This window comes from Liolophura sinensis, chromosome 1 (assembly GCF_032854445.1).
Source record: "Liolophura sinensis isolate JHLJ2023 chromosome 1, CUHK_Ljap_v2, whole genome shotgun sequence".
NCBI classification, from domain to species: domain Eukaryota; kingdom Metazoa; phylum Mollusca; class Polyplacophora; order Chitonida; family Chitonidae; genus Liolophura; species Liolophura sinensis.
In genome coordinates, this window is record NC_088295.1 from 62248895 (window position 1) to 62320983 (window position 72089).

The 72089-nt window shown below is 39.0% G+C and overlaps 3 non-coding genes across 3 annotated transcripts; all 3 read right to left on the reverse strand.

The window, feature by feature from the left end:
* Positions 1–29695: 29695 nt before the first annotated feature.
* Trnaw-cca (transfer RNA tryptophan (anticodon CCA)) lies at positions 29696–29767 on the reverse strand. Its single transcript has one exon. It is a non-coding gene; the product is annotated as a tRNA-Trp (tRNA).
* A 1779-nt stretch (positions 29768–31546) lies between these two features.
* Positions 31547–31618, reverse strand: Trnaw-cca (transfer RNA tryptophan (anticodon CCA)). Its single transcript has one exon. It is a non-coding gene; the product is annotated as a tRNA-Trp (tRNA).
* A 4063-nt stretch (positions 31619–35681) lies between these two features.
* Trnaw-cca (transfer RNA tryptophan (anticodon CCA)) lies at positions 35682–35753 on the reverse strand. Its single transcript has one exon. It is a non-coding gene; the product is annotated as a tRNA-Trp (tRNA).
* Positions 35754–72089: the final 36336 nt, after the last annotated feature.

Below are 72089 nucleotides of genomic sequence, written 5' to 3' on the forward strand. Positions count from 1 at the left end.
AAAAACAATTAAATGATAAAAAAATTACGTAGTTTTTGAATGTTCAATGCATATAAATTCCTGTCCCCAGGAAGATGAAACTGACCTTGGCTTAGCACAGGCTTAGTCCTTGTCTTCAAAACTGTTTTCTGTTCAGAATTTGTGACTAACTGAAGGGATTGTTCTTTTAACACAGCAAGTATTAACTGTCAACGCAAATTTAGAACTAACGCTGAAGGTCAAACCTTATTCACATCAGTTTAGTGTAAGTCCGTATTAACTTTGTGATCCAAAAGCTCGGTTGTTCAAAACTGGTTTAAGGCTTAATATTAGATTTAAATTCAAGCAAAGCCTTCAATTTTGCCTAAAAAAACTGTGTAATATTACATTAAATATGAACTAAAACTGCTGCTGTCATGCTTTGAATTTGGAGAACTGCATTGACTGCTGAGTTGGGCTAAAAATGAAACATAAAATATGGCTTAGTACAAGTATTAGCTAATACACTTTCGAATATTTGAACCCAGGACCCTCGTACATAAGAATAATTCATGGAGGTTAAGAAGGATTGGTAAAGGTTATGAAGGATTCATGAAGTTTATGAAGGATTTATAAAGGTTAATTCATGAAGGTTATGAAGGATTTATAAAGGTTAAGAATGATTCATGAAGGTTAAGAATGATTCATGAAGGTTATGAAGGATTCATAAAGGTTAAGAATGATTCATGAAGGTTATGAAGGATTCATAAAGGTTAAGAATGATTCATGAAGGTTATGAAGGATTCATAAAGGTTAAGAATGATTCATGAAGGTTAAGAATGATTCATGAAGGTTATGAAGGATTCATAAAGGTTAAGAATGATTCATGAAGGTTATGAAGGATTCATGAAGGTGAAGAAATTCCTCGTCCTATACATGACGAACAATATGTGTAATAAAGTGTGTCTAATATTTCCACATCAATTATTGTAAAAACAAACAAGGTGTTTGTGTGAAATAAAGATTGTTTGTTGACATTTGCTCAGGCCCAAATTACATTGAGTGGAGCTGCTGTTTTACACCCAACAGCACTCAAGCAGAGTCGCAGATAATTGCATCAGTTTTAAACCTCGTTTCATTCGTTTTTGAAAAGGCCTTGACGTATTTAATTAAATAAGGACTCCATCAGAATCAATATTAACACTAAACGTTTTTTAATCACCATCTATGAATTCAGAATGTTATATCCAGCAAATATTTCAGAATGTTTTCTTTACATATCAGTCTAAAAATCAACACTGAAACCCTGAACTTGCTTATTCTGAACAACCCTCCAACCTTTGCCCAAGGGTTTCCAGCTGAACACCAGGTTTACAGCAGGATATAAGCCCCAATACACGCATTCAAAACTGAGCCTACTTCCCCACATTTGGCGTCCGCATGGGATGATATTAAGGAACCTTGCCATTCGATCCTCCTAAACCAGCCAGGTCTGGAGTCTAATACTCTTAGTCGTTCTTCCAGGGAATTCTATGGAGCCTTTAAGATGTGAACGCTGCGCATTACAGACCGATATATTGCTTATTAACTTGGCCAGATGTTCACACAATAGATTCAAATAGCCTTCTAGGGATATAATGTATCGTGGCTATAAAGAAACATGTTCTCGATAAAGTATTCCAAACTCAGCCTTACAAAAGCCCAATGAGGGAACGTCTGGAAATTCCGTACAAATAATCGAGCTTTAGAAATATCAACGTCAGGATGATGCCCTATGTGGTTTAGAAAAAGAAACAGTTCAGACAACATTTAGATGAAATCAATTTTGAAGCAGAGGACGGCCCTCGCGCCACAGATCTTTCTGAATTACTTTTTCAGATCTGTGAGACTATTCTATGTCTATGAAAAGAAAAAAATATGAAGCGACATTTCGTCCAAATAAACGTCTCCTTATTTGGCATATTTTTGTCTTTTTTTACAAAATGGTTTTCTGTACATCAGCCTTGCTGACAATATACGCTGACTACAAATGAAACATTAACACCAACGGGAGTTACTTTCTTTATTCAGAATTTATTTATTTATTTAATCATTGTCCAAAGCCATACTCAAGAATTTTTCGCTTATATGATGGGGGGTCAGTTAGATGGGTGGTGGAAACCGGAAGGCCAGGAATACACCACTGCAGGGTCTTTGACGAACTATCCCACGTGTGACATACGGTAATGCACATCATAGTGCTAGTGGAAGACACGTGGTCTTCAACGAACGTTAAACAGCACAAACGGTCACATGGGCGTCGTCGACCGCCCATTGTCACCATGGCCTCACGCACAGTGAGAGCGGGGAATTTACACGTTCCCTTCCCAAGGCCGGGATTGAACTAGGATTTTGTAAAAAGCGTTAACGATACCATTACGATAATAACCAAAACAATCTGCTAATTAATTAATTGCACATTTCCTAATTCCACAAGTGGCGTGTTCGTTTTGAGCTACAATTATCTTATTTTTATGCAAGATTAAATGGCATTACATCTACACGAAAGCGTTCAGTTGCATTGTTTCAGGCTGTTTAAGCCGGCTTTATTGCGGCGTGTTTTCATATGATAGCCGTGAAAGCCGATCTCATCCACATTTGGTACAGGTACACGCGTGATCCAGAATTAAATGCACATAAACCAAAAGTGAGTAAAACTACCCGAAAATTTCCATGTATTTCATGATGGCATTTTACGATGGCATAAATGTTTGTCCTATAATACAGATTCGTCAACGTGAAAACCTTGAATTAAAGTAAGAACTGATACTCTAAAATCATTTGACCTCGTTGTGATTAGAACAAGAAACCTTCTAAGCTGGAGTCAGATGCGCCACCGTTGCGGAGTCAAAATGGTCTACGACTTGCTGAGAGGCATGTTAATCTGCAAAATATATACAAGACATACAAGAAAACTTTAATCCCTAGCCTGTTTTACCCTTGCACTTGTTTTTTGTATTAATCGATACAACCTTTACACTGTGACAGGGTATTATTATATGTCGGTCACGTGGTCTAAACACGGGCTAGAAATCAGCTAGAAGGCTACAGAACCCTTACACTTCATCACTGTGCCCATGCGTAAAAGAAACCCTGTGAGAACCCTTCCCAACCAGAGTTCTGTAAACCTATTTTGGATTCAGCCTGTTTGAAATCAAGAGCATTGTTCTCATCTCTGCCGGGAATTTCTCTCTAAGACACTTATTCATAGGTCTATGTTCGGTACTTAAGTCCATTTCCATTTCTTCATCCACACTATGTTCAGTAAGGAAGTGGTTCAGTACGGGACATTGATGATTGGAGAACAGAACCGATATAAGACAATTTAGCAAATGAAACTACTTAGAGAGAGTGAAAATCTTATAAGCTACTTGAATGAGTCTCACATAAAGCACTTTCACGTAGATACATAGAAACGCACTATACTTTCATCTCCTTTAGACCACAAGATTTTATTAAGCATAAGGAAATGCAGTAAACTGTAAACAATAATATTAAATTAATGTGACCTCCATCACATTATTGAACTTTACAAAACTGGCATGACGACAGGAATCGCAGACGAAAGCACTACTCAGAATAATCGATGAATGATTTCCAGTCTCGATGGTAAATATTTTGACAATGAGTAAGTGATTATTCAGCGGTGCAATATCTGGAAATATATTACCGTGGCCTGTAGAGTTCAACTGAGCTAAGGCTTCTGGCAATATAATAAAAATCTATCTATATCTACTAAAAATAGTCCATTGACGGCACTTAATCTCTGCTTGTCTTTTGTCTGTGTATGTCTTAAGGTTAATACAAGCTGTCTATTCACCGTGAAAGGTAAATAGACTCATTGACTTTGTAACTGATGGCCAGTGCTTGAGCAGATCTAATGATCCTTAAATACATATAAGTTACGGTGAATGTAAGACGTAGAACATTTGAGAAGTCGAGGTTATCGTGACCGTATATCCCGGACAAATGCAGACTTTGAAACAGTTGTTTGGAAGAACGCGGATTGTGATTGAAGCATTAGCTACGTTTGTAACATACATGCTTATTTATTTATTTATTTATTTATTTGATTGGTGTTTTACGCCGTACTCAAGAGCATTTCACTTATACGACGGCGGCCAGCAGTATGGCGTGAAGAAACCGGGCAGAGCCTGGGGGAAACCCACAATCATCCGCAGGTTAATAAACATGCACTACACTATTATACTATTAGCATTACTGGATGTAGCAAAATGCGTATAGAGGATGACCTGGAATGTATTGCAGTGATTCTCTCTTGATATCTGGAAACCTGGATTGAGGCCAAGATGTGTGTCAGGTATACATGTACCCGGTGAAAGGTTTTACCCCAGCCACTTTCGATTTCCACCAACCATAAACCTGACAACGTTTGTGACAAATTCTTAAGTAATACGAATTTAAGTCCCAGATAAGAAATTCGATTTGTTTACTTGGTTTACATTCCAGGTTGTCAAGTTTTATACAGGCTTATGCGCAGTAATATAATGCTTTTATTTATAACAAGCGGACTGTATCGCCCCAGGGGTAAAATTCAAATGATAAATACATTTAGAACTCTCAGAACTGGATCAGCAAACTGTTTGTAGTTACAAATTGTGGGGATACTCTGTAACAACTTGTTAATTGGAACAGTCACACTTGTTTAATGAAAAGCCGATCAAGCAAACCAAAGTGTGTAAAATGAGTCGCTAGCGGCCATCCTTCATCAAGCTTTGCACTGAAACTTGACATTGTACTCTCAACTTCATATCTTTCAACAAAAACAGCGAAAGAGCAATGACTTTTTTCATTCTCTCTGTCGTAATTCCTCCGATCCTCTGCTGTCCGTTCTTTTCCATCCATCCATGAGGTCAACTTGTTCCTCCATAAAGTACAACAGAGAAAACGCAATAAATCAATGAAAGTAATTAACTGGACCAAATATTTCTCCTTAACCCAAAGACATTCACTCGACTCTGAAGTAACCCTCGAAGATTCGAAAAGGCTGTTGGCTCAAACAATGTTTGTGTTTGTCATTGGAGCAGCAGGTGCGAAAAATGCGAAGTACCTCTACGTCAATGCAATGACACTGTTGCTTCGAGTTGATGTGACAACAGATTCTAAAAAGTTACACTTGCTCTTGATGAATTGTGTTATCACTGCGTTTGCATTTTTGAATGTGCTCGACTTGGAGTTTTTCTGCAAGTAATAGCATTATTCATATGATTTATACAAAGCAAATCCCTTCGAGATTTTGAAGGATCTGGCAATTCTATTCAAAGTGGCCATTTCAAGGATAGATTCCCTTTGACAGGACAAACATGTCTTCCAGCTTATCGAATTAGTAAACTTCTTATTTGAGTTCAGAAAAAACGTCTTTATAAATAAAATCTCTCGGCTCCAATGGAACAGTGTATGGATTTAAGTGATTTTAAGCTTTTATGTCTTAGACAGTATTATTTTGCTAGATTTCTATGAATAAATGAGAAAAGCAGCTGAAGAAGTGTGTGTTTTTCCTTAAGATAACAATAATTAAGAGAGAAATGGCCTGACTGTGTTTCCTTGTTTCTATATAGAACGATTTAAGGGAGAATCCATTAGCTGATCAGTTTTAACATTCCTTACACATCTCCATGTGCTGCATTGTTTCCAGCTCTCTTACAGGCATCGCACTGTGTTCTTCTCCGCTTAAGTAGTTAGTACATAGGCACCTCTCACAACGATTTATAAGCGAGTTTAAACATGTTGTACATGCTTGTATGTGTTTATTAGTGAATCTTCTAGTCAAGGACGATGTGGTTAAAATATAAAAATCCTCAACTGTGAGTCATGTTTGTAAAGAGTTAACCGTTTTATTTTACGTCTGGCAAATATACTGGTTGTTGAGGCTGTTGGACCGGTAAACGAAAAACCCATGTCCCTTTCTGCTTTCTAAATGGAGTGAAAACTGTTAGACTGCCGTTTATCTTTCATTTTGATGATTTTTCTACCTTGAGAAGATCACCCGAGGTCCCGTTAAGCTATAGTCAGCCATTACAGAAGAGCACCAATGGTACCTAATGGCATGATTCATATGGGAAAATTGAAGGTATGCGTCAATAAACTAAACGTTATGAGGAAGATAACACACAGTCCATCTCAGGACTATGTCTCTCAGGTGGCATTCGCGCCTACTCCCAATAAGTATAATTTAAATCATACAACATTACGCTATAAAAAAAACAGCTAGTTTTTTAGGAAATGCCGGCAGACTTTGATGTTCGAGGATAAAAGAGACGAGTACTATGTAATCATTGTGTTGCAGTATCACAGGATTTAACACGATTACATACATTTTTCCTCAGCAAGGCATTGGTTTTCAGAATTTTCCATCCATTAACATTAAATGTCGAAATTATTCCCCAAAGGAATGCCAGAAAAATATGAGAAGCTTTCTTCGGTTAGAAATCACACGAGGAGATTCACTTTACAAAACTTTACCAGCGAAAAATGAGCATGTAACCCTTCTTACATAAGCAAACCCTGTAGAGGTTAACGGTTATCTAACAAATGAGGTATATTACACGCTGATCACGATACTGGACTGTGCCATACACACGACAAGATATAAAAACTGTACCTATATCGTTATGAAGACACAAATTCAGACACAGATTTTCCAAGGATTTCCAGGTTTAATAATGTTAGTTATTGGGCTGATATTTTTTTTCACCTCATCCTGATTTGGATTTGTTTGTTTGCAGGGGATATGCGTTTGGTAATCTGGGTTCATTCAAATAGTAATTTCATTTGATCTTGTCTCGGCACCTCTTGTCAATTCCACATTGATTCGTCAATATACATTGATATCATGTTACCTCACAAAAGGACTTGTATACACAAGTGAACACACTATTCGAAAACAACGAAAGTCAACAACTTTTCTTTACATTACTTTCAGTTATGAGCAGCACGTGAGGGGCCACCATGCCAGAGATGCTTATAGCATGCCACCTCGGCGCAATGATCGCGGAGCCTCTCACCAATGCGGTAGCTATGAGTTCAAATCCAGTTCATGCCGGTTTCCTTTCCGGCCGAACGTGGGAATGTCTGTCAGCAACCTGCGGGTGGTCGTGGTATTCCCCCGTGCTCTGCCTGGTTTCCTTCCACCAAAATGCTGGCTTTCGTATAGGTGAAATATTCTTGAGTACGGCGTAAAATACCAATAATATAAATAAATAAATAGTCCACAATGTTCTACAATGTAACGTTGAATCGTTCAAATTCATTCATTTGCATCTCTTCGGAATATTGTGCTAGGCGATTCATAGAATTTACGCAGCGGTTGTCTCGTTTATATCCCAATAAACCTCCAAAATATTACAGTCCATCCTTCAATCAAGGACAATGGATAATTGATAAATACAATCACAGTTTTCACAAAGCGTTATCCTTGTAGGTGACGTCTCGTAACATTCTTATGGTAATGAGTCACATCACGAATAGAGTTTACAAACGATTAACCTCTGTTTATCTTTTGATCCTTGTGTGCCTAAGGATAGCACGTGATGTCCAACCACGATGAAGGTCAGCATATTAAGTTTGATAACCGAAGACCAGTGCTTGAGCAGGTATGGGCGACACTTAAATATATATAAGCAGAGGTGAATATTAAATGTAGAGTGTCTCACACGTTGAGCGAACGAGATAATGAGCCAGCTTCTGTTAAGATGGATGTGATGGCAACTATTAGGTCTGCTACATCTAACATTAATGGCTGGAACGGAACACCTTTCCCCGTGATATGGTGAAGGGTCAAATCTGAAGTGACCATTTAAAGAGCACTACGTCACCAGTTTGCACACAAAACGTCATCGCAAAGGCAGGGATAAACAGCATACATAGCCCATCCCCGGATTACTTTTGGCGGGAAAGGTCCCTATTGAGAAATAGGGATAACTGTACTGATTATAGCCATGTGCGTGCAACAGTTCTCTCTCGATTTTTAAATCCGTAATGGCTGTAATCCTGATTGGACTAAGTCTTATGGCAACAGACACGTGCACACAATCAGGGCTACACATAGAATGTGTTCAAAGTAAAACAATTTTCAAGCAAAATTTCAGTTCACGAAAAATCATAGCCATGGCCAGAAAAGCACTCTAAAAAAACCCCAAAAACCCCAAAAAAAACAAAAAAAAAAAACCCAAAGCGCATCAGATACTCACCCATCTGGTCGTGTACAAATATGTTGGCTCCTTGGCGCATTGGAAGCGCCTCTGACCCCAGATCAGAATGTTGCATTTTCAAATCACGTGGGGCTCTCTTTTTTGTTTTCTTCTTTGTACATTTGTTTCATAATTATGGCCATTTTAACTACCTTGTTCCAACGTTCTCAAGCACAGTATTCCTCGATTATTCTTGGTTTTGGTAGCACCTATGATAAAAAGTCTTACTTTATAAATTTATGAACAACGCCATCGATTGTCACTAAAAGCTGTGATTAATTAGTAAGGCGACTTTACGGCCATTTATATGAGTAGAGAAAAAAAAACACTATGCTAAATATTCGGCCTGATATAACCAACTATACAATATGACATATATATATATTCCAAAGTTTAAACACGATTTTAAGGTTTATTTTTGGCCTTTTTGTAATTGAAAGATTGAGTTCAGTTTTTGTTTCCAATACGTAGGACTAAGCAATATGTCGAGGTATTAAACAGTATGAGCAGTAACGACTTTATCACCGAAGTATGATTGCCTCTTCTATTCTCTTAAATGGCGAGCTTAGATTGAAACGTAGACAAAATGCACTTTTGTAGATTACCTTTTTGTATGTCTAAAAACGTGACATTGGTGATTCTAAGATTTTCTCATGTTATTTCACTAATTTACTTTGCAATTTCGGTTTCCTGGGAGACAGCTAATTTCAGGGTTACGTCTCTATTTCTGCCTTGGTGTGTGTCCAAGGTTTCGTCTAACATTGCGACACTGGAGATAGAATATATGAGATTCTGTCGACAATATCAAAGCTTCAAAGAAAATGTTCGCTGATCTAATTACCGAGTGCAGTCGTTGCCATGGGGATGTAAATCATTTTGTATTCGATTGAAAGTCATGAAACTACCGAATAAGAACAAGAAAGGAAACAACATAACATTCTCTTTCGGCAGAACTATAACTTCATCTTTTTCTGTTTCTCCCCGTAAGCACACAATGATGATAATATGTCATCAGAGAACTGAGCCGACAGGAACAGTTTTTTGACAATATTTATGAGTCAAAATTATTGTAATCACTGTGCAAAAATTAAGCGTGAAAGTTACCTTGCCGATGTTATTTAAACTGACATTGGGGCATGTCTTGAATTCTACCCGACATTTGAATATGTTTGTTTGTGCAATACGTAGTGACGGTTCACTGAAACGCTCTCAACAGGCTCTGGTACATCGGAAGGGAGAGAGGCATACCTCCAGGGTCAACTATTCTGTCAATCAGGGGACCAGAAAGAGAACATGCGATGAATTTATTGAATGTAAACCGCGGTTGGAATTGTCATGTGGCTGGCAAGAAATTAACCCGTGTCAGGCTGCAGGGTCAGATGGCTGCCCGCAATGTCTGCTCAACACTCACAGCATAACATCGCTCGAGACTTGTGTGTCTGGAAATCAATTATTTTTGACATCGCTAAAATAGTCGGTAATTACAGGGTCCAAAACGCTTTGAGTGTTCGATTTAGACCACTCATTGTGGTCTACGGTCCATGATGCCAAAGATTTTCTGTCTTCGATGATCTGTATAGCTGACTATATGTAATTGTGGGATAAAAAATGATCTGTCAGCTTTTGGTGGTTGTATAGATGTCTTCATTTTGCCACCGGAGGAATCTTTTCTAGCTTAATTTGAGAAGTGGTTTGACATTTGTATCGAAAGTCTTCCACAACAAATCACAAAGTATGCCATATGTTTTTAGGGAGGTTTCACTTGAACATGGTAGAAACATCACATCGGTCATGCTAAATTTAGCTTTTTAATTTTATTTTTGCTTTCATTTTCCCTGGAGGACTATCTGCTGTTCTTGCCTTGGGCTTATGGAGATTTCATCTGGATACACACCTTCAATAACTCGTGTAAGACGTCTTAAACCTTGAATGAAAAACAACTTTACCATCTGATGAAATCACAGCATCCCATCGTGTCCATCTAAAAATGTCTAGGTTTTTCTTGTGATTAAACCTAACCTATTTTGTAAACAAGTTAGACATTTCCACTTGCGAGGCAACTTCACGTTCATAGAGGGCGTATAAAATGTATGATCTAATCTCTCGATCTCCTTAAAGCTCAAGTGATCATATTGTCAACCAGTTGTGCCAATTTTAATCGAGTGTTTCATCTTTTCACGCACTGTGTTTACAGCCAACAAGGTTGGCTTTAACTACAGTGTAATGTAGACCAAAAAAGATACTCTTTTCTCAACACACAGTAACAAAGGTATTTCAAGAAACGGTTAAGACGAAGACGTGCTTGGATGGAATTTGTCGACTAAGGTCACTGCACAGGTCTGTGCTACATAATTAGCTGTGTACTGTGGCTGAAATTCCGTTGGTCCTTCTAAATCACATAGAACACACTTAGTTTGTCTTGATGCTGATATTTCTAAAGCTCGATTATTTGTACGAAATTTTCACGCGTTCCCAAGCCGTACGCTAGTATGATTGGATAGGGAAGAGCCTACGGTGTGAACACACCAGGTCTTGCCTTGTAATTAAGCTAGCCATTGAACTATAGCGGACATTTCGAATTTTCCTTCGGACTAGTAAGAGTATTAGACACTTTAACTAAAGCTTGAAAATGCGGAACAAGGTGTTTAAAGTACACACTTCTTTGATATTTTGTCCTGTCACTGCCAAGCGTCTATCTAATCACTTCAGGCATTTGTTCAGAAAGAAGAAAAAAATCCCAGTTGCTACATGGATCTTCCCTCTTTAAAAATCATACAACTACAACTGGGTTTCAGAAGATTCGCCAAAAGTTCAGGATTTTCTGAAAGCGGATTGAATAGGGTTTACATCGTCTTGTAGACAATAAACAGAATATTAAATTTCAGACCATGGAACATCATGCTATCTATCACGGCGCATTTCCATGTGCCCATTTCACCACTTCTGAGATGTCCACTAAACATGTTCGATAATACTGTTTCCATAGTACTGGAGAATATTTCACTTATACAGCGGATGCCAACATTATGGTGGGAGGAGACCGGGCAGAGACCCGGGGGAATATTGTGAACTAAGAGATAGTTTGGGAAAACGTTTGACGTGAACACTGATTGTGATGGATTCGTTATTTAATTGAATGCCTTCAGGGGTTATAAAATAAGGAATAAAATTCAACTTTAAAATTATGCAATAATGCAGTTAACTTCACACAGCTTAAGTGCTGATGGAATAACTGTTCCATCTGATATAATCTCAAGAAAGATTTTTAAGAAACGGTCTTTGATTACTTCACACAAAACCCATGTCCTTCAAATACTGGACATATCGATATTGCTTCAAACAATTGTGATTTGCCTCCAGGTTTGTATTCGCAGCTTGTCAGCCACATGCTACACTTTGCCTAATTTATAAAGACGACAGATTTCTTCATCTTCATTCTTCTTAAAGGATTAGTGCCCAGATTTGGTATTTGTTTATAATTCGCTACCCTATTTAATTTGTTAAACTGAGTGCAAAAATCATTGAAAAGGGGTATAATAAAGTGAGTAATATGGCACTTAAAATCACTAGATGATGAGGTAGGTTTTATGTATTTTTTAAGCCAGCACTCGGTAATCTCTGGCGAATTACGTCATACAAGTCCAGCCATTACGAGCTGCCAGAGCTTCGCCATTATTTATTTATTTATTTGATTGGTGTTTTACGCCGTACTCAAGAATATTTAACTTATACGATGGCGGCCTGCATTGTGGTGGGAAGAAACCGGGCACAGCCCGGGGGAAACCCACGACCATCCGCAGGTTACTGCAACACCTTCCCACTTACGACCGGAGAGGAAGCCAGCATGAACTGGACTTGAACTCACAGCGACCGCATTGGTGAGAGGCTTCTGGGTCATTACGCTGCGCTAGCGCGCTAACCAGCTGAGCCACGGAGGCCCCTGCTTCGCCATTAAGTTCAGTGTTAAATAAAGTTACAAGAATGGCAACAAGCATACCAAATTTCTCCACGAAATGGCTTGCTGTTCCGCATACGGTTGTAAAAAATGGTTGACGAAGAATCCTGAAATAAGGTTTTTCAGGTTTCCAAACTATTTGGTCCTCAGAAAGGCATGGATTTACAACACGAGATGGAAGGATTTTGGACCCACCTTTCGTAGCTTAAAGCTACGAAACGAATGCAGCTGAACTTGAAAGATTTCCACAACGGCACCTGCACACAGTAGTTATACAATACAACCGACTGAACTGACACAACTATAAACCTCTCTATACATAGCCTGTTCGGAATGCAGACAATAACATGTACCGGTAGTTGTCATCCCATATGGGTATGAATTTATAAGCCCTTGAGGAATATAATGGTATTTATTGTGGAGCGTAGGGAAAGAATTGTAAATAAATGTTAAATATTAAGATAAACACTCGAGCTGTACAGTGTAACACAGTATAAAGCTATAGCTTACTAGTCCATAATGCCAGTGCGGCTTGAAATGCCTTGACAAAGATCAAATTCAACATGTGAAAACTCGGAATCTGAGGTCTGGCCAGAGATGTCAGTTTCATAAATCGGAACTTCAACGTCGTCCACAATGGGTTCAGATAGATACAACCGCATATTTGCTCCTGTGTAGCTAGAATCCATCTCGAAAATGACATCGTTTTGATACGAATTCCCAGGCGAAACAGGCTTAGCTAGGCTTGGGATAGCAATTTATGACGTCACCCACCGAACCATATCGGGCTGACAGCTAGTTCAGTAGGTCTAATGTTTTGGTGGATTTAAAATCATTATTACTATTCTCAGAAGCCCTGAGACTTGTTGTCTCCTTTATGGCCTTAGGTTTGACCATATGCGCTAAATACTGTAATAAATGCTCTTTCATTTGTATCAAATTCGGGTTTTGTAAACAACCGTGGTGCCGACGTAAATAAACGGTTTGCTCTGTCCAGTGAGTAATCTTACGGTGCATGTTGGTGTATTTATCTCTCATTTACAAGATAACAGTAATATTCTAATAAAATATATACGTAATGAGCAAGTGCATGACATTTTCATCTTTGTCATGCTTATCCATATTTCGCTCTTTGTTTCTTTATTCATTTGATCGGTATTTTACGCCGTATTCAAGAATATTTCAATTATACGACATAGGCCAGCGTTATGGTGGGAAGAAACCGGGCAGATGACGGGGGGAATCCGCGACCATTCTCAGGTTGCTACCTGTGTCTGGGGAGTCCTGGCAATTTTACTAGTTCTGTTTGTGCTAACAGAACAATTTCAGTGGTTGGTGATAAGTTTACAACAGCAAATAGTCCGAAGGTTGCGATCAAATTTGTGCAAAGCTAACGTCAGAAACGGGGAATGCACAAAATGAAAATGCATAAACTACTTTATTGTTCATTAAAGAAAGGTTTTATTACAGACATACTTTGCTGGTTCGGTTTTTTATAGAGGAAAAGAAAATAATTGTATATGTATATATGTATATATGCTCGGGGTTTTACGTCGCGGTTATGTGTGTTTATATACACTGTGTTTTTATGGCAGTCCATGCCGCCAAAGTGCTGCCGGCACAGAAGTATCATGCCGAAGACACCAGACATGACACCCCGTCAAGACAGATTACACTGACACCGGGTCAATCAGTTCTGTTTTCTTGCTCTAATCTCTGGTCTTTGGTATGATCCAACCCAGGTTTGCTCAAAATAATTGTGAGTTCTCACCTGTTTTGATTGATATAGACTTTTGATATATTTAATTCCACATGAAACAAATCATTTTATTCACAATACCGACATATTTTCTTCAACACTGGCGACAATTTTCAGGCACAAGACTTCTATTATTTGATTCAGTATATCTTAAACGGTCTCAGTTATTCCTGACTCCTCGGTTGCAGTCACGGCGTACAACCAAGTCATGTGTATTGTCACATAGGCAACTAGGAAAAGAATATTTAAAGAAGTTTATTCAAATCAGAGTACTCTACATTGTAAACTGTGGCTCGAAATGTCAGACAGCATCCAAGAAATTAACCCATGTCAACCTCTACAGGGCCAGATGACTCCCCGCCCTGACAAACATGTCTGGCCATCAGGCAAAACATAACATCATGGCAGATCTCCCTCTGGGAATCAATAGGCTTTGACATCGCTAAAATACACGTCACTTGGTAATTACCGGCGGGAATCGATTCGAAAACTGCACACTTCTGGACGGACCTGCTGATTAAAGGCGCTGTGACCTTGCTGTAAAACTGGATTGCAGTAAACCATGCGGTTCTTGTCAAATCTTTGTGTCCAAAACGCTTTCAGTGTTTAACGCCCGCCGTTATACGTACAGTCTGAGTAACATAACATCTTATCTGTAAATACCTCATCATCTACTTTCGTTAGACTGTTTGACTGAAAATAGACAATCCGCTTTTGACCGTTACAATTACCTTGAATTGTAAAAACCTTATCATTGTGCCGCCCGAAACCTATGTTTTAAAAACTAATATAGAGTTGAAATGAAATAAAACTTAAGATCATGAGAACTGATTACACGTATACGTCACTTGTCAGAGGACCAGGTATCACCCAGAATAAACTTGGTGAGAAGACTTTCCTGTGCAAAAAACGTTTTCGTGGTTTAAAACAGAGCTGGGGTACAATAGCGCAGAGATCTATGTGCATAATTTCACAAAGCATATGTTACAGAAAATAGAGATTGACACACTGCCAGATAGTTTTATCTAATTTAACTTTTTTTTAAACAGTTTTTACTGGAGATAATGTCACTGCATGCCTCGACTACATTGTCATATAGAAATCTGTTCTTTTGTCTGTAAACAAATGTTCCAAGTTTACTGGAATCTCCCTGTATAACTGGTTTGGTACTCCTCCTTTTTGATCGATTGAATTTTTCTATCGTTCACCTCAAGTGCAATGGAAATTTGGTTCTCTTCAAACAACGATTTGAGTTCATCCGCTTTTTCTAAACTTAGAACCAGTAAATCCGACAATAAGTTACCTATGTCCCAAAACGCGTATATGTACTTCCTCCATCCTTAACTCTTACCGTCATCATATGCGTAAAAATTCTGAAATATTGCGTTAAACAACAATCTGTATAAATAAATTACAGCTTATAAAGATTACACGTAAATATTGCTGAATATTGAAAGTAGAGCATCTAAAAACTCTGGATAATATTGCTAGGTTACAGGGTGAAGGAAACCTCACAGTTAAGTGCCCGGAAGTATAATGAGGCGCGATCCCACTAGTAGGATGAGGATTCGAACTCTGGATCTGGTGGATCTATTGCTAATTCTTTTTGAAAGGCACTTAATAAACGACTCTCCCAGTCGCAGTAAGGAATGAAACTTGATTTTGCAAACGATTTCTTAGAAATATATATTCTCTCATCAAAGTAACTGTGCATAGATATAAATATGCTGTTCCTCCATTTTAGAAAACATACTGTCTTTTTTCTATTTATGGTCAAAGAACAACCTGTTGTCAATGAGCAGACAAAAATGGATTTTGAAGTCAGGTCGCTAGGGTGTTGTTAAGGTCATTGAGGAAAGAAGGGTAAAAAGGAAGGCTGGCAAGCTCAGTAACGGGTGTGTCCACCAGGAGCATCGATGATTTCTGTGTATTAAAGTCACCTGACGAGCAAGGAATGCTCAAGAAATGTCAGTCCAGATCCTAGTTAGGTCTCCATCCATTGGGTCAACGTTTTAGGGGCTGGCGTCACTGACAAGCGTTGGTTCAATCGTCCCAAACGTGTTCAGTCGGTGCTAAATCAGGGGAATTTGCAGGCCAAAGGTCCACACGAAAGTTGTTTGCATCCATGAATGCTCTTGTCACCCGAGCCGTATGGGGACGAGCATTGTTCTGCTTAAATGTGGTGTTGTGGCATCAACGATGGAGGACGACGTGCACGCGTTTGTGGGTTTATACGACGATTGTGTGGAATGATTGCAGCCCTTTCTACGGCTGTTTCTGAGAAATGCCGAACAAACCCATCGATCTTACGTAGGCGTTGTTATCCATGCCTGTCCAGATCTCGGACGAACCTTAATGTCCTGAAAAATTCTCTGTCGTCGGGCGAGCAGTACTATGGTGTTTCTGTGACAACGCAATGCCTCGTGACTTTCTGTTGCGTTAATCAAGCGGCAAGCCTACAAACCGCCTGTTTACACTCCTTGTAATGCCTCTAAGTCTCAATGGGTGAATGTTTGCAATGACTTAAGTGTTATCATCCAATGATACAGAAAACTGGGGAATCAGAGCATGCATCATAGAGAGTCGTAAAATGCTCACCACGTTGTAAAATTGTTACCTGGCCCAGGTTCTTCATGTAACGCGTAATTTATTGTGCGAATGCATATTCCGAATAATAGTGTAAAATTATGCAAACTTTAATGCACATTAACTTTTTGGACCGACTATATGCAAGTTCACAATACTCCACCAAAGGGATATTTAGTTCTCAGTATAATATTTGATAAATAAGCCCATGAAACAGCCACCAAAGTCTATACCGACATGTCCTTCACTTCATGGTTCAACAGCCTGTTTTAAATTAAGGAAATTGTTTCCACCCCTTCAGGGAATTGCCCGTCAAGCCAAAACCCTGCATCTGTTAAGCGCTTTTATTAGTTCATTTTCATTTCTTTGTTCACACAGTGCTCGATGGGGTGTCTAACAGGGAAAATTGACGATTGGAGAACAGAACCGATACTGCACAATCGTACAGATGAAAATGTTTACAGAACGTGAAAACTTTCTCAATGAGATGGATCGATTTTCTTTTAAGTCGCTGTGTGTAGAAGTAAGTAAACATGCATATTTAATCAATCCACGCCTCTCTTAAATCCATTTTTGGAGGCCTCCCTGGCTTAGTAGTTTATAGCGTGCTAGCGCAGAAGAATGGCCCGGAAGCCAATCGCTGTAAATTCAAGTATACCTCATGCTTCTCTCCAGTCATATGTGTGGAAGAGGAGCCTGCTGGCTGACTTTCTTAGGTATTCCCCGGGCTCTGCCTGGTTTTTCCCCATCATAGTGCTGGCCTGTGAAAGCGGATTTATTGTCAAAATAAATAAATTAATAAATAAATAAATAGTTTGTTTTCTTATCTCCTTTATCCTTAGATATCTACACATTGGTACAAGCAAAATAAGACATGGAAGGCATAATTTATTTAAAACTAACACTTCTCAGAATAAAGCTGTTCTGTTACAGACGAAAAGCTTTTTTATTTGAATCAGAAAGTCCACCACTTTGATAAAGTGGGAGACATGTCTTTCTTGTCCAGGAGATTCTATCCTTGAAAACGCCACTCTCAATAATAATGGAAGATCCTTAAGAGTCTTTAAAGATGTATTTGAAGATGAATCACAGCTGTTCTAATGACAGAAACAATCACTGTTTAAACCAACAGCTTGTTCGAATCTTTGAGGGTTACTTCAGAGTCGAGCGAACGTCTTTCAGTCAAGGAGAAATATTTGGTACTAGTTAATTACCTTCATTGATTTATTGCCTTTTTTCCGTTGTGCTCGATGGAAGACCAAGATGATCGTATATATGGATGGATGAGCGAGAATGGACTGCACAGGGTGGACGGAACAACGACAGAGATAATGCATTCTTCATCGCGGAAAATCCATTGCTCTATTATTGTTTTTGTTATTTATAGATATGAATTTGAGACAACGATGTCAGATTGCAGAATAACTGACATGTTATTGTACATGTATTTTATTAGAAATATACCATTGATCTTTAGTAAGATTTGTCCTAGTTTCATTTGATTAGTCGCTTTCCTTGTGAAACTGTTTAAACCAGTTCCATCTGATCACTTCGCTTCAATAGATCCTGGAGATACACATATATTTATCGTTCCTCATTTTTCGCTACCCGAGCGGGGGTCAGGTTTATGGGTGAAGGAAACCTAAGTATCCGGTTCAGTTACACCCCAGCAACTCTCAAGACAAGTTTATCAGGTGATAAACCCACTGGCTTAGAGCCACAGCTCTACCTATATAGGCCGGTTTACAAAATATCAACAGCGAACGACAGCAATATATTCAGGAGCTTAATGCGTATTTTAGTACATGGAATAACTCTCTGTGTATTGGGTTGTCCAATGTGTATAGCATGCCAAACGTCTTTCCAGTGAATCACCAGTTTAAGTCTTCCTTCTAGCAGCTGTTTCAATGTCTGTATTTATCACGGATACTCAGACACTCCACATTTAATATTCACCATTAAAGATCATTAGATCTGCTCAAGCACTTATCATCAAGTACCAAATCAATGAACTGGTCTACCTTTCACGGTTGTTGGACAACTTGTATTAACAACAGACATACATGGACAAAAAAAACCTAAGTAGATTGGACTAGATTATTTTCTCTGCCCGTGCAAAGAAGACAAGACAAAACAACTTCCTGCTAAATGAGAGCGATTACATTTGTCAGAAGCTTTAGTTTAGATCAACTCTACACACAGGAATAATATACTTCCAGTGTCCAGGATTACGAAGGTGTCTTAGACTTAAATTAGACTCCGTCTTGTGGTATTATTATTAAACTTAGATTTGAATTTAAACGCTAATTTTTATTTTTCTCATAAAAATATAACTTTTACAATTAAGATAAAATCCGTAATACATTTTTATTATTTTGTCAGAACTTAAATAATAATACAGTTCCCGATGTTGGACCATTTAAGGAAGATTTACTTACTTGTACTTGTCCGACCTGCTGGCGTAGTGGACAGAGGGTTTGTCTCTTAAATGATTGATCAGGGTTTTAATTCCAAATAGAATCATACTAATGACTTTCGACATTGGTAATATTGGCACTAGCTCCTTTGACGCTCAGCATGAGAGAAAAACGTCAAGTTCTGCTCGGTTTGGTGTCAATTTAATGTGACTGGATGAGGCGTCGGGTCTGATGTCCTCGGCATGACGTTTCAGTGAGGCAGCATTATAATATGTCGGTATTGGATGTGCAAAGCGACCCTGTCGTGGTGTTACTGAAATACTGTTAAAAGCGATGTTAAACCGCAATCAAACAAACCTACAAATCTCATTAATCCGGAGGTAAGCCGAAACTATAGAAGAATTTCCAGTGTAAATTTCGCCAGCTATCCTTTGAACGAAGAGGCCTGCTCTAGTATTCATTTTACTACCGGTTTGGCAAACATTCATGGATTCATGGATTCATTATGAGTAGTGTTTTGTTCTGGAAGTCTTGTCATCATGCAAGCTTCGTTAAGACATTATACGTAATTTTTAGCTAAGCCCAGTGATTCTCCTTGACTTTTCTCATTGGTTGTTATGCTTATGCTTAACACTGTTTCAATTGTTTCAAGAGAGATGAACGCAAAGTGCGTTTGCTTGTATCTTCTCAAAAATGCTTTAAGGAAACTCAATGACCTAGCTGATAAGTTATTCAAGTTCTCTAAATATTTTCATTTGTTAAATGACCTATTCTGGTTCTATTCTCCAATCGTCAATGTTCCGCAATAAACCACAGGCTCATTGAACGTAGTCTGGTTGAAGAAATGGAAGTGGGGTAAAATGCTCAATCCAGGCCTGAACATGCAACTTTCTTGATTCCAGAATGGCTTTACACAAATCTGATGTGGAAGGGATTGTTACAGCGCTTTGTTTTTGCAAAGGCATGTGGTGCCAGGATTCTGTAGCCTTCGCGTCCGCGTTCAACCCACGTGACCTTCATACTACGCTGTCACAGAGCTAAGCTCGTATTGAATAATAGAGTGGACAGGTGCAAGGGTTAGCAGGTTAACCCTTCTCTTTATACATCTTATATCTCTAAATTCCTATCTGACAGATTAGGCGCACGTAGACTTCGTGGCGCAAAGGTAGCGCGTCTGACTGCAAATCAGACGGTTACGTGTTCAAATCACGTCGGAATAACGTGCATTTTTTTTCACAGTATAAATTTTACTCCGGAATAGCTGCACTCTTTTATATTGATTCATCTATACTACTGGAATAAAGTAACTGTGCATCATCTGCAGTTATGCCATGCTCTAATGAATTAAGATAAGAATATGATATTTGGTATTCTGTTTAATCACTGTTTAACTGTTGACAGGATAATCTCGAAATCTTTATGATTTGACACTAGGCATCATGATACGCCCTCGAAGAGATGTGGTGTCAAAAGTCAGTTCACAAACTCAATATCGTGTGTGTCCACCACTGGCGCTGATGCAGGCTTGACAACGACGACGCATAGACGACACTAAGCGAGTGAAGAAAGCTTGGGGAATGTTGTTCCATGTCTGAAGCAACATTTGTCCCAAATCAGCTAACGTCAATGGCTGATTCGGGCCCTGACGTAATCGCCGTTCCATTTCGTCCCATGCGTGCTCGATAGGGGACAGGTCAGGAGAAACTGCTGGCCAAGGGAGTACCGGAATGTTGTGCTGTCTCAAGAAATCCGTCACAACACGAGCGACATGTGGACGGGCATTATCTTGCTGAAGTGTGATGTTACGTCCATGTCCTTGAATGAACGCTTGCACATGAGGCAGAATGATCTCGTCCCTGTATCGCAGGCCTGTCAGATTGCCATTCACAATGACAAGTTGGGTCCGCCCATGAGATGTGATGCCTCCCCATACCATAACGCTGCCGCCACCAAACGCTCGACGTTGAACAACGCACGCGTCAGCATACTGTTCACCAGGACGTCTGTACACCCTTGCCCTGCCATCTGAGCCGTCCAGATGAAATCTCGACTCGTCAGTGAACAGAACACCACCCCAATCTTGTCTCCTGTACCGTAGATGTTGTCTGCACCAGACAAGACGTGCCTGTCGGTGACGTTGGAGCAAAATCGGACGTATGGCAGGACGTCTGGGCCGGATGTTGCGCTCCCGCAGTCGGTTCCGTACAGTCCTGGAACTGATTGGGCGTAAGTCAGGAATGGTCCGAGCAGTCAAACTGGAACTCTGGAATCGATTCCTTAGATGGGTCAGCCGAATATGGTTGTCTTGCTGACGTGACGTCACACGTGGACGGCCGGACCGGGGCAAATCTCTCGTGTTCCCATTCTGTTGAAAACGTCGCCATAGAGAGGATATCGTGTTTCGATGGACACCAAAATGTCTGGCAACTTCATTCTGGGCCATTCCAGTCTCCAGCATACCCACGGCGCGGAGACGCTGATTTTCTGTAAGCCGTGGCATGTTGTACGCACAATTTATGTTGAAGTTAACGTGTTTTCCACAACATTTAGAGGCTAAAGAATAATCAACAGTTCTTCAATTTTCGAAATCAGGTGTGTGAACTTCATGTGTCAAACATCATGCAGGATGTGAGTCATGTCATTATACACGAAGTGCACGTGCCACGCGCGATACGTGACATGACATTTCATGAAAAATGCTTGGCTAAATGTTTATTGACGGTTAGGTTTATAACTTTTCAAACATCTTTTGTTTTGTCCCATTTTCTGTGATGCACAGTTACTTTTTTCCATTAGTATATATTTCGTCATTTTCGCTCAAAGGTAATAAAGCATTTGGAATTGAAATACTTTATTACTTCAAAGTGTTTTTCATTGCAAAACATTTTAATTAAACTGTTCATGGAAAAAGTTCTTCAAACAAACTTTTAGTGATTTTAATGCCGGTAAAGTCTTATTGTTCTCTTGACCTGTAAAATAAACGATTCTTATTAGGAGCCTGGCAAAGTGACAGTCGAGAATTCAAGATTCATCACTCACAGCCTTTGACTCGTCAGTCAGCTTTAGAATGGGTGTTACTGGTAAGTTTTACAAAGAACTTAGATTGGTTTGTAGAAGAATGCCTTTGTCTCTGGCTTTTTTAGCCTTAAAAACAAGATATTGATCGTTTTACATTTAGCTGTTCACCTAACATTGATTTGTCCTACGGTTCACGTCGATCGTACAGAAGCCGTGTACCGAATTAAATACCGTCGATGTGAGTATTAAAAACAAAGTATGTCAATGTGTTTACTTTGGCGCTGACAGAGGTAGATTTAAATGGCGATCTGTAAACCAAAACAAGACCTGCGGCTGTGGGTCTTGGGGATTGAACACTCATAATCACTTACATCCACTTCTGTTTTGTGTGATTGTTCATGTAATATTGTTTGTAGTAGTTATATGTAAAATACATTACATAGTAGTCAGTATTAATTCTGTATGCAGAGATAAGCTCGGAAAGCAATTAGTCTGATAGATAATTGCAAGAGTTTAAATCTCCCGTGTATGGGTTCGAAACCCATGCCGGACGCTGTTTGTGCATTCACAAATATAGTAAATTAAACTTATAATCGTCATCAGACATTGTGAAATAATCCACAATTCAAACAATAATGTCACGTCACAGCTATCGTTTAACGGCTGTTTCATTTTCGCTCACTTATAACCAGAGAGGTTGACTTTCGACCATGTGGTCTGTACACGAAATAAGCCGATTTGAAGATTATCTTGACAAAGATCAAAACATTTTCATGAACACAGAATACTACCCTACAACTGTGACTGAGAAAGTACTTGTCAAAATTTCTGAAATAAAGTCACAAGACCTCTGCTTCATTACTGACTTCTTGTGAAGAGAGCTGGGACTGTTTCTTCTTCTAAGCCTCACAGGGTGCATTAGACTGACCTGACACTGGAATTTCTACAGTTCGATTATTTGCACAAAATTCCAGACGTTCCCTTGTCGTGCGTTTGTATGGTTGGATATGGTATGTCTTATCGACAAAATGTTTCATAGTCACTGTGTATTATAACCGACCCTGGAAGACGTATGGCGTCTACGCCGCGAACACTTCAGGTCTGAGCACGTAATTAAGCTAGACACTGAGCTACAGTGGACAGCGTTGTAAAATTGTTCACATCCCAAAGGCTCCACAGAAACCCATAAGAAAGACTGGTACGGGTATTAGACCACTTTAACTAAAGTCTGGCGATCCTGACGTGGCTATATCGGGAGGCACGAATGAGAGATGATGGAATCGCAAGCTTCTTTGGTATGATGCCAAGTCAGTGCCAAGCGTCTACAAAATCTGTTCAGGTATTTCTTCAGATTGATACTCCCTCCCAGATGCTTTACATCCATTTGACAAAGTATCATATAGTCACAACAGGGTTTCGTCAAAGATTAGTCCAAAGTTTAGCATGTCCTGAGAGCAAATTCAGTTTTGATTGCATTGGGTTTATGTCGTTTTTGTAGAATGAAAACAAGTTTAAACTGGAAATGTTTCTTGGGGTGTATAGAGCAAACAAGAATATCAGGGTACCAATGGTGCATTTTAGCTACTCATTGTTTAGCTACTAATTAGATGAAATGTTTGTTGCATAACATTGAGAGCGATCAAAACAATGGTGTAAATACTGCTACAATGGCGTAAATACTGCTACAATGGCGTAAATACCCAAATCCCTCACGATCTTATCACAAACGAACAAATTGAGCTGTAAAAATCATGTAATTGTCTTCCACGCGGCTTGGGACCGGTCCGGGTAGCACAGTTGGTAGAGAGTCCACTTCGGGAGCGGTAGATCCGGGATCAATCCTGGCACACCTAAGACTTTAAAAGAGGGTGTTGTAACTTCCTCGCTTGGCGTTCACCATGAAGGGGATAGTGCAACGACTGGTTGGCCCGTATCAGTATAATGGCACGGGCGGGGCGGCTTACTTACCTTCAGTAAGTCGTCTCAGTAAAGCAGCACTAGATAAAAGATCCAAAATGACAAATATTCATTCATGGCATGGCACTGTTACACCTACTGTTACAAATTTAAAACAGCAAACAGTTCTAAAGTTACGAATAAATCTGCGTTAAGACCGGAAGCCTGCCAGCTGAACATTCACGAGATATATAATACTGAAATAAAGAAAGGTTTTTAATATGAAATAGCTTTTAAAGTTTAAATCTTTTTTATCATGGAGAAGACAAAAAGTGACTTGACACGTGTTTTGGTATATGTAATTGTAATATAAAACAAATTATTTCATGTACAAAAGCAACATATCTTCTACATCAAGGTTAACAATGACAATCCATTTTCTGTTTAATAGACATTAGATTTCATCATTTGAACTTAGCCCATTAAAATACTCCCAGTAATCTCTGGCTTCTCGGCTGAAAATACGGCATACTACCAAGGCCAACCATTCCTTCAATCAGGGAACCAGCAAAAGAATGTTTGATGAACTTTATTGAAATCAGATTAGTCTACAGTGTAAGCCGTGGCTGCCAAGAAATTAACCCGTGTCGGGCTACAGGGGCCAGGTGGCTTGGTGCCCTGATAGAAATATCTGGCCATCACGCAAAGTCTGTGCCGTGTAACATTATGTTAGACTTGTGTGCCTGGTAATCAATAGACAACGCTAAAATAGCCGGCACTTGTTGATCATACCAACGGGAATCGATCCAAAAATGGCAAATTTTGGAAGGCGCAGCTGGTTAAGGGCACTGAGACCTTCTTGTAAAAATGGGGTTTTGAACAGCCTACACGCCGTGCTTGTCAAATGTTTGTATCCAAAACGCTTGTATGCTTTACAGCCACCCATTGTGCGAAAAGCCATGTGAAGACAAAAATAAGCTAACATACCAGCTGTAAATAGCTGATCATCCGTCTATTTTTGTCGGATAGAAAAGACAAACCAAAACCATCTGTTTATGACCGTTACATAACTCAGATATAAACCTCTTCGTATAAGGTGTACGTGAAACGCCTGGATTTGTCTTCACAGTGCAAAAACAAACGCTTTTCAGCTTTCTTCTTGTGGTTCATGGTTTTTAACTACAGTTGGCTTAAGGACCCAGCGGTCAGTCTGCAAATTTAAGGATTAGTGTCCAGATTTATCTTTTACTCATAATTGGCTACCCCTGTATATATTGTTAAATTCAGTTTAAGAAATTATTAAAATAGGGTACATCAATCGGAGTAATATGGCACTTAAAATCTCTAGATAAAGAGGCTGCTTTTATGCATTTTTCCGCCAACACTCGCTTATCTCCGTCGAATTGCGCCATACAAGTGCAACTATTACGAGCTGGGGCCTCCGTGGCTCAGTTGGTTAGCGCGCTAGCGCAGCGTAATGACGCAGGACTGTTTCACCAATGCGGTCGCTGTGAGTTCAAGTCCAGCTCATGCTGGCTTCCTCTCCGGCCGTACGTGGGAATGTCTGCAAGCAACCTGCGGATGGTTGTGGGTTTCCCCAGTGCTCTGCCCGGTTTCTTCCCACCATAATGCTGGCCGCCGTCATATAAGTGAAATATTCTTGAGTACGGCGTAAAACATCACTCAAATAAATAAATAAATAAATAACTATTACGAGCTGCCACAGCTTCGCCATTTACTTCAGTGTTAAAAAAACTGCGTAACCTTAGCGGCAACAAACATATCGAATTTCTTCCGAAATGGTTTGCAGCTCTGCATACGGTTGTAAAGGCAGATCGTCGAAGAGCTGTGGAATTATTTTTTTCAAGTTTCCAGACAATTTGGCTCTCAAGAAGACGTGGATTTACAGAACATGACGGAGGGACTTTGTACCCGCAACAGACAGCCGCATCTGCTCTTGCCATTTTTCATCTGAAAGTTACGAGAGGAATACAGCTATCTAAACTTGAAAGATTTGGCTAATGTGACTGTTGCTGTCGATTAACTGAACTTAAAACTGATTTATAGCAAATCTCTACACTATCGCCGACGTCCACATTTATATTGCACACGCCTATCCAGTGATACATGCAGGCTATTCGAAATGCCGACAATATCATACAGTTGTTTAAGAGACGGGTTGTGTGTGTGTGGGGGGGGGGGGGGGGAATCGGGGGTGGGGGTGATGAGTTTTGTGGGGTGGCCGGATGGTTTTAAGAGACGGATTGCTGGACGTTAAGCGCGGATTGGATATGACTGGACACATGTAGTTGTCATTTTTGGACAGGTTTTCCTTGAAAATGGTATCATGAATCTAACAACCTAAGTGAAATATTTGAGGATCTTCACTTAAACACAGAGGAACTGTTGACGATTTTTCAAAAAACAATAAAAAACTAGTTTTGCTTTCCTGATGCAGACTTTTTTTCTCGTCGCTCTTCCCTTAGATAATCAGTACATAATTTCATTAGCGAACTAAGAAACTGACTCTTTAAATGCCAAGGCGAGCAGTTAAAGATTCACTTGGCCGACGTGTACTGTTCGACAGGAGGTTTAACCAAGTCTATTTGGATTGTAGCACACAGTTGTTTGTTTTATGCCATCAGCTTCTTAGCCCCAACAACACGCTAACGACAAGTCTAAATTCAGCTATTTTCTGGACTGTAATTTGCTCACCGTTTCTCGGGAGATGAGGTTTCCCAGACTACCTTCTTGGACTCTGAGCTGTTGGATATTTCATCTCCTTTAACCACTCTAGATCGTGTAAGGCGCCTTAAACTTAATTTCATTAGCGAACTAAGAAACTGACTCTTTAAATGCCAAGGCGAGCAGTTAAAGATTCACTTGGCAACACAAAAGAACAACACCTTTACCAGCTGATTAAATTTCTGGTTGAGGTCCAATGGGAAGTCAGTACGCTTTCCCTGGAATGAACACCATCTAGCTGGTGTATTTAGGACAAAAAGACTTTTCCATTTTCCATTGGGCAGGGTTTGGTGCGTTCAAACTGCACATTATGCCTCCTCTCAGTGTTGATTATTGAAGTGATGTCATTAACCCTACCTGTCAATTTAATACCGGTATTTCACCTTGTTTTCACTCATTACATCCGTCATAAACGTCATTTATTTTCAGCTCCTTTTTGCGTACACCAATTGCCTGGTGACGAGATTCTGTCCATCGCCAGTGTGGTTGCAGCACATGTTTAAGTCCAGCACATGTTGGCTTGTTCTCCGGTTGTACGTGGGAAGGGTTTTTTCCAGCAACCTGCGAATGGCTGTGGGTTTCCCTTGAGCTCTGTGCGTTTTCTTCCCACCATAACGCTGACCTCCGTCGTGTAAGTTAAATATTCTTGTGTAGGGCGTGGAACACCAATCAAATGAAATAAATAAATCAAAGCAAACAAAGGTGTATCACGAAAATTTGACTAAAAACATTGTTTAATAATTGTTATGTGGCTGCTAAAGAACAATATACACCACACTCAGGTAGCTACATTTCTAGAGCTCCATAGAATTCCCCAAAAGAATGAGTGAGGGTATTAGACTACTTTAACTTAAGCTTGCAATTCCAGACAATTCAGACTTGGCATTCGGCTGTTCGGGGACGAAGAGTGAGTGAGTGGTTGGGGTTTAACAATGTTTCAGTCATATAACGAAGAAGGAGTCCTGCGAGTTCATGTAATGTGCTTCCTTGTTGCAGGGCGGGTCAACCAGTCGTTGCACTTCCCCTTAATACTGAACGCCAAGCGAGGAAGCTACAACTTCTCTTTTAAGGTCTTAGGTGTGACCGGACTCAGGATTAAACCTGGATCTACAACGCCCGAAGCAGACGCTTTACGAACTGAGCCATCGGGGCTCCTCATGCGATGAAGAAATGAACGAAACCGAAACAGTGACATGTTTAAAAATAATTCTGTTAAATTTAATAGATATTTAAAAGTTACTAATGAAATTAATTATAGGTTTCACGTTCACCGGTCTATTGTTAATGTACCTCACTTCTCACTATTGATGTAACTGCGTAAATAGTAAATAGCAGCAGTATAAAAAAAAACTACAGCGTGACATCCCCTAACACCATGGTTTCAGCAGAATTAGAATACCGAGAACAAATGTATGTCTACTGCATAAGATTTATATTTAGTTATATTTTACAACAAAAACGAATTCGCTAATGGTTTTTTTTTTTACTCTACTGACTAGAATCTTTTGCTCAGAAAATAGTTGTGGCGTGTTTACTGATGGACATTACTACCACTCCATTCCATCTCATAATATCAACGCCCTCTCACATTCTGGGATATGCTATTAAATGCTTAAATAGTAAGCAGGTTTTATATTGTATTCCTGCATAAACCTTGATTCTGCTGGTGTATTAGGCATCCCCAAGGCCTTGTCCCTTTGCATTGTTTTCCCTTATTTATAGGTTAAATGTGATGGCAATACAGAAATTTGAGTCAATCTTGACCAGTTACGTCTAATATACTGCAATTAACATCACAACAGTTTTTGGTTGCCTTATTCCTCTTAAGCCATAGTGCTTGGAGGCGTGTACCACCAGACTTTTAAGCATACAAGCATGTACGCGAACAGTTAGAATAAAACACAAAGTGAGGTAAATTGGCAAGCTATCACAGAGTTACAAATGGGAGACATAGGGTACCTAAACTTTGTCTTAAGGCGTCGGAAAAAAGCGACATAAGACGTTCTCAGCACCGCTTTAGTTGGAATCAGTAGACGGGCCTTGCAGTTGGTAATTTCTGTGATAGACTCTGTTTAATTAGTGTTTATCGAACTTGTTTAAAGTTGTTACACTACTCAAGGTGGAAAACAGGCTGATCATGTGTCTTACCTGTAAATCTCTGAGTCATCTTGGATTCTATGGGGAAATATTTATTTATTTATTTAGTTATTTGATTGGAGTTTTACGCCGTACTCAAGAATATTTCACTTATACGACGGCGGCCAGCATTATGGTGGGTGGAAACCGGGCAGAGCCCGGGGGAACCCACGACCATCCGCAGGTTGCTGCCAGACCTTCCCACGTATGGGGAAATAGTGTTGAGCTACCTTATGATGTGGTATTTAGATAAGTGGTAAGTTATGGTTGACCGTTTCTCGCCTATGCTATTACAGTTAATATCTAACGGAATGTGTTTATATGAAGGTATTTACAAAGCACAGCATAGATCCTTTTGCTGACAGATCCCGAGAGATTGCTTCGGTTCAGACAACCACGCCATACAGTGGTGTGAAATTCATGTAAGGTGTCATCACTCTTTAGAACGAGAATTGAAGGTTACCATGGAGACAGATTCGTATTCACCTGTCAGTCCCAGCATTTTGGGGACAATTCACGTTAATCTGCGGAATAACGCATTACGTGAACTGTACCTCGCTTTTGTTCAGACTTTTAGCCTTTGAGGAGCTAAGTCACATTTTCTAATTCAGTGATATCTAGAAACGTTGTGGCCTTACAAGGTTTCCCAACGAGCACTACAAACAGAAGGAGCACTGTGGAAGGGGGTGTGGTAATATAGAACTGTTTCTTCTCGGCGTCTGATCGTCCTTATATCAGGGAAACATTCTCGATTTCTGTGTAAGCTGAGATTAATCTCAGGTGTAAGTCTTCAGTAATATAACTAAACATTATTGCTAACTTTTTTATTATTTACGTCCATTTCAAAACTAGTCAAACTGATGACCTTTCTGACTCATTAAAATTGGCCTTTTAACCGTTTCTCCTATATGGTATCAAAGCGGATAGCTGTAAAAACACAGATATTATATCTTTTTTTTTTTAAAAAAGTGTTACTTGACCCCGACGTGATTCGAACACGCAACCTTCTGATCTGGAGTCAGACGCGCTACCGTTGCGCCACGGAGTCCACATGTAAGGGCGTGGGCAGAGAAGCATGTCAACCTGTAAGAGAGCGGTTATCTGTAACTCGTCTAGCCGAGCAGAGCACCTGTTCGCTGTGTTGATCGATACGAGACAGGCCACATGGACTGGATAGAAAATGCCTTACACTGTTTGCGGCGCAAAGCTATACATGTGTCAGAGAAATACACAAGTGAACGAAAATGACACATTTAATAGCAGGTGTAAGAAATTAAATCCGAATTGTAATGACTGATATACACGTATTCGTTTGCTATCGATATTTTATCGCAAGACGCAATGGAAATTCATTGCTGTTGTTTGTTGCTATTTAGGGAAAGAAATCACACATAACACTGGAGACAGCAAATCAACTTCATGTTTCGTTAAAGGATACAAGAAATGTTTGTTTTTATATTTTCCCCAGGGCGTAAAAATGGCTTTAAAGTACAGTTTTCCTACCATGGCTCTGCCCAGTTTCCTTCCACCTAATGCTTGCCGAAGTCGTATAAGTGAAATATTCTTCCGTACGGCGTAAAACTCCGAACTAAAGCAAATAAATAAATATATAAATAAATAACTAAAAATTATAATAAATAAATACAGTTTTCCAAAGACCCCAGCGGCCAGTCCTGAAATTAGGTAGCCAGCTGTGAACAGTGACATTTGTCAAAACAACTTGTTGATGGAGGAGCCCAAGTTAGGGGAGCTGAGCTGGTGGGGAATATGGCGGTGGCTTAGCTTTCACCACATTTCCGCTTCTTGAAATCACATGAATGACGGTGGGTCATCCAGGTAATTCACGTCATGACAAAATTCCAAATGAGACACACAGATTACATAAACTTCGTCTGGAGACGTCGGAAATAAGCGACATCAGATGCTCCCTGCACAGTTGTAGTTCTCGATCACTTGTCCATTTAACTAAGTAACACAGACAGGGTCGAAATTGAAATCAGTCGACGTGCTTTGCAGCAGCTTCCTCGTGCGTCTTACCTTTGATTATCTATGTCATATAGGATTCTATGAAGAATTAGCGCTGAGCTACACTATGATGAGATAATTAGATGTACATGTTAGCCAAGGACGATCGTTTTCCACTTATGCTGTTATTATTATCAGTATTTAATATATAAAGTGGAATATCATATTTATAAAACCTATTATGATAGATCTCTAGAGACTGCTTCAGCTTTGTAATTCGCTTCAGTGGTGTGAAATTCATGTGAGGCGACATCACGGTTAAGAACGAGAATGTCAGGTTATCATGTAGAGAGATTCGTGTTCATACGTTTTTGGATGAGATTCACGTTATTCAGCGTAATTTGGCATTAAATGAACTGTACCTCGTGTTAATTCAGACCTCTAACCCTTGACCAAGAAAGTAACATTTTAGGACTCAGCCTTCCTTACAATAGTCGCAGCTTTACAGGAGGCTCCCCTCTGGGCACTACCAGCGGGGAGAGCATCGTGAATGGAGGTTTGGCCATTTTGGTTTGTTCAACCTGACGTCTAACCGTCCCTACGTACGGGATTCTCGAGTTTAGTGTAAGTCTTCAGTAATATACCTAAACAGCTCCACTAACGCATCTATTTTTTTTAATATCTAGATCCATGTTGAAGCTATTTTTATAAAGTCAAACTGATCGTGTCTTCAAGTAAATTTTCTCTTTGTACCGTTTGTGTTATATGGATGCAAAAGCTGTTTGCTAGCAGCAAAGAATGCCTCAATCAAATGCCTCAACAATGCCCCTGATCTGACTGTAAAACAAAAAAAAATACTATTTGACCCCGACGTGATTCGAACACGCAACCTTCTGATCTGGAGTCAGACGCGCTACCGTTGCGCCACGGAGTCCACATGTAAGGGCGTGGACAGATAAGCATGTCAACCTGTAAGAGAGCATTTATCCGTAGCCCGTCAAGCAGAGCACCTGTTCACCACACTGATCGATACGGGCATGGAGTTGTGAGAGTAGCTTACAGGCGGGTCACGTGGTGCGGTGGAAAGCTATCCATGTGTCGGAGAAAGACACAAGTGCATGAAGTGGCACATTTAATAGCACGTGTAAGAAATTAAATCTGGATTGTTATTAGTTCATGGGCCAGGCATGATATTGGTACCACCTGAGGTGGCCAAACCTAGTTGGTAATAACATGTTTATACGGTGTGTAGTAGTAAATTAAGACATGGTAGCCTTTCTGCAATGGTAGCTTTATCACACATTTTGATAAAATTAACAATCACCTTATAAGACGTTGCGCATATTACAAAAAGCAAGACAAACGTCAATATATCGTGGACTGTCAGGTGTACTTCTTTTATTTACACCCATTATTATGGTGGGTTAAGATAGATTAGCTCAGGTAAGTAAACGTTCGTGTCATTACCTTACCAGTGATCTACAAGTCTGAAAATTACAACGTCAGAGCAAACCTTTGATCAGAGTTTTTGCCCTTCCATCGGGTTACAGATAAACGCATCAAGGATACAGGTAATTGAAAGTTCAGCTTAACATTAAGATTAAGGACTAAAATATTCCGTATAACACTTTGCAGAGTGTAAATGTGTACTTTGAAGTTAGATAAAAAAGAGGGAAAAAAACGCTATTATGAAGTGCATGTCGAACGAGAAACTTTTATTGTTCAAATTTTTACAACGTAGTAAATTGCCTTTAAAACACTGGATACTTGAGTGCCCTGTTGGGACCATATTGTGAACAGTGATATCAAATAAAGCTTTTGCCACTTGATAAAATGCAGTCTGCAGTCTTATTTCTTTATGGATATGTCATTCGTTGATGAAGACACTACTATGTAAATGGAGCAGCTAGGCATCATTCATTGTTTTTACGATGACTCTGAATCCTCGATATCACGAGAAGATTAGGTCTGTGGAACATTCTACAACGAGCGATGGACATTAGGCAACAGGACTTCAACACGGACAATTTTCAAAGGTAACATGACTGCCAGCTCAGTAGCATTTTCACCATGACAAAGACTTGACCGTCCTATCCAAAGGTGCATGGCATTAACCTCTAACTACTAGTATTACTTGTAGATTTTCGATGAATACACCAACTACTTCCAGAGCTTTCCACCCAAAACCTGGTTTGATAGACATTCGCCCTTTGCAGATGAAATTGTGAGCGTACTCTCTCCCAGCAGTAAAGCAGACAAAGGTGTTTCAAGGATTATCACACAGATGCAGTTGTTCTCTAATGGACGGAAACAAACGAGCCTCCTATCCAATTTGCTCAGATTGGTACAGATGGCAGCAACTTAGAACAGCAATTCAAAAACTTGACCAAAGAACTTTTGCCCTACACAAGATGGACCTCGATTCTGCAGTCGTGCGCTAGAAGCTCTTGATTGTACACAAACAAGAGTCTTCCTCCAGAAATAGCGGTGTTAATCCATTTTCATTCTTTTATTCCTCCAGAAGTAGTACCGGGGAGGAACAGAAACAGGCTGTATAGGAGTCAATGGAAACATTCAGTGAAAAGCCCTTCATATGAGGGATGTTCGCCTTCTCAATCAAAAATTCCTGCGCTTAACAGGTGTAACATCACGGTCAAAACGTCCTCAAACGATCACGTTTCAGAGTGAGTTGAATCACTTACTTTTCTTTCGCATGCGAAGGGAAATCTTCTTTCTTATCCAGACAGCTTTACCGTACAAACGAACCAATGACTGCCAACACCCAGGGTTCCGTAATTAAAGCCACCATGCAATTAAGGCATCAAATTCAGGGGAAAATCACCTGCTTAGGGTTTCTGTAAGGAACGGAAATTTTCCGTGGACATATATGTCTGCACTGGTTTAATCGCCTTGCAGACCAGCGGCTGCAGGCCGTTCACAGCGTTTTAGTTATAAGACTAAACGGAATCTGTAGACTTTTATTCAAATATTATAGTTATAAGACTATAGGGTATGCACAAATATTTACTCAGATGATCAGCATGAGGTTATAAGACTATACGGCATCTATAGACTATTACTCAGAGTGAATGAATGAATGCTTAGGGCTTAACTCCATATCGGCAATATTTCAGTCTTACCGTGGCGAACTTTTACTCAGATATTCAGGTTATAGGATTACGGCATCTTCTTATACTCAGATGTTCTGGTTATAAGACTATGGCATCTACTTTTACTCAGATGTTCTGGTTATAAGACTACGGCATCTACTTATACTCAGATATTCTGGTTATAAGACTATGACATCTACTTTTACCCAGATATTCTGGTTATAAGACTATGGCATCTACTTTTACCCAGATATTCTGGTTATAAGACTATGGCATCTACTTTTGCTCAAATATTCAGGTTACAGGACTATGGCATCTACTTTTACTCAGATGTTCTGGTTATAAGACTATGGCATCTACTTTTACTCAAATATTCTGGTTATAAGACAATGGCATCTACTTTTACTCAGATGTTCTGGTTATAAGACAATGGCATCTATGGGCTTTTAATCAGATATTGTGGTTATCGACGCTTCGATGTATGTTCTAACATCGTTGTCATGGTGCTAGGTGGCGTGTAATTTGCTACTCTATAAGCATTTACTCGAACAGCAAGAATAAAACTCTGAGATAAACTGGCCGACTATCACACTATCATCACTGCTCTGGTTTTACTCTCTGAGCTGTAGTCTTTCTATATTGACATTTCCCTAACGTTTTTGGAAGATAAATAACGATAAATGTTGAAAGAGTCAGTCGCGCACGATTTTTAGCCTGGTGAGAGAAAATGTCAAGTTGTGTGAGATTAACAAGGCGTATATGTTACAAGGCTTTGCTTTCACCACATTTTCACTTGTGAAAATTGAATGTCGGTACGCCATCCAAGTAATACATTGTTCGAGAGAATTACAAATCGGAGACGTAGGGTACATCTACTTGGTCTTGAGGCGCCGGAAATAAGCGACATATGACGTCCCCTGCACTGTTGTAGTTGTCAATCGCCTGTCCAATTAACTATGTAGCAGAGACACAGTCTAAATGAGAATCAGTCCCAGTGGTTTGTAGCTGGTTACATCTGTGTTAGGCTCTATTTGGCCGGTGATTGTCGCACCTGTTAGAAGTAATACATAATCCTAAAAAAACACAAGATGGACGACAACAGACTGACCATGTGCCTTACCAGTTAATATCTGTGATTCTATGACGAATTAGTGCTGAGCTACAGTATGTTGAGATATAGTTACGTATAAACAGTTTTATTTGTTATGATTTATCGTTTTCCACTTAATCTGTTGTTGTTGATAATATGGAAATCGGAATGTCTTATTTGCATAAGCAAGGTTAGTTTATATCCTTTGTTGACAAAGCCTTGAAGACGGCTTCAGCATAGCCCTTGGCTTCAATCGTGTGAAATTCATACACCGTGACATCAAGCTTTAGAACGAGAATCGCACGTTGTCATGCAGACAGAATAATCTCCACGTGTCAGTCCTATCACTTTGGAGAAAAAAGTGACGTTACGTTGACAATCAGAACTTCTCACTACATGAAGTGTACCTCGTCTTGCATTTGATTTTTAACCCTTGACCAGAAGTCAGATTTTGGAATTCAGTGTTTTCTAGAAACATTGCGGCTTTGCAGGGTCTCTTAACTTTGTTCTACAAGCGGAGGGAGAAGTGTGAAAGGAGGTAGGGCAAACTTAGTCGTTTTTCTACCTGACACCTGACCATCCTTATGGAAAGGAAGTATTGTAGACCGGTGTAAGTCATCAGTCATATACCTAAATGTTTCAACTAACATATTTTTTTCATTATTATCTACATCAGTTTTGGAAATAGTCCAAGAGACCACAACTCCGCCAAATGAAGTTCACTCTTTTAACATTTTCTCTTATATGGGTATGGTATAATGTGATAATTTCTCTGATATACAGAAAAAAAAGGAATGTGACCCCGACGTGATTCGAACACGCAACCTTCTGATCTGGAGTCAGACGCGCTACCGTTGCGCCACGGAGTCGCCATGATGAAAAATGGACAGATAGGCATGTCAACCTGTAAGAGACCATTTATTCGTATCCTGTCTAATAGAGAGCAGAGCACCTTTTTGCCGCTTAGATCGATACGGGCATATCGTTGTGACAGTCGCTTACAGACGGATCACGTGGTTTTGACAGAAGGGCCTTACACAGCCTGCAGTCAAAACTATATATGTCACACCGCTAGAAGCACCGCTGAGATTCTGCAAGGTATAGACGTTGAATAAGCTGAATTTAGCATATGCATTCTATAGATATATATTATTCTTCAATGTTTTAATCCCCATGCAGATCAGCGGTTGCAGGCATTTTGAAAGGTTTACTAAGACATTCTAAGGCTTTTACGCAGATATTCGGGTTATAAGACTATACGGTACCTATACGCTTTTACTCAGATATTCGGGTTATAAGACTATACGGCGTCTATAGGCTTTACTCAGATATTCGGGTTATAAGACTATACGGTGTCTATAGGCTTTTACTCAGATATTCGGGTTATAAGACTATACGGTGTCTATAGGCTTTTACTCAGATATTCGGGTTATAAGACTATACGGTGTCTATAGGCTCTTACTCAGATATTCGGGTTATAAGACTACATGGTGTATATGGGATTGTACTCAGATATTCGGGTTATAAAACTATAGGCTTTTACTCAGATATCCGAGTTATAAGACTATACGATATCTGTAGGCTTTTTACTCAGATATTCGCGCAATAAACCATGGTGACCGAAAGGACAACATAGGCTTCTATGCCGACGAATCTTTACCAGTCATTATAATTCCATGTTCGAAAGTCTGCTTGAAATCTAGGAGAGAGTTGGCATCCGTTCGGGGAAGTATCCTCTAGGACACACTTATTTATACGTTGTTTGCTTTACAGGGATACAGAGTCGTTTCTGATTGGCTGGTGTTAGAGATGGACAAGTCTAGGCTATACCTAGTCTCAGCTTAATTCTAAGTATGGCAGATTTATTCAAGAGGGACAAAAGCTACACTGTTTAACTCTGGCAACCTTACCTCCACTGTCAGCCAGTTGCATCGAGTCTATATCACTTGAAGTCAGTTTTCATTTCTTAGAGGATTAGTGTCCATATTTAACTCCTGGTCCTAATTATAAAGATTATAACCTGTTTAAACAGTATATTAGAGGGAGGGCTTCTGAGAAACGTAACAATGCATTTAAATCCACCAAAACAATAGATCTACTGCCCTAGCCGATCTCCATCCGGCCGCCCGGCTCAGTAGGTGATGTAACAAATGGCCAACCCAAGACTAGCAGGGCTGTTTAACCTGAGAATTCGTACCAAAATGATGTCATTTTCCAGATGGATTCTAGCTACGCAGAAGCAAATATATGGCCGTATCAGTTTGAACTCATAGTGGACGACGTTCAAGTTCCGGTTTATGACACTGACATCTCTAGCCAGACTTCAGACGCCGAGTTTTCGGACGTTGAATTTGATATTTGTCATGGCAGTTCCAAGCGCACTGACAATTAATGCGGACTGGTAAGCTGTGTTACACTATACCTGTCGTGTGTTTATCCTAAGGTTTAATATTTATTTACTATTCTTTCTTTCTATCCACTCCCTAATAAATATCATTCTATTCACCGAAGAATCCATGCCCATATGCTATGACAACTACCAGTATATGTTATTGGCGGCATTCCGGACAGCTTATGTATATAGCGTCGTGGACAATACAAATACATGTACAATGTGGACGTCGACGTTAGTGTACAGATGCAAATAACTGTACACTAACGTCGACGTCCACATCGTACATGTATTTATATTGTCCACGACCCTGTACACATAGGCTGTTCGGAATGCCGCCCATAAAAGTTCGGAATAACGCCAATATCTATCAGTTTTCACTTCGGTCAACAGTATTTTATAACCACTGTGTGTAGGTGCCATTGTGGAAATCTTTCGAGTTCAGCTGTATTCCTCTCATAACTTTCTGCCGTAAAATAGCGAGAGCAGGTACGCTGTTTTTGATGGGTCCAAATCTTACCGCCTTGTGTTGTAAATCCACACATCCCTGACGGCCAAATCGTCTTAAAACTTGAAAAAAAAACTCCAGGGTTCTTTGACGATCCGTTTTTACAACCGTAAGCAGAACAGCAAATTATTTTGTGGAGAAATGCGAAATACTTGTTGTCACTCTTGTAGTTGTTTTTAACACTGAACTATATGGTGAAGTTCTGACAGCTTGTATAGGTTGGACGTGTATGGCGTAATTCGGCGGAGATTACCGAATGTTGGCGGGAAAAAATGCCTAAAACCGGCATAAATATCTAGTGATTTTAAATGCCATATTACTCAGATTACTGTACCCTTTTTGAATATGTTTAACAATATATACAGGGACAGTTAATTATGAATAAATGGTGAATCTGGACACTAATCCTCTAATCCATTCTTGAGGAATGGGGAATGTGGGTACATTTGTGATTGTATAGGAGTATTAATGTTTAATGTAGCAAATGCAAATAATAAGCAACCATCTCAACACGATAACTTTTTACTGCCATTCCCAGCTTGGCTGCGGAGCGCGACATTCTAACGTTTCTTTTCTTGTCTTTCGAGATATGCAGGTTGTTAAAATGAAATAGCTGGAAGAGATAAACCTGTAACTATAATCATGCCCAAACAATTGAAGTAGTTTTTATACGCTAAATTAAGATGATTTAACTGAGACAAGTATTTTAGATAAATTATTATTATTATTTAAATAAATTTGAAAATGTAACTACAAAGGTAAAGTAATAAAAACATTGCGGAATGTTTGGAGAATCACTAGTCAAATCTAAAAAAAACGATAATGTAACTTATAACAGGGGCGGGGATCTAAGCAGATCTGGTAAGATGAGAAAGTACTTTAAGCCTGGGGCATGGTTAATACCTAACGGAAAACCTCAACAGAAAACTAATGCATCAGGGTCCAATATAAGTAATTTGGCCCAAGTAAAATTGCTGTCATTGATTGTCAGCCTCTCTCTTATTGCCAAGAGAGGGAAGATAACCGTATAAATGGACTGACAAGAGCGGAAGGCGTGAGGTCGAAGGAATTACTTTATAGATGGGGATTTCTAGTTTGCGGAAAAACCATTGCCCATTCCATCGTGTTCAGTGTGATGGAAGATGTGGATGTGGGAAGGGATTTGGCATCAGTTATGTGTGACCACATTCACAAGGCAAGCTGGATGTTGTAATTCGTTGTCTGTGGGAGAATTATACGCCCACCAAACTCTGATGTGTCGGTCGAAATTGAAACATATCCCCAAGGTCAGCTATTCCGTCAATCGGTGGACAAGGAAAAGAATATTTGATGAACTTTATTACAATGAGATTAGTCTCCAGTGTAAACCGTGACCCGAAATGTCAGACGGCTGCCAAGAAATTAACCCGTGTCAGGCTAGAGGGCCAGATGACTTCCCGCTCCGACGGAAATGTCTGGCCATCATGCAAAAGACAACATCGCCTGAGACCTGTGTGTCAGCGAATCAATAGCCCTTGGCATGGCTATGATAGATAGATATTTGTAGTTGATTATAACGAAGGCGTGCAAAAAGTGTACATTTCTGAGCAAAACTTCCTGTCAAAAGTATCTCTATATTGATTCGTGATATCGGTGGGTCATTCTTCAGGAATCAGCGAATTTGAAGCAACCCTATTGATCAAATCAACATTACGTGAAGTTTGTCAGTTAGCAAGAACACAATAACCTGCAAAAATCCGTTGTATGAGCACAGTTTTTTTTTTAAGACGGGACCAATATTGACCATATACAAGTGGCCAAGCAAAAGACAAGTGTGATATTCTGTTTTACTGAAATTGTTGAACAGAAGAGCCACACTTAATGAAGAAATCTGAAAGTATTTCAGTCTAAATGGACAACGTTATCATAAAAAATAGTCCAAACTGAATGGACCATTGTTCTTTTGCAATACATTTGTACATCACCAGTTTGTCTACAAAACGTCGCAAAAGAAGGAAAGAATAATAGCGCCTTGATGCCAAATACTTTTTGACAAAAAGCAAATGAAGTTGAAAGCGGGTTATGACCTGCTTGGCAACGTCGGGGTGTAAGTGTCTTTACCCCTGGTACCTTATTTATTGCAGGATTCATTTGATGTCAGCAAACACCCCGTGGGTGGAGTGATTTGACGTGACGAGCAAAACTATACTACCGAAAAGTATCATAGTATTTAACGTATTTAAATGACAATTCCTGTCAAAACTTTGTCCTTTTGGATCAATTCTCTTCGTTAAAATCAACAAGTGCCAAGTATTTCGGCGATGCCAAAGTTTATTGATTCCCAGACACACAGACCTGACATGATGTCATGTTTTGCCTGATGGCCAGACGTATCTGCCAGGGCGGGAAGCCATCTGGCCCTGTAGTCTGACATGGGTTAATTTCTTGGCAACCGCTTGACACTACGATCCACGGTTTAACGCTGGGAACTAATCTAATTTCAATAAAGTTCATCAAGTATTCTTTTCCTGGTCGCCTTGCTGATTTGACAGAATACTTAAAACGACGCGTGCCTATTAATTCGGGCTGAATAAGGATTTACGTAATAAAGTATTTTTCCTCTCCGGCCGAATGTCTTCCAGCAACCTGCGGGTGGTCGTGGGTTTCCCCCGGGATCTGCCCGGTTTCCTGCCACCATAATGCTGGCCGCCGTCGTATAAGTGAAATATTCTTGAGTACGGCCTAAAACACCAATCAAATAAATAAATAAATAATTCAATAATTCAATAAATAAATAAAGTATTTCATCGATAAACAAGAAGTCTGAAGTGGGCTGTATATTACTATACAGTCATTGTTAACTATACTCTACACAAGATATATGTTCAAGATCTGTGAAGAGGTTACACCAAATATAGCGTATCAATTTCATTGCAAGAACATCGGTGAGACTTTGGTGATTTTTCTCCATGAAACAAGACAGAGCTGAGTTCCCCGAAATTACATATGAAATCGTGCATTTTGCTTTTCTCTGCATGAAAACAATATATATATATATATATATATATATATATATATATATATATATATATATATATATACAGGGTGTCCCAGAAGTCGCTTTCTTGTACTTTTCTTGTACCGAAAGAGAAAAAAAAATTTAAAATCAGTATTGAACCTGAAACACCAGAAAAAAATGAATATCAGGATGGAACACCCTGTATATATTGTCTTTCGTGGATTGTTTACTGTGAGAATACCATATATTTTGACAGTTATTTATTCATACACTCAATTAACTTTTAATTAAATTTTTTTTTCATCATGTCAGTTTTACAATGTATTACAAAGGACTCGTCTCTGGAAATCCCCTCAGGTCAAACATGCCTTGGATTAAAGTAAAATTTGATCTTCAATATTTTTTGTTTGTAAACACTTCAAATGAAGATATATATCTGAACATACGACTTGATAGGTGTTCTCAATTGTAACACTGAGCATATGATCGCATTTTACATTTCGACTTAAGCCGAAATTTTTGTGGAATCGACCACTGTCTTGTACAACTCTCCCTGAATATGCACTAAAAGTACATTCAAGTGTTAAGCTAGCTTGTCATTATGGGTCTGTTATCTCCATGTATCCGTCACTGTCTTGCGTGTAAAAGGATATTAAGCAGGCAATAAATAGACAAAAACATCAAAGGCTATTGATGACAGTTATTGGTAGTCTGCGTCTTGATATGTGTGCAAAGCAATAGACGAAACTGATCTTGTGCCTTGTGATTACATTCCGACGCAAACCATTGTCGTGCCAGTCGGAAGTGAGGCAGACTGCCAAGGCCGACTATAGCCTTCTCACGTGAGAGAAAAAAGGGATTTTATTAGAGGAAATGAAATTTCCTGTAACAGTGAAGGTCAGTGTCAAGAGTGAGCAGCAAAATGAATCTGTCTGTCATTCAGGTTTATTAAAGCCATTGTGTTTTATAAGAAGTTAACTGGTAAAGCTCGAGGTAGCTTAGAATGTTTTCTAAACTAAAACAAACCTGCAGGGCATCAATGCCTGTTTTGCACACCCGGTGTAGTTCTTTTAAAATTGCCCTAATTCATATCACATCTGACTCACCCAAAGTCTTGCGCATTCGGAATATGCACATTTTTCTTTCTATTTTTTGTTATATCAGTTAAACAGTCTGATACAACGTAAATCTTTAGAACTATGGTGTGAATTCTGTTTATTTTTGTGCAAGACGTCATGTCGTCTTGCACACAGGAAAGAATAACAAATTTTAAAATGCAAATCTTTTATTATAATTGGGATGTTGCATAACCAAGATACAGCAGTTCAAAGTAAGCTAAATAGCTCACAAGGAGCAAATCAAAAGCGCTGCCCTCTTATCACCTTTTACCAATCAGCAGCGAGTTATTTCAATAGCCGAGAACGCACGTCTTTCCGCTGACGTCACTCAAACTATGTTTTGCATATTAACCATATAAGCGTATGGTACAGGTGACATTGCATCTTACTTTAGGTTTCTTTAACTTGGCGACTCTCGTGGCTTCGAAAGAATTCCAGATGGAAAGTTGACTTACAGAGTTGGCATGCTTGTCAGAACAAAATTGCTGTGGACATTTACTATGGTCAAATTATTTGCTATTATTGTTTGCCATTATTTTTCTTTTAACTGAATGACCAATGTCATAAGACATTAGGTCAAACATTTTGACCCACCGGCTAATGTTAAAAGGTTGTCAAAAATGTGACAGACAAGTCGACCGACTAGCAAGCAGAGAAACAGACAGAACGACCTACACAACTGCTTGTCACAGCTAAACATGCAGTCTAGTTTTTCTTTTAGACGGGTGTAGATGTCTGGATATTTAAGCTAGGGTATCGAGAAAATCTTCTCCTCGTCAATGCATCTATAATGTATATTATTGTCTGAATCTATAACATCGTATATCTCTTTCCTGTCATTGGGGGATCTTTCCCGCCAATGTGGATGTTGACAAACTGACAACATTCCACCCATGATTTATATGAGAACACTGGCAATCCGGCATGAGCCCGAGTCGCCATTGCGCCAGTTGCGCCAGAGTGGTATCCACTACACAGTATTTCGTGCTGATGGTGATATGATGGTTCTTTCATCCGTGACACTGTATGCAAGACGCTGGTCGTGTAGTTCAATAGCAACATCGAAAGGATTACATGTAAAGATGATAGATAACATGGTACCAGTTACACGGTATCTTGTTCTGTAGGTGAAACGATGGCTCTTTAATCTGAGACACTATATGCAAATCACTGATTGTATAGTTCAATAGCAACATAAAAAAGTAATGTAAAAAGTAGTCTACTGACCCTCTGCATACAGAAAGAACAAAGATGGCACGAATTTACATAAAAAAAATCTCAAAAATCTCAAGCTTAAAGGATTACTCTGGGGCTGATTTTTTTAAAATTCGTTTTGATCGACCCAGGTTTTCTGTTCGTACAGACACATTTGATTAGTATTCTGCTTTCGCCCAAACAACAGTTTAAGTTGATCTTTTTCAAACTCTTGCTGTCGACCCAACTTCATCTTGTCCAGAATCAGTGATGAATTGATTTTACCAAATGTAGGAAGATCACCGTTGTCTGACAGTTGTCAAGCTACTTAATTTGAACGAAAGCAGCATTTCACAGCGCTGAAAAGCCATGCTAGATCGCATTTTAATCTAGAAAGGAACTCTTTATGCATGTAAAGCTGATGCTACGGGTGATATTTATTCTTCTTAATGCTTCTGTCTTAATGCAGCATTTTAAATTCAGGACACACTCTTCACTACGCAAATATGTGCCTCCAACTACTGTTATATTAAAAAGACATTTAAACGGTGTTATCGGCCAAACCGAGTGAAAATTGCAGTAAGGATTCCGAAGTTGCTAACGTCAACATTGCCAAATTGCTTCTCCACGCGAAACAAGTTCCAGCTATAGATTTAGTATTTTATTTCATGGCCTAGTTGCTGAATTCTTTCAGGTGTTTTGTGTGAGGTGGCCAGTCACTGTTCAATTCCAGTTCCTGCCTTTTTATAATTGGCAAAATTTATCATAAATTAAGAGGCGATTCCCTTGGTATTTTGACCTTAATAAATTTCCCTTAATAAAATCAGCAAGTTGTTCCTGTTTTCTGTCTGTGGTGATTGTCAGGCTAGATGGTCTTGGGAGTCTGTCTCACATCCGATTGAAGGTCAAAGTTTTGTGCTGCTACATAATCACAAGCCATCAGACCAATGCGTCTTTTTATATGGACGCTTAACAAGGCACAGATGACTAAGGACTGACATCCGAGGCTTTTGATGCTATATCCTTTCATAGACTGACAATTTTTTGTGCGTGCATTACAGTAACATACAGATCCTTTGAATACCAGGCTTTTTGTTTGTTTACAAGCGCAGTATGTTAGTCGTATTTTAGGCAGAGATTCTGTCAGCAGAGTCGAGGGATTCGGTTCCAAGCCACACTGACCATTGTCCTCTTGCAGCAAATGAGTAAAACGTTTGCCCACAAATCATCCACACAAAGAAATGAATGAATAATAAACGACAACTTAAGGTCCCAGTTCAACCCGGTTTGGTTATACAGTTCTTAAGTTAATTGGGCATGGGCTAATAATCTAAGATGATAACAAATCCTGTTTGTTACGCGCGAACCAGCGAGATATCATCACAAAGACAGAAATGGTTATACTTAACCGGTGGGATAGGCCTCTTGACAGTTTACCTCAGTTAGGAGTTCCAACTGTTCATGTAAGTTCTAAATAAATAGTAGGACATCACACCCCCCTAACCCCACGGCTTATTTATTTATTTATTTATTTGATTGATCTTTTACGCCGTACTCAAGAATATTTCACTTATACAACGGCAGCCAGCATTATGGTAGGAGGAAATCGGGCAGAGCCCGGGGGAAACCCACGACCAACCGCAGGCTGCTGGAAGACCTTCCCACCCCCACGGCTTAAGTAAAGAGGTAAAATAAATGCAGTGATGTTAAATGCAATATATTAGACGTCTAAAATTATTCCAAATGTTGCATTCCTGTCACATTTAATAAACAACAAGATGAAAACAATGATCAGCCACTTAACTGGTGAAATCTGGCTTCTTGTCACTTTATCTCAGTTAGGGGTTTATCCTAACCGTTCATCATAAATGCAAATAGAAGTAGAAAGAAAATGCAACTCGATCAACTTCAGGGATGCTTAGTGCACCAACAAAATGCTGGTTTATGCATTTAGGCATTTAACAGACAAAATTTCCAAAACAACACAAACCGTTAAAAAAACCAATGAAATATATAAAGGGATGTCTAGTATACAAGATTACTGCATAAATAGTAAAATCAAAGCTGCGATTTTCAGTAGCATTCATCGTACAGAAAATGGAATTTTAAATCCCCAGAGGAATTTTGACAAACAACCTCATAGAAACTGTGTGAAAAAGTCACACCCTCAGTGGATAGTATTTTGGCTGTTTAATCCTTTCATCGGGTGGTGGGCTTTGTGTCCAAATGGTTAGACTACTAGCCCAGCACATGAACAATGAAGCCTCTCATCAATGAAGTCGTTGTGAGTTTAAGTACAGCTGATTATGGCAACCTACGAATAGTCGTGCATTTCCCCCGGCCTCCGACTGGTATACTTCCAGCATAATGGTTTCCTTCCCGGATGGACGTGGGAAGGTTTTCCAGCAATCCACGGAGGGCACGCTCTTTTTAGTAGGGCGTAAAACATCGATCAGTTAAATTCACCAAGTAAACAGTAAATTTCAGACTATTGTTTGTCACATCTTTGTTTTCTTGCTTATCATCAAAACCTGGCAATCCTTTTACAAAGACATTCTATTTCTTTAGGGATAATGTGGCCAATGACTTTCTGAATCTATACCACGGCCTGTGCCGATGGCGTTGCATCCTAATACAGAACATTGCATTGAACACATCTGTTGTAACACGTGTACTTCACATCACGGTCTGTGCCGATGGCATCCCCTCGTAATACAAAATATAGCATTGAACACATTTGTTCTAACACCTATATCGACGTCACGATCTGTGCCGTTTCATTCCCTCGTAATACAGAATATAGCATTGAACACACCTGTTGTAACACCTATATCTACATCACGTTATGTTATGGCGTTGCCTCATGTTACACAACATTGCATTGAACACACCTGTTGTAACATCCTTCATATTGACAAAGCAGTAAATAATCTGAATATGTTTGTTTATGAACGTTTTAAATTTCATTTCACTCATACCACAAACAAAGGATTGCAGGCGTCATAACGTGGTCAAGGGGGATGGCGTTTGCGTCGTACATTATGTGAATCACATCAACTGTAACACCGCTTATATCGGTGAGGTGATACGGATTAAAATATGTTTGTTTGTGCAGGCCGAAATTACGTGTGACCTTTCATCAGCTATCAACTGATACGGTTTACGTGCTGTAGTCTTTTATTTTATATTACATTTCCTTTCACTCATCCCCCAAAACAACTGATCCCTTTTCTCTGTTTTGCCGATATCGCGTAGGGTATATCTCATCACAAAGGCGAAAACCACCACAACGACGGTCGTTTATTGCACAGATTTACATAATATCCCTCATCTTCAGCGTTTGGCATCATAAAAGATAATAGTTTGATTCAGATTTGCTCACTGTCCAATTTGGCATCATAAAACATAGTCGTTGCAGCAGAGATGCTTATCGTCCCATCTGATATTATTGAACTATACACACTCCAACATTTCACCATGATTCAGAGAAGTTTCAGATTTGCGACGCAAACGGTCGTAGTTCTCAACTATGCAGTTCACATAGGTCGACCCATTGGTTCACAGGCTTAAAAGAACCGAAAACGATTAGAAATTTAATTTTGATAAAAATTTTTGAGAAGAGTCATAATTGCAGTTGCTGAAACTTTGTGTTGATTTATGCCAGTTGGTGTTGAAGGGAAATGGCAGGTTCAAATTTGCTCACACAACGTTTTCTCATTAGGTGAATTATGTTTTTGGATATCACTGTAAAAAGAGGAGACAAATTAACTGACAGGAAAATATTCAGTTTTGCCATTTCATTTCCCCACAGTTTATTGTTCCAATACCAGGTATTTATTCAATCACAGCTCGTTATGTTCTGTACTGTGACGCCACTGTGACAGATATTTCAAAATTAGGAAATTAAATTTTAACGATTTTCTTTGAGAGGAAAATACTATATTTGTTAAAATTTGACAGTGAATTATTAATACCTGTTTTTCTCTTTTAAACAATTAATGCCCGATGTTCACTTCCTTTAAGAAAACACGTTTTACAGTGCTCTCGCTCAGACAACGAAAAGGGGCCATCAATATCTGAAAGGGACACTATAGCTAATGATTGGCGTGCTAGCGCAGCACTTTGCCATCGCTGTGAGTTCTCCTGTTATACCTGGGAAGGTCTGTCAGCAACTTTTGGATGGGCATGGATTTCCCCAGGCTCTGTCTGCTTTCCTCCCACCGTAATGCAGGCTGCCCGCGGATATGTGAATTATTTTTAAGCACGCCGTAAAAGAGAAATTAATTAAATAAATAAATCAATGTCTGAAATGGGCCTCCTGAAAGGTCAGCGTGACACAGGAGCTTCTCGCCAATACGGTCGGTGTGAGTTCAAGTCCAATATTTGTACAGTAAGGCTTACGACACCATTGAAATAATAAAAAAAAATAAGTCAATATCTGAATGTAAGCGTTAACTCCAGAATTTCCAAATAATTAGTGTTTAATCAAGAGTGAATATAAGCGTCATGTCCGACATTCGTATACCATTAGTAGTCCGCAAAGGGAGTTCCAAGTCGGTAATCGCAAGATCCATTTCCAAAACAACGTTTAGCACTAGCTCTCAAAGACAAAGGTATGTAAGAAATTATACAAATAGGAAATAAAGCCGGTAACACACAAGAGAGAAGCAGTCATCAGTTTTCAATTATGCAGACAGTGGATTTTCCAGGCATCAATATCAAAGTTCAAATTCGTAATCCATGAATGAGTTCCAGGTCAAATAATGCCGACTGCAGTGTTAACTTGACAAATTACTGTCGCGTGATTGGAAAAATTTGAAGTCTTGTAATGCATGTCTCGACGAATTGTCAGTCATACAACACGCCCACTAATACTAATTGCAGCGGTCAAATCTAGAAATCCTAATTCCCCGCAATTATTGCTAGCCAATTCAGATACTGTACACAGCACTTGTCTTTAGCAACTTATACAACCGACACCTTATGATCAGGGGAGGATAGCTACTCAGACAAAAAGAACATACTAAAATGAAGTATGTGTCAGATTAAATATCATTAAAAACTGTCCAACAAAACAGTTCGATTTATTTTTTTTAGAATTTTTTCAACCGAGTAAAAATGGTTTTAACACATCAAATTCAACGCGTACTAGATAAAAGAGCGGTGGAATTCCGTTCTGCCACAAGGAGTCACATTACACGCACTCTAAGGACTCCTTCGTCGTCATATTGTTAAGTACGACGTCAAACCATAAGCACTCACTCAGATTCTGCGGTGACCCTGTAGTGAAGCAGAGGGTATCAGAGCCGTCACATCTATATTTTTGGCTCAGAATAGCTCGTTTTAAGGTCCACTCGGCCAATGTATTCATAAATCTACATGTATTTCCATTTTTATTGCGCTAAATGTAGCAGCCTGTGTGTGTTAAGTGGTAAAAACCGTTATGTAATGTCACTGGTACCAACATTGTCAGAATAGGTCACCGTAAAATTCACACTTTCAGATGCATTTCACTGGGTTGAAAAAATTCTACAAAAACAAATCGAAGTATTTTTATGGACAGCGTTTAGTGTGGTCTTTCATCTGACCTTTATTTTACGTTAGTGTGTTCTTTGACTTTAGGTTTCTTTTATTTGTGTGCCGTGAACTCACGAAAACGTTTCTCCAAAATCGTACAGAGAAGAAACCATAGTTGTGGAACAATGATGGCACAATTGACTGATGAAAAAAGTAATCAGCTAATTGACACAAAAAATATTATCAAGTTCAGGAAGTTTAAAAAAACCTGCAAAGGATTTCTTTCAGGCACTGGCCGATGAGATGAATAAAAAATGGCAAGGAAAAACCATCCCTTTTTCACTGATCCTGATACGAACTTCGATAATTACATTAGTTTACAATCCCCCACACAAAAAATCCTGTGATTTCAAAAAAGAAACCACACGTTAACTTTGCACTTTAGCCTTTCGTGGAGACAACAGAACATATCTGTTACATACCTGTGATAAAGCTACTACCTAAAATATGGAGATGGTACCTCAGGTTTAACTGCGTCTTAACAATTCAATTGTTAGATTGCCCAATAAAATAAATTTGTTGTGCAATGCAATGATTTATTCATTTATTTATTGATGTATTTATTTATTTGATTGGTGTTTTACGCCGTACTTTAGAATATTTCACTTATACGACGACGGTTAGCATTATTGTGCAGGAAAATCGAGTCCCGAGGAAACCCACGACCATCTGCAAGTTGATGGTAGACCTTCCCAAGTACGACCAGGGGAACCAGCACAAGCTGTACTTCAACTCACTTCAGCTGCACTGGTGTGAGGCTCCTGGGTCACTGCGCTGGAGTGCTGTAGCCTTTCCAGTGCAATGAAATTTGACAATAAAGTACGTTACTTAATATATACCAGGTTGATCCTTATAGAGGCAGAACGTAGCAATATTTCAAACAATGACAGCTTATTAAGTGGTATTTCACAATAGCATAATTTATGAGACCCATTTATAACCAAATTGTCAGACGTCGATGGATATTCCAGAGTGCATATCCCATTTGACAGTGATAGATCTAGAAGAAAGCGAGTTACGAATGTCTTCCCAGAAAACACATTGAAGTATGGCTTTTGGCAATCTGATATTTCTGTTTTTGCGAACCGAGTGGCAAATCTGGAGACTTACAGAGAATGTGATATTAATGGATAATTCACGTAAAACTCCGGTTTATTCTGACTGGTCATTTCCGGAAGGGGGTTTTCATCAAGATCTGTCAACTTCAATAACACTTTTACCCGCTTCAACCTCAAAAACTCCCCAAGGAATGTAGCTAAGTCAAATCACGTGAGATTATCGGTGTGGCTAAGTGCGCCGAGGTCCATTCAAAGTCATATCAAGGTCGGAGGATTATGAGTGCCGCAGATATCTGCCTCTGTAGCTTGCAGTTTTTAGCTGAAAGGGGGAACTGTTTTGAAAACAACAATTACGCTTTTTTGTGAATGTTAAATAAATTTCGTTTTAAATAAAAGGAAGAACTCAGTTCAATTTATAACGTCGTTTTCCAACTCTGACAACTATATTTTATTCACATGAGTCTTCAGCGCTAATTAAACCCTTAAACAAAATCGAATGGCGATCGAATGGCAATCGAATGGCGAAAAATACTAAAATGAGAATACATCATTGAAACGCTGTAGGTAAGTTTTGAAATGAACTTATATTTTTAGAACTTTCCCATGTTCGGCTTTGTCCCAATCAAATAGCGTCTCATACAGACACTTGGAAGAGAGAAAAAATCTAAACTGTAAAACTGGCACTTTTCTGAGCCACACTGCTTTAACATACCGGCCCGTCTTTGGCCAACTATCAAACTGTCGTCGCTGCTCTAGTTTTACTGACTCTCTGTATCTTTTATTGTATTGAATCTTTGTGCACATTGCCCTCTGATACTGGTATCAAGGTATTCTGGAAGTGACTATGAATGCACACTCGTTAATTTCCAGTTAGCCTCAAGCTAACAATTTCACCAATTTATCTAAAAGCAAAGTGAATCAGCCTGGGCACGTATTTGGAACGACGGGTACCAAAGTTCCTGACTGAAAGGCATCACTATATCGCCTTATGTCACTGAGATGACGAACGGTTCCAGATTTTTAGCTCAGCCTTTTGTCTGTACAAGAAGATTCATCACTATCAACTTCCATTATTCAAAGAGATCCGTTGACCGCCATTATAACATTACGTCTGAAAATCGGATTGACGTGTCAGTTTGTGAAGAGAAATGGTTCCATTTGTAGAGGGATGTTTTGTCAGGCGTGGTAGTGAGGGTCGGTTTAGCCTAAGGGTAATATCAGATTAATTCTTTCAATCAGTCGCAACTCTTTTAAATGTTTGTATTGAAAGCTGGATGCTTGAAGGCACCTTTTAAAAGAATGAACGAACGTATGAATGAATGGTTAGGGTTTAACGCCACAAAGGCAGCATTTAAGCCATATCGTGGTGATAGCGCCTTTTATCGTCAATAGGCTCTTTACCTACGTTTCATGTAAGGCAAAATGTTGGTCTAATCCTGCAAGCATTGAAATGAAATTTGGAAAGAAACGCTTTTTCACAGCTTATCCCAAAACTATCCCAATGTAAACGACCAGTCGAGAAGGTGGCACGTCAGAGTAAATATCCCCCTGGCACGGCTGCGGCTTTAAGTTAGTGGGTTTTTTTTTCAGATACCTATCGCGGTGCTGTGATTTACTTTGGGCTGTTTTCAGCTTTGTCCACCCATAAACCTGAGAGCAATCATAGGCATATAAATCAAATAATAATAACATTTTATTTGTCTGTTTATTTCATGTGTAACCCAATACACTAGGGACGTTTTCACTAATACAATGGCGGTCGTGGGTGCGGGAAAACGGACTAGCCGAGATAAATCACCTTGGCAAGTTACTGACAAACTTTCTACCAACTTTCTGACAAACTTTCTATTTGGGCTGAAGACAACTAAAGATATAAGAGTCGTTGATGGCGACCTTTCACCCAGTCCCCACGAAAATTGAGAGTGTGGGAATCCACAAATTTCCTGTTTCAAGACCGGAATTGAACCCACACTTTGTGTGCCATATCGATCGAAAGAGCGACTGAAGGAACCAACTGGCCACTACTCGTTGTCATACGTATGCATATAGCTTTTTTATATTTGTGGGAATTCTTTTTTTTTGTCAATTTCTTGAGCAGCGAACAACTTTTTTGATTTTAATAGGAATTCTACTTTTTAACTTCTAAACACCCATGGGAATATATCGCCATCAAATCTAAAAACAAAATTGCGATAAAGAAACAAATCTTTCGTGATACGTGTCTAATAGGTCGACTGGCTGACATTCTGGGGACATTCTAGGACAGATTAAATCAACAAATAATTTATACTGACAGATTTAGAACTTTTTATAGGACTGAAGTCAGTTAGGCCACATTGGTTGTTCTCTGATAGTACTTTTTGATCTCAAACCAAGAAACCTGATTGATCGCTGTTTTACGTCCTATTCAAACATTATTACATGGATTATAGGTGGAGAGAAGTGAGCAGAGCTCCAGGGAGAGTACTAGATTTATTTATTTGATTGATGTTTTACGCCGTACACAAGAATACTTATACAACGGCGACCAGCATTATTCCGAGAGGAAACCGGGGAATCTAGGCGTCGAGACAAACTGTTGTGTACCTATATCGTTAATCACAATGGACATTCCAGGTAAAGAATCACAAGCTCTTGCAGGTTATCACTGATGACGGAAAGACGCAGGAAATGTTCAAGGTGAACGAATTAAATCAGTAAAAGTGGTGAATCATTGTATGTCATCAATGAAAATATGTATCTCAGTTGCACTTCGACTGCAACTGTTTATATGTAAAGTGTTATATAAAAGAGTTATGACTTTTGATGTAACTGTTACAGTAAAATTACGTCTGAAAAAATACACTTAGTAGCCTTTGGAGAGGCTATATGTTTGCGGCTGATGTACGAATGTCTTTCCGACGTTTAGAATCCTAACTTGTTCCTGTGCATTCTCTTCACCAGTTTCTATTACCATGCTGGCGCAGCCTTCAATTCCCACTCTCGTAACATCTGAAAGTTGTCAAAATCAATGTCACTACAAAAAATAAACATTGCAAGCACATGGCCTAATTAGATTTCTACAACCAAAACCTAAACGGCACATGTCGTACGTTTTTTTTACGAAGAAAGAATTTACGTCGGTGCATATTACAGTTATGTACTGTTTTCGCCGTTAATGTGCCATTTGCCCCAAAAATGTTATATAATGCTTACAAAACCCCTGATGTCAAAAAGCTTACTTATGTAATGTATAACTGAATTATATGCACTCAGCTGCAGATCACGTTTTTCATTATTACCTTTTTTAAATATTTCCGTAAATTTCTGAAGATACTGTGTGTCGGCGAAGGTGCGGATGGTTAAATGTCTTTCCAAATTTTCTGCAGCATTTTAACACTCCTGCTTACAATTCCGTGACAAGATTTTTTTCTTATATATGCAGTGTCTTTTCACAATCCATTTTCTTTAGTTTTACAGTATAACGACCAAGGCACATATATCACCCTGATGTTCAAACGTCGTTTGTTTAGATTATAGTTCCTGACAACACGCATAAATGCTAGAACTGAAGATATAAGTTGAGAAATAACGTATTTTTTTCAATATCTTGGTCTGTTACTCTCTTTTTATAAACAAAAATTCCGTCGTATCAAAGATGGAATTTTAATATAAACCGGATGCTTTTGCTTCGGTCCGAAGTGCCACGAGCCGCTGAAATAAAAACTATACCTTGAACATTCCAACACCATAACGTTTACCAATTTTTGTCAAATTATTAGATAATTCTTTTCCAGACAAAACAATTATGCTTTGACAGCTGTATCTGTATAAACACAATTATCTCCCTTCGCCCATAATTAGAGCCGTGTATCAATAATTGCAGCTGTCAGTCACCAGGCGGCACTATAGTCTACGCGTTATATGAGATTCCCATTCATTCAGTGAACTCTTGTATTACCTGTGTATACTATGGATAGAGCTTGCACTACGAACACAAACATCTGGCTAAATCTACAAACGCGTATAGTCATCCTGGTAGTCGAAACAAACTTTAATCTGTATGATATCATTCTACATTTTCCGCATAGAAGGACAAAACAAATGCATCAGTTGACGCTTTACTGGGGAAACTTTGTTAATGTGTAAAAGACCAAATACACTGCTGGAGAGACACACGGATATGAGCAGGCGACAAAAGCTTTTCTGACCGTCTTAGTGTGCAAGGGAGAGCTGAACACAGCTCAGTAATATGCACGACTCTAACCACGAAGTACACGAGGTATACAATTTCAATACCAATCTTGGGCAGGAAATGCTTAGATTTCCTGCTACGATTTTTGTGGGGTTTAAGAGATGAGAATTGGTCTTATGTTTGTTACAGAGCAGTCTACCAACATGGCGTTGGAGGCTTCGTCAGTAACCTGTGGGTCATTTACCACTGACACCAAATTTCTGTCCTCTTCAAAGACAACTTGATTCTCCTGAATGTAGTGTGCCATCTGTAGGTCACATGGTTGAAAGTTAGTCAGTTACCTTCGTTAACCAATACGACGTTAAATGACACTAAACTAAGTAAAAAAAATAAATAACTATACTTGTTATATTGCGTCTATCCTCCCAGACTTAATTAAGCGCCTTAAGCATCAATGGTATAAATAAATAAATTGTAAATGTGTATCACACTCACAAAGTCGTAGATAAACTTTAGGATTCGAAAGTAGCAACAAGATAAAAACTGTCAACATACTGGAAGCCGGTCGTTGCCGGAAGGTTAAGGCGTTTGCTTCTTATTTACTAGGTCGCACAAGATGTCCGTCAGTACCATTATTGGGCAGGCGATATTTATTAATGTTTATATTTTATGAGTCGACCTCCGTGAAAAAAGACTTATTTAACCATTAGGCTCATATCGAATTTTTAAGTAAAGATTATCTATCTAGTATCCATCCATAAGATATACCTATAAGATTACGTTGTTTTAATTGAGCTCTCTGGTGTGGTCTTAGATGAATTTTGCCTGAAACCACTGCCCTTCCACTAGAATGACATGTCGCACGTCATAAAAGTTCGCCAAGGACATCTTGCCAAATGTCCGGTGGTTTGTTCACATCACTCCGGTTTCCTCCACCCGTAACATATACTGGCCGTCATATAGTATAAATGAAAACTTCTTGTTAAAGAACTGCATAACGAAAATTAAAATATATTACGGTATTTTACAATCAGTAGGCCACGCAAAGTGGTGAAAATCATAAGCCTCTATGTGTGTGGCAGGCAATTTAGCAAACTTCTTGTTTGGGAGGGCCCAGTGCTGAGACAACATGTTCATGAAAGCTTAAGAGCATTTCTCAGGTTTCGTCGTAATCTTCCATACCCTTTTTTTGTACTCTTAGAGTTTTGTCTTTAACGCAGTATATATGGGATGCCGAAGAGCCAAGCAGGATGTAGATATCAGGGTAATTACAACGCAATACGCCTGTCAGACTACATTTTTGTTACGGATCTATAGCGTCTCTTTGATGTTGAAAGGACTTACAAATAACCCATATTTCCAACAGTCTAACCAATTTTTGGCTGCTAAAAACACTTTTTTCTTCCCAGTTGTTGCAGACGTAGCTTGCGTTAATGGTTAGACCTATAGACAAATATAACTTATTTGATCAAGAATTTAACACAAGCTGTACTAGTAAAGAGCTATACCAGTGCTGCATTGTTATAGCCGATATTGAGCGTCATCCCTGTGAGGGGAAAAACCTGATTTTGGTCGGTTTGAGTGTGGCTAGGTATTTCACTTCTCTGCCACATAGCACAGTGTATAGACCTTCACTGGTTTACACTGATAGCCCCGTCAAATGTCTTAGACATTGTGCTAAATGGAGTGGAATCGCTACTACATTTCAACATATGGACCGGCATTCTGTAGGGACATACCGACGTGATATGAGCGAAACACTTTGAGAGCAAAGTTTAACAGTTGCCAAAAAAAAGAAAGAAAAGAAAAACAAAATCAGTCATGTAAACGGAATCATTTTACTTGAGTTTCTACTGAAGCTATCAAACTTGTGAGTATTTAGAATTGTCATCGAATGATTCGTTCAGTCTTGGCTGCAAAGGCAGCGCGAATGCAAAATTATGTCAGAGGTGATTTTGGCATCAGCGGGTCATGCCCTTTTACCCAATACTATAACATTTTGTAACGGTTAAGCAAGGTAATTTGCCACAGTTAGTAAAATACCAGCACATTCTACATCTTGTTAATCCGGAACTTTGGCACGATGGCGCAGTAAACTGACAAAATCCGGGAACCACTTTTCTTCTGGAATGTTGTAGCATACATCATGTGTTAGTAACTGTGGCACGATGTGTTGAAAGGGGATAAGCCATTTCTGTTTTCACACCAAGTGGTTTCCAAGCGGTTAGTATGATTAAGAGGCAAACGGACACAAAAATGTGTTAAGGTCCTATTGTCAAAACACAGAACATCCACTGGTGTATTCATATTTATTACAATTTGTTTTTAAACAATGTTACTTATTTACCGACCAGAGAAAAGAACCATAAGAAAAACAAACAGAGTAAACAAACTAGTGCTCATGTTTAAGTCACTTTGCAACTAATGTTTGTCGAAAAAGAGACGACAATGTGATAATTGTTATATGGGAACACCAAATTGAAGCCTCAAGTACGGTTACAAAAACGTTCCGTACAGTGCCTTAATTGTGGACAATAGCGCGCACTCGAATCACAGCAAACCCACTCAGCTGTTGCTATGAAAATGAAAACTGCAAATTCCCAAAAGATCTATCTTTTGTGTTCACGCATATGTTAAGTACTCTGACAAATGAGATAGTTTAGTTCTGTCAGATTATAGTCTAAGCACAACTTGGAATAGTATTGAAAGAAACATACACATGCACTACCTCGACTTTCGTTTTTCTCATTTCCCAGAGAAAGAAATTGCAAACACGACAATACCTCTACAAATAATAACATAAATACACTTGGAGTGTTAGAGTGGTTTACCAGTGAATAAGGAAATACACTTAAATATATAAATGAACAGAGGACGTCCAGTGGTTAATACACAGGTGTGCAAGTTTCAACCCGTGACGCTTGAAAAGCAGGATTCAATCCCGGCCATGGACAAGGATTCTCTAGCCTGGTCGTGGGCTTTGGTGATCATAAATAGTATCCTCCCATCATAATGCTGACCGCTGTCGTATAAGTGAAATATTCTTGAGTACGGCGTAAAACATCAATCAAATAAGTACGTAAACTATTTTCAGTCAACTACTTGATACGACTGATGCTATCGTGTGAGCATTTTACGGTAAACTAACAACACTGGCCGTTAATTGTATCTCAGGTTAACCGATGACCCATTTTCACTCTAGAACAAACATATTTATGTCGGCAGAAGACTTTTTGGAATGCGCACCTGCTAATTATTTGCCTCAAAGAATTTATCCTTCTGTATCTCCTATCCAAGTGGCACTGTTTTCGTACAGTTTACGCCACAGTAAGTAGATATTTCTGCCATAAATTAGGGAAGAAAAAAATGCGCAGGTATTCTTTGACCACAGAGTGTTGCAATAGATTAGATAACAGTGCGTTATCCGATACACCATAAACATGTTTACCTAGAAGACCACAAAAATGTGTTGTAGGAAAATTTTCCCCTGAAGTGATTTTCCTCTCGTCAGTGTTGCCCGTCGTCACCTACCTTGCAAAGCACCTTATTTCAAGAAGGAGTCCAACCTGTGGGAGTTGGATTCGAGCGTGCCCATTATCCAGCATGCCACTGGTTTTTGAATAATTATGACGGCACTCGAGGCAATGGGTTCCTGCCGTCAATAATATGAACTTCAAATATATCCATGTGTAGAGCTTATATTGATACGTGTCACTGACTAAATATTTTTATAGCGAGTATGACTGATTTTACAGGCAGCTGAAAATCTCTAAAAGAAACAGACAATAATATCGGTTCTTCGGTGTAACTTTTACTTGATTTAAGTATCTGGCTTTAATGCCTCCCAATTTCTCTGGTAAGAGAACACTATTCTACACCGAAGACTTTCTTCTTTTCGGGAACCAGACATGTATGTGCATTTTAGTTCTCTATCAGGGTACTATCACAGTAACAGAAAATACAAATTTGTCATTCTTTTTCAGTAACGAAAAGTTAAACGAAGCATGTTATTTTTATATACCGTTTCTGTAATATAAATAATTTATTTATTTATTTGATTGGTGTTTTACGCCGTACTCAAGAATATTTCACTTATATGACGGCGGCCAATATTATGGTGGGAGGAAACCGGGCACAGCCCGGAGGAAACCCACGAGTATCCGCAGGCTGCTGGCAGACCTTCCCACTTACGGCCGGAGAGGAAGCCAGCATGAGCTGGACTTGAACTCACAGCGACTGCATTGGTGAGGGGCTCTTGGGTCTTACGCTGCGCTATCGGTCTAAACGACTGAGCCACGGAGGCCCCCTAATATAAATAATCAATCTCCTTCTTAATTTATTCGGGTTCCATTATTATTAGCCGGTGTATGTGGCAATAATGGCGTATACACTGAACTGCCATGACCTTGGCTGGTAAACTATGGCAAAGGTTATGCTCTTGTACTCTTGGGGAAACATCTCAGCCAACTGTTTAACAGCTTACAGTCTACAAAAAGACTAGCCGGTAGACAGAGGGCAATAAACTTAGAACAGTCAGGCTATTTTTAAGTTGTTATTCCATGTACTTTATTTGCTGGTTACCGTAGACTGGCAAAATTAGAAAAAGTTTGTTGTTCTTAATTGTTTGGAGCTGTCTGTAAACACAATCTGATGTAATAAATAAGACGAGTAGCAGACGGTAGCTTCGTAAATACGTAATTACTTAACAGGTGGACATTTTTTTTCTAGAGAAACAAATAACAGAAAACCTTTTTTACCCCTTAACGTTTGGCATTTAGTCCCGCCAAGAAATGTTTACCCTGCTTTTTGAATAGTCCTGTTCATGAATGTCATTTTGTGACCAATCATATTCGTAGTATTTGTATAAACCACACATACTTCAGATAACATAGAAACATTAAAGCCCCTTGGTTGTATAACTTTAGAAATGTTTGTAATCCCTGGTTCGTTTGATGTTTGAACACTTGAGTATTCTACGGCGAAACATTAAATACCTGAGCTAATAACAATCTCTTTTACCATATGTTACCCATTAGGCCAGATGCAGTTTGCGCTCTCCACTTCGAATGGTTTTCATTAATGCTGTATTCCATACAGACTCTTAATCATAGCCAACTACAAAGCATCTTTTGCGCTTTCGCCTGAACATTATAGAATACATAATATCCGTGCTAGCCTGTCCATAATTAGTACGAACATGCTACTGACGGTAAGAGCCCATAACTCGTTTGTAATGAGAACAGCTTCGGTCGCATTCAGCAAGCCACGCCACATTTGCCAACACATGATATATGCTAAAACATTCCACTCAACTGCGCTTGTCTGTTTTGTGTGTGTGTTGGCCAAGGTCATTCCGTCAAAGCACAGAACAGGCAACTTGGTAGATGCACGTAAGTTCCAGTTACTCCATTAAAATGAGCAAGGCTACATTACTCCATTTATCAGCAAGCAAAATATTGCCTTATGTATTATCTTGTAAATTCTAATTAAGTATAATTAAGTTTGTTTTTGGGTCATGATCTTCCAACTTAAGTGCACGTGTGACCTAGTTTTATTTGATCTTTGTAGTCTTTCAGAGTAAACAGTTCTTTGTATTTTGAATTCAGATCGACTTATTATTTATTATAGCTTAATTTCCTTGCAGTATGTTAAAATCTAGCAGTTTACTTTTTGGTAATTGTAAGCCATTTGAAAAACAATAATTTTTCCATAAAGGGAGAACCAACAATTTTTTAAGCTTGCTAAAACTCCCCTTAAGTCCTTTGTTGCAGTCCTCATTGTGAAAAAAGCATTACATTAAAACGAATTTTCCGGATCTTTAGAACAAGACCCATGGCTGCTCTACCCTCGTTTTTGTGCGCTAAATGACGGTAGTTACAATCATGAGCAGTTCTGTGAACCAGTGTGAGATTCTTAATATAACGTGTGCCTAGCTATATTCTTTACATTGAGTTTTGTGCATTTGTATTTTTAAAACCGGTAATTGTTTCTTGCTAGATCCCGTGCGCAAAATACACCGATTAATCGAATGCAATAACTTGGGCAGTCATAAAGCATTAGAATTTAAATTTCCGGCGACATGAACTACTCAGTAGTTGTTGCGATTCTTTTCAGTAGATAACACCCTGGGAATAGTTGGATCAGTAACAAAAATGTAGTCCTGACAGGCATACTCAATTATAATTAACTAGATAATTCCACCCTTCTTGGTTTTTCGACTTAGCTGATATGGAGTTTATCTGTTCTTGTTTTTTCAACCTAGGCAAAACTTACGGTCTAGGAAGAAAAGCAAAGATAACGACAAAACCAGTTAGATTCTCCACAACAAGCGTTAGCGATGGAAGGTAAGGTCGTTCGTCGCCAGTGTGTTTGCTCTGTATTGTACCTCGTCGGCTTCAGACTATTTCACAGACAAGATAAGCACCTTTCTAAAAGCGGTGTACACCAGGCGTTCCAGCATTTGCTTAAGAAGCATATAGGGGTGAGACAAACTGAGACATCATTACTGTTCTTCTGGGCTGAAATAATTTTTCCTGAAAGATATCAATCCACCTCGAATGAAAAAAAACTATTAGTGCCCAAATTAAAAGCAAATGAGAGGCTGAGACTACAGTAGAAATTTATTTCGCTGAATCACTACAGTGCTTGTGTACTACGTAACTGTTTTAAGGTGGGATCGCGTAGATTTGAACCGCTTTGATAATGGTTTGAAGGAGTTTTTGAATTCCTTGACGAATACTGATATTTAAAATACCCCTTTAAGATAACATCCGTTAAACACTCAAAAGTTGCATGTATTTATGTGATGGGATATAATCAATACAGTATAAAGTTTGCAATTTGAATAAACCACTTGTCCATTTGACGGAGATGTTTTATGGTTTTATTTATTCCACTCTTCCATAGCCAATGACAGGCCTATATATCTCGAAAAGTACATGGCGTTTACAGCAATCGGTGACTTTGCGAATATTAGGGCATATTGTCACTTCCAAGCTTAATGTTACATTTATATGAAAGCATAATTTTGTCTCTTAGAAAACAACGTCAAAAAAAAGATGGTTGATATGCGGTGATAAGCTGCGACGCATGCCCATTTGTTAAAATGTTCCGTTCCATTAAGATTCAGAAGTACATGTGCATTCACCATCTAACAACAACAACACCTCCCACAAAGCTGTTCGCCGTAGCTAAAACATGATTCATGAGGAACTATCGTCTGGATCTGTCAGTTTAACGTGCCCGTGACACATAAACGGACATAAAAAATTGCCAGACTGTCAACCAGTCTCCAAGACACGTGTCAAGTGTCCCTTTTTTATACACAATTTACAACACTTTCTTTTTTGGTATTATTTAAGATTGGAAGGCGATAAATTTCGATGAAACTAGACGTATATAAAAAATGGGATGCTTGACGTATTAAAACAGTTGTTGGTTAAATACATATGTCTGTGTGACGTCTCGTGTATCACGTGACACTCGTGTGTAACGGTTTGCGCATGTCAAAGAAATTGCCATTCTTCCATGTTACTTTTTAGAACACAACTAAAACTAGTTTCCGGTAACATTTAGTTTTCATTTATGTGTGTTATTTTATGGGTGGCATTTTTTGTTTGGATTTTAAGGACAACCCTCAGCAAATATAATTCCCACGTGTATGATAAATTAGAACAAATACCCAAAGTGCCAGGTCACATGGAGATATCATTTGAGTCCTACCCACATATTTGCTATATTTATATACCTCATGCCATGAAACACTTCGCAAACCTATTCCATTATTTGAGAGCTTTTTGACTGTGAAAACACAAGTATATTTTCTTCATTTGTTACAGCAATGGAATCGTGCTTCAGAGAGGTTGGAAAACAAAAAAAATTCTACTGCAGAAAAAACTTCCCATACGAACATTTAGTTGAAGGTGCATTCACCCTCCGTCCTATTTCATGTGAGAGAAGGGTCTGGGATTTTGGAATTTTGCCAGACTTGTGAATTATTTCTTTTTAAACTATTAATTTAATGGCGTGAACTTGCATGTTGGTTTATAGGATTTTGCAATATGTACTTCTGACCCTTCATACATGCTTTTAATTGCATGATTTCTGCTTTGCCCTCCTAGGAAAATTTTTCTACGACTTGATTTAATTTGCCTGATACAAATGAAAAAAAAAAAACAGAACCAGCCGCAAAGCTTAAAAATGATTGACTAAACATGGCACTTAACCAGGCCAACTAAGGCTGCACTGACTTGGGCGAGAGACAGGAAAAAAATAATGCATGTTTTTGAATATGTCTTACTTTACCGGATTTGAAAAGGAGAAAAAATTATTACAGCACATTTAGGCATAACAAGTTGCGTAACTTTAAATATGCATGTTAGTACGAATGGTTACAATTGAATGCTCGCAAATGTTTAATGTGTATCTTTTTAGTGCGTTTCCTGTACACACTTTTCAGCTTGCACTTTTCAGCCTGTGAAACAAGGCTTAATCTACCGTCCTGCCAAGATATATCATTTAACTAGATAAAACACAGTAGACGAAACCACCACGTCAGCCTCGATGTGGATTTACATAAGACTACACGTATAATGTAATCCAGATCCATTTACGCTTTTTCAAGATAAAAAAATTTGAATTTGAGTTACTTCCGGTTGTAAATTGCCATGTCGATCATTTTGACAGCTATATAGCACCCTAAGAGTGTCTACGGTCTGCGTTGACGTAAGAAATGAGTTTTGATAAATCTTCTTCGACAGACAATCGAATGATTCAGCTAAACTCCAAGCCTTAACCATCTAACATCATTTCCCCACCGACGAAAATATAACGGAACACTATTATGAATACACTCAGCCGTTTCTTCCAAGAAAATGTTTGCCATTTCCGCTGGGACAAGGTGACGGGGAAGAATTTATTCCAGACATTTATAGACGATAGAGCTCGTGAATGGGATTAATGGTTATGGTTAGGTACGGAAATGATGGGCATGGATCAGAATTTGAGAAAAGCCCTCACGTGCGGGTTATGGGATCATGTCAGGAAAATACCGACAATTGCGTAATAAAAGAAAAGTTCCAGAGGCATCGTCTCCATTTCGTTGCATAAGACATTTCCTGGTTGTACCTTAAAGTCCAATAAAGACATCAGAAACCATACTTGCAAAAGACTAGACAGCAGCTGCTATTATCTGGAATCATCACACTGGAAAAGAGCCGAGTGCTTTCAAGTGATGTGAAGGAAGTGTTTGTAGATCGTTATTTATTCAAATGGTATATAATGTTCAATTCAAGAATAAAATTATAGGTGGAGGCCAGCTTCAAGTTCAGAAGCAGCCTGCCACTCTGGTTTCCTTCATCCATAAACCTGGCCGCTGTCATATGAGTGAAAAATTCTGCAGCAAGGCGTAAAACTTCAGTTAAGTAAATAAATATACGTAAGTGTCTGCAGAAGTTGTCTAACGAAGAACAAGAACAAATGATCCACCTGCGGTCAAACGGTTTGAATGAATGAATAAATAATTATGGCTTTACGCCACATTGGCAATTTTTCAGCCATGTCATGGCGGTAAACGGTGTGAGGCTATGTGTATTTCAAATAAGCTCACCACGATGAAATATAAGGATATTATGTTCAAAAATAGCACCGTCATTTCTTAAAGTTGCTCGTCGCAGCCGAAATATAATTCTAATATTTGAACTTAACGTGTAACAGCAATAGCTACGGGGCTGCAACCTTCAGATGACCTTGACATAACTTTGACATGACCTTGACATGTGTGCACTTAGTTACAGAGTTATCTTGCTTGTTGATCTCTCTGCGGGTTCTCTTCACGTTGTCTATTGCTATCGCTGATATAGGCCTCGATTTGGTTTTCTTCCTTCACGTGACAGCTTATTTTGAGGTGTAACTGGTAAAGTTGTTATTGACATATGTTGATTGCAATGCTCCTCCATGAGACGGCAAGCCAGAATAAACTGCAGTGTTGCGTATATCATTCGTTAACATCACGTCCTCTTTAAGCTTCCAAACTTTGCCATCTGCTTAGTGCCAGAGGAAAAAAAGAAATAACAGATTACAGGAGCTACACGTTACTGTGTTTTCTGAGAGGACATTCGTAACTCGCTTTCTTCTCGATACATCACTGCCAGATGGGACATGTACCCTGCAATATACATCGACTCCTGACAAGCCGGTCTCATAAATTACATCATTGCCTATTTTACCATCTAACAACCAATCGTTTTGTGCCATAAATTGGATTTTGGCGTTATATACCGATTAATCTTTGATGTATATGTCTTTTTAGTTTAGCTTTAACGATTGTTGTAAACTCATGACGAAGTACTCCGCTAGGGGGGCAATTCCACACGTAGATGATATTTCAAGCAAATGTCATCGGTTTATTTATTTATTTATTTAACTGATGGCCATATAACGTCGTATTGAAATATTTTAGCAGCAACGAACATCTAAAGGAGAATGGTTTTGTCGATATTGTTGCTCTTGTTTGTTGGAGATTGATTTTTTCTTCTTCTTGATCGTGGTGTGCATTTATGAAATGCGTGATGGCCGGAGGTTTTAGGTACACTTCGGCCGTCTTTTGTTGTGGTCACTTGTACATCAGTAGTCTACCTTATCAATGTGAGAAACCATATTTCCTGGAGCGAACTACCAGCTTTCGTTAAATATTTTCCCGTCTTTTGATTAAACCTATTCATTTGTGATACAAAATTGCTGCACACAACTATAATTACAAATTGAGAAACAAAGAACAAGTGGTGTTTTTTTAATTGTTGGCCTGTTTTATCTTTGACTATAGTTATATGTGACGCCACCTTCTAACCAATTAACCATGACTGCATAAAATTTTGATGATTGCATGGTTAGGATTTGTTTTTAATCCGTCCGTGATTGATGTCATTCAGTGTTAACCAGCGCAACTTTGTGCCGTATTCCGGTTTTTAGCATAGTTTACTGACAGTATTTAAAAACAAAAACTTATCAGGTGAGAGATTAAATTGAGAAATTCAAATAGAATGGACTGTATATCATCAGACGTAATCAGACAAAAACTTATCAAGTGAGAGATTAAATTGAGAAATTGGGAAATTCAAATAGAATGGACTGTATATCATCAGACTTCAAAAGAAGTATATATTCCAGGCCTCAAAAGAAATATTCGTTAACTTTCTATACAAATCATCAAAGAACTACGAAAGTATATGATGTAAGAAATTAAGACATATTCATGCAAAGAGACAAACTATAAATAAAGTTTTTTCGTGTCCTGTGGGAAACTTGTGCATTACAGATAACTGCAGCTGTTGTGTTACAGCCTGAAAATTCCTGTGGTTGGATTACTCAGTGCAGCTACACTAAAGCCTACCTTCTTAACGCGCTGAGAATGCCGAAGAAGCAGTTGGTAATACTTAGCGTATAATCAAGGCATAATAACGGTTTGTTTGTTTTGAGCAGTAACGGAAAGCGGAAGTGACCAAGTAAAGTGCTATTTCCTCAGGATTGTATTTTTTTTTCAAATAAGATTTCAAGATGGTTTTATCACGATCTGTTGATATAGCCTTAATCTGGCGGAATTTATCACTCGTTATTATGATATGTTCTCAAAACCAACCGTGCAAAAAAACACAGTTTAATGTTACGCGTATTTATGTATTTGGCTGGTTTCTATCACTGCACTCCAGTCAAGTCTTCATTCATGTATATTATTTGTATTGTATAACATCCAATATGGGACGGGCTGTGGTTTAGTGGTTAGAGCCGTTTGCTTTTCAGTAGTTAGGACAATGGAGCCGTGGAATCAAACATGGCCTCAGACACCTCCATTTATCGATTCAAATTTCGTATCTAAGTCTGTGAATTCCAACACATTGGTGAAGTCTGAAAAATCTGTAAAGTTCTAACTACGCCTTGACAGCAGATCGCGCTTATCTTTCCTAGGTCTGGTGTTTGTGCTTGCTAAAAACGACAAGGAACTCTGCGAGATAACGAGATGTGATTGGATAAACACCTTCTGAGGAGGAAAAACATTGCGTGTGAAATCGAAATGTCAGAACAAATGCAATGTTAAATGTTTTTTTCAGTTTTCCGTCTTCTAAACTCGTCAAATACTGGGCGAGAAAAATTTTTCGTTTTCGATAGGCCTCCTCCACGCCTTACTTCAATTAATTAAAAGTACAGGCCAGCCACTAAATCTCAATTTATTACCAAAGAAATTTCCCAGAGGTGTTCTAAAAATGTTTAAAAATGTTTACAGCTCAGATAAACACCATAAATGGTAAGTGATCTGCTATACTTTGCCACTTATTTGGTCACACCATTTTGTCATGTTAACCATCTCGTTTGACGTCACGTGACTTGGAGCTTTATTGAACAACCGGTAATAAAACAAGGTCGTACGTTTACAACATTAAGTTTACGTGATCGGTTATGACCATTTAATAGAGAAATATGGAAATAAGAACTTCTCATGCCCTGATTACCAGCTCTATTTCAATCTCAAACAGCCGAAGTTCTTTAAGTCTGGCATCGGGTGAGGGAAAGTGATGAACATGGTCGGGGCTCTCACTGGAACAGATTCTTTCCGGTCTATGTTGGTAAGACAAATAACTTCAACATCCTATCTAGCATTAAGGCATTGTAATATGGGTAGCCGTTCTCATTTCCCCTTGAATTGAGGACTGTCTAGTTGAACCAAGATGGTTGAGTTTAATTCTTAAATTATCCTGAAAATTCGAGTGTTAAAGAGTATGTCTTAAAGGTAACCATATAAAATTGTTGAACACCATTTAGAAAAAGTATTAGAGTTATTACTCTTATTTTGAATTTACTTCCTCTCTGGCCGTACGTGGGAATGTCTGGCAGCAACCTTCGGATCTTCGTGGGTTTGCTCTGGGCTTTGCCCGGTTTCTTGCCACCATAATGCTGAGCGCCGTCGTATAAGTCAAATCTTGAGTACGGCACAAAACAAATAAAATAAATAAATTTTGCATTCACCTTTATAACACTGCTCAAAATTCGAATAAGTGACCTCAGACACCAATTCGGCACCAATTTGGCACCAATTCCGTACCTATTCGGCACCAATTCCTTTCCGTCTCAACCATGCATTAGGCAAATATAACAAGCCGATTTCGATCAGTGGGAGTAATGCATGTTCAAAGTCACGGTGAACTGACCCATATTTTGTTGTGGGAGGCCCAAACAGTTGCCAGAATAGTCTAGACGGTTAACATGTATTTCTGGTTCTTGAATCTGAAGCCGCTCGTTCGAAACCCAGAATATTCTCAGCCAATTTTCGGTATTAGAATCTGAGTTATTCCCATAATACTCTTATGTAACCATATGTATACGTGACATTTCTTTGGTTCAATTCACTTAGTCGTATATCAATCTATTTAACCTGGCAGTTTATTCATTTTTCTCAGATTTATGGGCCAAAATTACGCCCACATCTCCATCCATAATGGAATCCACGTAACTTCTTACTTCAGTCCCACTTTAGGCTTTATAGTTCACAGTGTCCCATGGGATTTAAAACTTTCAACTTTACATAAAATTCCTTTTCACTCAAGTCCTGTTCTCATTATTCTGGCAGGATGTATGGAAGCTTGGGGGCGGAGAGACGCAATCTCAATTCTCGGTTTTCTGGATAACGTAAACTATATCCCACGGGTGAAAACTGCTTGACATTTCCCTCTCCCCACCCCCCCCTCTCTCTCTCTTTCTCTAAACCAACCGCGTTCTTTCGTGGTCCGGAAAAACAACCATACAATAGTTTTCCCGCGGCTCTTCTTGAAATAATGATGAAGTGCTTTCAGCGTGTCAGAGTTAATTTCCGACGATATATGGCTCATGGCAAGAATACCAGTCCCGCTTTCTCATAGGCTATATAATCCGCTTTGTAATCCTTGGCAGATGACGTCTGGTATTATCTTTGGTACTTAGATGGAGAGCTCGGAATTAATCTATTTGTAATGGTCTCATAGAGTCAGGCACAAAACAAGCCTGAGGAATTCACTCTCCTTCCCAGGAAAAGTCGTTCATTGTTTCATTTACATTTCCCAAAGCAAAATATTAAGGTTGGCTTTCAACTAGCGTCCTATAAAATCAAAAATCTCTTCTGCCAAACATATCAATACAGTTTTAATTTGCTTCAAATTGTTCAATAACTTATATAAAGGATTTTACAAAAACGACAATTAATGGAAAAGCTCATTTGCTAGGCGAGTGTCCTAGTATACTTACATTCAAATAATAACTCGGTGTCATTGTCCAGTCAACTAGTTGAATGAAAAGAGGACAAACTTTATTTAATGTGACTTTATCATTCGACAAATCCCGTTGTCGGAACACGGTTTAAAAGACGTGTCCTATTTTCATACTACTTGTCCAGTTCGCCCTATAAGCATACTACTTGTCCTGTTCGTCAAATCTTCATACTACTTATCCAATTCGTCCTATTTTCATACTACTTGACCAATTCGTCCTATACTCATACTACTTGTCCAATTCGTCCTATATTCATACTACTGGTCCAATTCAGCTTTATTTATTATTAATATATTACTCCTTACATATCCCTTCGGTTAAGTGGTGGTTTAGGCAGTTTTGGAAATGAGCCTTGCAGATATTGATTTGGTTTTATAATGCGAGTAGTAAAAGAATGTCAACAGGCTTGACGCTAGGATTGTGGGTAGCCTCAGTCTGCCGAGCAATGTTCGTTTCTTTGTGGCTATTTATTGTTTCGCTTTTCCTATAAACCTAATATAAGCGATACTATATACCAGATGTATATACCAAATGTAAGTAGAAACTAAGTGAAATTCATTTAGGCAACTTAAGTGTCGCGGAGATTCCTCATAGTCTTGTTAACCCTTGGGAAATAATATGTACCTTTTATGTACCGTTTATGTACCATTGTTAAGTGTGCCACCTTTTCCCCTTGGGTTCTCTCCCCTTAAGTAAAGCTCGGTACAGTCCATAACGCTAATGAACAGTTACTTCATGACAAAACTCTTTACATGTCAGTATTAAAGACACGAATAAACTTGTAACTATATCAACACAACAATACACCTACAATATATAGAAAGCCTGTTGGTGGAAACCCTGAGGCGTGGTTCCTAACATGTAATGAGAACAGAGCATTTTGAGTAATTCTAGACAAGTGACGTCCAATAGTATGCGTACGTGGCGAGGTCTTCCAGCAACCTGCGGATAATCGTGGGTTTCCCCCCGGGCTCTGCCCGGTTTCCTCCCACCATAATGCTGGCCGCCGTCGTATAAGTGAAATATTCTTGAGTACGGCGTAAAACACCAATCAAATGAATAAATCAAATCAAATCCAATAGTATGCAACTACCACTACGGCCAATTTTTGTTACCTAAGTTTGCTTTACTAATGGTGTTAGGGAGTATGTAATTTGCTATTGTTTAAGCATTTACGTGGGCAGTTAGAATAAAACCCTAAATGACGTAAATTGTCAAGAGGAATTATTTCACCAGTTACGTTTGATCATTTGCCAATAATCACATGCACTGTCCTCGTTACTCTTGGTGTACTCTCTATGCTGTAAGTCTTTTATTATATTATATTCTTTTATCATTAGAATGGTACTGATTGCATTAACGGAGCTCAACAGAGGCTACTCGATGGAAAGAGTGTTGGCGGGATGGTACATTGTCGTGGATAAAATATAAACTGAGGTATGTATGACGGGACTCAGATGCGGAATGCGGATTTATGTTACACCTCTCTTAACTAAATGAAGCTAATCAGCGTCTACGAGAATATTGGCTGCAAAGTTTACGAACACAGCTCGTAAACATTATAGCAGTAAAAAAAAAAAAGATAGTGGATTTAATTATTACCAGAACTACGAAATCCTAGGAGGCTTGCAAGAGAATGTAAATATGGTTTAGATTGTAAGCTAATGTTGTGTCTGCTCAATGACGAAATGTCAGCTCTTGAGGATTTTTAGCTGTCTGGTATGCCCGGGTGACTATCCCCCAAAACAGCTGAAGTCTTCTATAACACAGACAGAAGTATCAAAATTGTGTGATATCAAAAATGGTAGTTAGCATTTAGTCGTTCCTAACTGATTAGTTATTATAACTTTCATCTCGGATGTTCAAAGGCCCGAAGCAGTCAAATGTTGTAGTCAAGACAAATACAACAACAGCAACATCAAAGTGCATTGTCTGTCCAAATTGGTACCATTTATCGTTTTGAGGGCGCTTTAATCTTTGAGATTAGGATGAGAGAGTATTAGCAAACGTCAACGCTTAAGTCAAAAATTCAATCGCAACTACAAATAAAATGTTTTGCTCTAGAAAGTTAAAATCTTTACTGCAGAAGAATGTATTGACTACAATTAGAGTTCTTTCCTGTTCGGAGATATTAAAGCACTTGTAAGTAATGACTTAAGTCTTAAGTACCGTGATAAATACGGGGCCTGGAGTTGTATGGACAATTCAGTGGCGCGTACAAAAAAGGCTGTGCCCTAGCTCCAAACGGCGCAATAACAGACAAGCAAAACGTCTAGAGTAGGAATAAAATATTTAATGGATTTTGTTGCGTTAACGGAATGGCTTTCCGATGTCAAGCGCGACCGAGACACTGGCCGTACCTTAAAATTACAAAGATGATTTAAATATTTACGAATGAATTCGTGCGAAAATCGAGACGAAATCAAGACGGTTCGAATTATTATTGCTGTATTGTGTGACAATGCAAATATATAGTCCCACAACGTATACAATGCACTGATCAAGCACGACGCTGAACTGAATGCTTGGCAACTGACCGGCTTTGACTCAGTCACATGCATCCTGCACCATTAAAATTCCGTTTAAATTTGAGCCTAAGTCAAAAGTGGTTTTTTGAAATGTAGGCCTGATCAAGCAACTCAAGACTTAAGTCATAAATTAAAAGTCCTTAAAAAGCCAACCTCAGAACAGGAAAGAACTCAAATTGTGATTAGTGCATTGTTCTTGCGGTAAAGAATCAGAGCTCAAATTTTAAACTTTCTTGTGAAGAAGTTTACTCGTGGCTATGTTTTTTGACATAAGACGTTTGATAAAGTTGTTTGAGAGTCGTATGTGTTCGAGTATTAATATGAAAACTTCATTTCTAGATTTAGAATAGATTCTTTGTTTTTCTATGATGAGCACGGCTTTTTGTTGCAGGTAAACGCCGCTATTGCAGCCTTGAGTCTTGTGTTACCGGATGTAAACAGAGGGACGGTGAAGGCCATTTATCATTGCCAAAATCCTAATGAAATCTGGTTTTGTTTTACAAACGTTGTTTTGACAATTTGCTAGTACGTATGCACTGTTACCTTTGCGATTCCGTGCATTCCGTAGCACGTTTGAAGGACGTCTGGTTTATTCCACTCGAGTTTGGGAAGTAAATATTTGTCTCGCCTAAGCAAACAGCTTTTCTCTGACTTCTTTCAAATGTTGAAGAAGTGTTGCCTCACCTAAGCGATAACACCGTGTTAGCTTTGTACAGATGGGTTATTTAACACCCACTTAATGAATGATTTATTGAAGCAATAGATACACCACAGAGAAAATACCCGGGTGGGGATATCAGTTGTTGGTTTTTAGTAAACGGATGCAGTTCAACCACAGGGGAAATTTCTGTCTGGCATTCCTTGTCATGCCATGATATTGATTACATTAGTACGAGTCCTTAATCCAAGATAACAAAGGCATACCCCGCGGTTCTAACATGTCCAAGGTCAATGATCTCTATTGTAACTAGTAATAACCAGAAAGCTCCAGGGCCCAGCCAGCTCTGATTGGGTATACACTACCCCTGGGCATGCAATTTACCGTAACAATGGTTCAACTACCGAAGCACCTCTCCTTAGAGCTACTTCCTCTCAGCCTCTTTAAATGAAAAAAAATAATTGTCTGGATTATTGATATGTCAACTGAAAATTAGAACATAAACATTTGAGGCGGAATGATTTCGTATGATTTCATACCTAAGGGCATCAGAGAAATGATTGGAGGAACTCCTCCAGATTTGACATGTGCTATCGCCAGAAATTTGAAATAGAATGAAACGCTTCACAAAAAGAATCCAGAAGTTATTACCAGAATCGTCCTATGCTTAAGTGTGTTAATGGACTGATAATGAAACAAAATAGCATT